Here is a 67,214-nt window from a genome sequence, read left to right as displayed (position 1 = left end):
TGGGCGGAGTGGCTTTGTTAGGAAAATATTCCTAACACAGCAGAGTGGTCAGCAATTGTTTGACATTATCAGATTCCAAAACCGCTAGGAAAACAGTGATGACAAGGTGGAACAATCTGTCCAGGACCGGCCTCAACAAAATCACCTCTTACCAGGGTAGGAGTGTGGGAATTGAAGAAATATAAATAAAGGATACGAAGACACATAGAATAACAAGACAGAAACCTTAAAACAGTACCGGGAGGGTATTCCAGGGATTACTGAAACTCTGAAACCCCCACATTTATTTTTCCACAGCTTTTATACCCAATGTAAACTGGGGGAGAAGGTAACAAAAGACTTTATTAACATGATACATAGGCTAACTCACATAGTCGATGGCCTTATCACTCTAAACATCAAATCCTTAGCATTCTGTCCTCTAGGTAGCTGAGGTACCCCAAGTCACGAACACTGAAGACTGCCCTTTTCCAAGTGACCTCATAGTTACAAAAGAAAGGAACAGAAGTACATTTGCATATCCTGACCACCTGTCAGGATGGCACCGAGCTTTCTTAACTTCAAAAGAGCCAGGTAACCACCTCCTGACTTAGAAGGTGCAATTAAGCCTGTTAGTCTCCCGAACTCTCTGACCTTCAGACAAGGTGGAAATGGGCTTGCATTCTTTGATCTCCCCAACAATCCCAGATCTCAAATAATCACCAGGAGAAGCTCTGGCAAATGGACTCTCAAATGATGCCACTGCGGGTCTGTAGACCACACTCCAGGCCAGAGCCTCATTAGTACAGGGTCTCGCTTTCTGTCAATCACTACGGCCGACACTGAACATCTGGGGTTTGCTAATCACTTTGCCTGTAAATCCACGCTCCTTCACCACTGACCTGCACAGGTGCACGCTGAGCTATGGACCAGGAGACCTGGGTAGTGAGCTACTGAAGACATCAGCTTGGTGAAGGCCAAGAACCACGGCTTTACCCAGCAGAAGGACGTTGCTTGTGATGAGCACTCACAGCCCCAGGTCCAGGAGGACAGAGAGGGTTCAGGATGCCCCCTGACCCTGCTTCCCTGCAGCTCCCTGTGCTGCAGGTTCCCCAGGGAGGTTCTTGTCTGTCACTTTTATGTGCTGCCTGGAGGACCCTGGGATGGCTAAGGGCTGTTCATCAAAGCTGCCCATCAGCTCACTACAGTTCCTGCTGGAAGAGAAACGGAAACACCTCATCAGTTCCTGATGGATGTGGAGCCGAACCAACTCTCAGGATCAAACGAGCATCAGGCAGGAAGGAAACAAGCTCAGTCCTTCCTGGTCTCTTCCAGGTCCAGGAGTTGAAACTCTTCAGAGCGAAAAAAGAGAAAGGCCACGCTGTTGGCTTGTATAATACTGCTATTTGCTTAGATAAAGTAGGGTTTTTAATAAGATCCAACTAGGTTAAAGATCATCTTCAGAGTATTGCAAAGTAGATGCATGCTAGGAAGGAGGGCTGTTTCTCTACAGCATTTATATTTACAAGTTGTGTGAGTCTCATGAACGGACAATCTCTCTCGTAAGTGGACAGTCTCTCTCACAAGTGGACAGTCTCCCTCATGAGTGGGCAGTCTCTCTCACGAGTGGACAGTCTCTCTCTCTCATGAGTGGACAGTGTGAACAGAATGAGAGATTTGTTCCTCACCTAGCATTTCCATCCAGATCCATATGCCATCTATATTTTCTTATGCATCTTTAAAAGTATAGGGGATACAGAATCTTCAACAAAGGTACCTTTGATACAGTGTGAAATGATTCCCACAAAAATAACAAAATTCACTTATCCATTTCCTTCTAGTATATCATCTGGTGGATATAGTGAGAGCACTTGACATTTTGCTTAGAGAATTCTGTGTATACTGCAGTGGGAACAGCTGCCCCAGGCTGTGTACGACCTCACGTTAGATAAATGAGGGAAACTAATGGTTATCCACGTCTGCACCCACAGGAGCCATAGCATGAGACCAACAGGGAAAGAGGTGTCATGGTGTAACTGTGCTGGTAGGGGAGCAGACGTTCTAAGGAGAGACGTTTGTCACCTCTATTTCTCTATCTGAGTATTGATACAATAAACCCAAAGAATTAACATGTGCCCAGGAATCAGCTTCACCCTTGGGGAGGAGAAAGGCTGAAGCCCTGGGACTGTCAGACACGTGTTGGCCTGAGTATGGCAAACATGGCACTGGCAGGTTTTGCCCTTTCCCCTTCCTCTCTCTTGCTCAACCATTAGACTATATTCCTAAAGCTGGCCACCTATGGCTTTTCCCTTACTGGACATTTTGTTATGCCTGACTAATTCTTGAGGTTGATCACCACAGTCCAACTCTCAAAACATATGATGATGTCATTACTTTAGCCCTGCAAGTTTATTTACATCTCTTTGCACGCAGGAAAGGAAGGGCCTCCTAGGAAGTAGAATATAAAGTACACAGAAGGACCAGTCTTGGGTACACATAAGTTATAAAAGTGGCCTTGAGAGACCTCTGCAGGTCCAGGCATGATTCTGGGACTACTGAGGGAGTAGGCCTGAGCCTACTATCTTAATATTTAATATTTTCAATATCATGTGGTTAGCATGTGTAGTAATATGGGCGACGGGACTGCATCCCCAGCACCCCAGCTGCCTGGCTAGCTTATGCCCGAAATAACAACACACAAACTGTATTCATTTAATCACTGCTTGGCCCATTTCTATCTAGCCTCTTCTAGGTTAATTCTCACATATTAATTTAGCCCATTTCTAATCATCTGTGTAGCGCCCCTAGGTGCGCTTAACAGGAAGATTCTAGCCTATGTCCACCCTGGGTCGGAGCTTCATCGCGTGCGTCTGCCTGGGAGCTGGGAGCATGGCGTCTCTCTGAGGCGTCTGCTCCCAAGAGGAGAGCTGTGGATTCTGAGCTCACTTCCTCTTCCTCCCAGCATTCTGTTCTGTTTACTCCTCCCACCTATCTTCTAACCAATGAGGGCCAAGCAGTTTCTTTTTATTTAACCAATGACCTTCCTCCATCAAGCATGAAAATCATATATGTATATATATACATGTAACATTCTATATTCTGAGAATCTTCTATCTATATAACTAAGAGCACATGCACTCACACATGTACACAAACACAACATTTAAAGAAAAAAGACCCAAAGGTCATGAATTTAAGAGAGAGCAAGGAGCTCTCTCATGAGAGAGGTTGAAGGAAGGAAAGGGAAGTGGGAAATTATGTAATTATACTTTAATTTAAAATAAAAACAATTTTAACAATAAATAGGAATAATATGTGTAGTTTTGTTTTGCACACTAGTTTATTATTTATTTGGGATATATCCAAGGATTCTTTGATTAGCAGTGTCCTTGAGTATTCGGGCCTTTGAAGTGGTATCTATGGAAAACACTCCTCACTTTATATAGTAGGTAACCAAGGACGCTATCTCTCAATGAACACAAAAACTAAATGGAATGGTAATACTTTGCATTTGAACTTTGGTGGTAGAATATTCTTACCTCTGACAGAAGGAAGAAGGCACGAAAATAATGAGATGGAGATCAGGACTTGGCAACAAAAATTCTAGTAATAGACACTCTGTATAGGTTTGGTTATGAGAACAACAGGAGGCCACTGAAGAACTTTCAGTAAAAGAATGGCAGATTAGGACACATTTTAAAAGTCGCCCCTTGATGCTGTCACTGGCCACATTGGGTAGGACAAAGGTGTGTTAGAGGGAAGCATGAGAGAAATGCGCTAATGCAGAATAAGACTGACTGTGCACAATACAGGTTGAGTATGCGCAGAGTCAGACAAGGAGAGCATGCAGACAGTGGTACAGATGCAGTAGGGAAGGAGAGCCAACGAAAGGACAGCGTGGTTCCTCCCTTCTGAGGCTGGAGTTACAGGCAAGCTGCCACCCACCAGGCATTAAGTGAGGTGGCACTCACACATGGAAGCAAAGAACTTTAACTACAGAACAATCTCCCTAGTCAGGGTTTGTAATCCTCAGTAGTCAGCCTGTAACAATGGAATATTTGTTGTAAGCTTGCTGTACAAAATGCAGGTATTATGATATGTTGGCCTGGTCTGTCTCCTGGGTACTACCCTGTCCCTTTAAAAAGACAAGCCCTGCCATCTCCCAACCCCACCCCACCTTCTGCTGAAGCAAGTGGATCTTCCTTCTGCTTCCAGCCTGTTCTCTCTCTCTCTCTCTCTCTCTCTCTCTCTCTCTCTCTCTCTCCCCCTCCCGTCCCTTTCCTTCCATGATCCACTAAATAAATACCCACAGTCTCTGCTGGTGTCTATCCATCTCTCACCCACTGCAGCTCCTCATGGGACCAGCTAGCCTGCCAACATGCCAAGGTCTCTCACCCGCAACCTCCCACCCACCTGGGACCCACAGAGTCCACGGGTGGTGGGACCCAGCTGACCCTCGTGGCCCTCTGCTGCCCCCCGGGGAACTGTGCTATTTTATCTAAACTATCACATTGGTGCTCTGTGACCCTGCCAGGCTCTTTCCACGTTTCCTCCCACTGGCGGGTGGGCTGGTTGAAGACATGGGAAACTCTCGGCTCAGGAGCTGGGTATCTGCCTGAGCGCCAACCTTTATGCACACCACAGGCTTCGATTGGTGAGTTTTCCCCTTCCAGTCAGCTTAACCATTTCTCTGAACCCAAGGAATTGACCACTGAGCTCCGGAAAATCCTCTGGTGTTCCTAGAAAAAGGGGGATTGCCCCCAACCACAACCTTCGCAGCTACGGTTGAGTCCCTCACTGACATTCATCTCTGCTTGCTTCCCACAGCTATAAATGTGATCAGACTACCCACGTTAGTCCTTCTGCACCAGCACTGCACAGGCTGAGCAGTGCATTCGCTTTAGGACCCAAGCTCCCTTGGATTTTTTTGTTGTTCTTTTTTGCTTTTTTTTTCTTTCTCTTTACTTTCTCTTTTCTTTTCTTTTGAATCACTTGTAAAGTGGTCCACACTGTGAGAGACCGTCCAGGATAGCCTCTAGGCTCTGGCTTCAGAGTTGCCCAGACCAGGGCCAATAAGCTTCACTAACACCCCGCCTGTAGAGAGAAGATGTTCTTCTACAGGCCTTGTGGTGTTCATTCGTTGTTTTTGTGGGTTTTCACGTTTTCAGCTATGAAATATAAACCCTCAAACTACCAGCCACCCACCTGCAAATGCTCTGCTGGTGTCCCGCTGGCTCTGCTTTTTCCTTTCGCTGGGCAGTCCCTTTCCCATCCATCTAAAAATGTCTTTTCCTCTTGCTCCCATTCCTTCTATTCTATCTCTGCCACCACTATCGCTGGTCCCACGGAAATCAACAAGATTAGTTGGATCCATGAGGCAGCTGTTTCCAGTTCAAGCCCTTCCTCCCCGTGACGGGGAGCTCACGGTGCTGGGTAATATTCCTTTCTACTTCATGTATAAAAAGATGTATGAATGGTGTGGCCACACAGACGTTATTATATTTAAAACTCCCTCGGTTCTAAAAACGTGGTTTCTCCATACAGCACCTGACCACCACCATTTTGACTAAGGTCAGGAGACTTCATCACCATCTTAACTAAGGTCAGGTGACCTCACCATCATCTTACTAAGGGCAGGTCAAGTGACCAAGTCCTGCCATCTTTACTGAGGTATTTCTTGCCTAGTCGCGAAGTTTACTTATGTTTTTGTCTCTAAATTCCTTACTCTTCCCCCTCCTCTCTCTCTCTCTCTCTCTCTCTCTCTCTCTCTCTCTCTCTCTCTTTCTCTCTCTCTGCCTTTTTTCTGGAAAGGCAACCTCTGTCTCTTTCCCTTCTCCCTCCCTTTTTCTTCCCTTCCCCCTTCTTCCATCACTGCCTGGCCTTGCACTGCACCGAATTGTAGGCTCGACTCTGATTCCCAGCTTGGTGGCACAATAGGCATTCTATCCCGCTGGCACCCCACCCCCACCCCCAACCCCACCCCCGTGGTGTCTACCACCGCAAAAGTGGAATCTGTCTCTCTTCCATTCATAAGTCCTGTTTCTACCGCTGCTGCGCTGTGGGTGAAAGTCCTAAACCTGGATCTTCTACCAGCCCACTCCCCAGCTTTCCACCAGTCCACTGGGACAATTAGTAAGACTGTTCCCTTTTTGGTCTAGTGCCTCTCACGCGATTGCCCTTTCTCTGTTCTCCCTTAGCACTGCACTCATTGAGCGGTGCATTCATTTTCAGGGCCAGGGGCCCCTCAAATATTTTTCTGCCTCGTTGCTTCCCGTAGCTAAAAACATGAGCGAACCACTCAGAATGGTCCTTACACTGTTAGGGTGTGTGTGTGTGTGTGGTGTGTGTGTGTGTGTGTGTGTGTGTGTGGTGTGTGTGTGTGGTGTGTGTGTGTGTGTGTGTGTGTGTGTGTGTGTGTGTGTGTGTGTGTTGTGGTAGTGTTTTTCTTTTCAGACCTCTTGTAAGTCTGTAAGGACTGCTCAGAGTAGACCTCTCCACTGAGCCAATGGGCTAGGAATCAGTTCGGCTTTATTGTTGAAACCCATGCTAGCCTGGAGACTTCTAGCTAGCTGCCCTGGGGTTTCCACGGTTCTCACGTTTTCAGCTATGAAAAGCCAAGCACATTTCTAACTTTTATCAGCAGGTGGCTAAATTTAAATAGTCGCACTATGTGGACAACCATGGCGGTAGCCATTTTCTTTGAGCTTAACAAAGGGAGGAGTCAGAGGTTCTGCCCGTGGTCATAGAACTCCAGCAGTAGGCTCTCCACATGTTGTCCTGCCCTCAGTCTGCTTCCTCTCGCTCACTTTTCATTTAACTCTATGTGAATAAAACTTAAATTCAACTGGTGTGGATGCACATATATTTACTGTTAAATATTATAATTGCCTGTTCATTGTGTCTCATTCCAGACTACAAAAATAGTAAGTCAGATGTTTTAAATTGGAATGTTCTTTTAAGTCTCTTACAAAAATACAGTATATTTAATCTAACCCTACTTTAAAATATATTAAGCTGTTCTGTACTACTGTTAGTTCTACCATTAACCTTCTATTGGAAGCAGTTTTTTTTTCTTTTTTCTGTCTTTTACAAGTATAAATCTTACCTGTTAAGTTGAGAGCCAATACAGTCAAGCTTCGACCCAGCTCTCCAGGCAGATTCTATAACTTATCTATACCCAGTAAACAGCCCTCAACTGCCCAAAAACAATAACAAAGGGAAGTGCTCCTTGTTGGATCAGAGATAATTATTTTTAATTTTCTTTTACTATTCTTATATTTTTTACATTTAAAACAATTTTAAAATCATGTATATTTTATTATATTCTTCCCCTCCTCCGAGTACTTCAAGATCCTCTCCTCTTCCCTAACTACCAAACTCTAAGCCCTTTCTCAAAAAATAAAAACCCAATACAAGAACAAAATTTCCCAAAACCATGAAGAATAAAAAAATAAACATCCATAAAGAAAAAAAATCAAACTATAACCAAACAAATACGCATACATTTCATGATATTTAATGTTCTAATAAATAAAGGTTCTCTAAAAATCAGAAGGGATCTCTAAAATTCAGAAGCTAAGCCACTAGAGGTCAGGCAGTGGTGACACATACCTTTAATCCCAGGATTTGGGAGACAGAGGCAGATGGCCTACACATGATCAGTGCTGAAACAAATCCACATGGTGGTGGCTCACAACTTTAATCCCAGTACTAAGGAGTCAAGCCATAAATCCCAGCACTAGAGGGAATGTAAAATGAGAGGAGAGAGAGGCTTGATCTTAGTCTGCAGTTGCCAAGCCTTGATGGAGGTAAGACTTCTCTAGTGGCTTGGCTGCTTTGCTTTTCTGCCTTTCGGGTTGAACCCCAATATCTGTCTATGGGGTTTTATTATTTGTGCTATACATTCACACACAAAAACCTGTGGAGTAAAATTATATGTTGCTCAACTACTTTTGAATATGAAGTCCTGGAGTGGTTGATGTACCCAATGTTGCACTATTGAAGAAAATTGATCTTCCCTCTGCCAGCAACTATAAGTGACAGTTCTGTCATTAACCTTTACCCCAGTAATTAAGTTTCCATTCATTTATTCATTGTATTATATATATACACACATATAATATATATATATATCTCTTAAGAAAGAACAAGACCTATCACATGAAGTTAGAAAATATAAACAAACAGAAGGAAAGAACCTTTTTTGGTTATTATTATTATAGTTTTTAACATTTAAAACAATTTTTAAATTCATATATATTTTATTATATTCTTTCCCTTTTCCAAATACCTCCAGATCCTCTCCTCCTCCCTAACCACCAAACTCCAAGCCCTTTCTCAAAAAATAAAAACCCAATACAAACAAAACTCCACAAAACCAAGAAAAATAAGAAAGTCAATAAAAAGTAAATAAAGAAAAAAGATGCCTCAAGAATCAGAGGCCCACTCATTCACATACTCAACAATCCCATAAGAACTGGAAGCACACAGAGGACCTGGTGCCGACCCATGCAGGCCCTGTGCTTGCTGCTTGAGTCTCTGTGCATTCTTACGAGCTTTGCTCATGGTGATTTAGATGCTTTCTTGGTGTCTTATATCTGCTCTGATGCTAATGTTCTTTCCACATCCTCTCCTGTGGAGTTCCCGGAGCTCTGAAGGGAGGGATTTGTTGAAGACATCCCATGCAGGGCTGTGTGTGCCAAGGTCTCTCACTCTCTGTGTAGTGTCTGACTGTGGGTCTCTGTATTTGTTCCCATCTGCAGCAGGAGGAAGCTTTTCTGATGATAGCTCAGCAAGGCACTGATTGATGAGTATAGCATAATATCATCAAGCCATTTTATCACCACATTTCCCCCTCTTTTAGACTAGTACTATTTGTTTTACCCTAGGTTCCTGGGCTATTTTTTCTCAGGTTCTTGGTTAACCAAGCAGTATCTAGCATGGGTTTCATTTTGTGGAGCTGGTTACTGCCACAAGCTTTGTGCTACCATAGTCTTATCATATACTGCAGGCAGTACACTATTATAGACAAAGGGTTTGTGACTGGGTTGGTGTGTATGTTTCTCTTTTGAGAGCATGCAGAGTACCTCCCTGTAGCAAAGACACTGAAACAGAGGGATGAAGCCTCTTTGTAGGCATCGACTTGACATCTCCAAGTTCAGTGAGTCGTATCGTGAGGTGTTAAGCGATGGAGCCTTGGAGTCAGTTTGTGGGGAGAATCCTAAAGTCTTGGCAATAGCCTGGCTTGTTTGGGGATTTCATGGAGCACTTTGGGCAACAACTATTATTTTTCAATTTCTGCCTACCGTGACATATTTAATGTACAACTTAGTCACTGTTCCTGGATTCCACATTCAATAGAGAGAACAGAAATTCTGGTTTCCTCAAAAGCTGTCATTTCATTTACAGAAGAAGCATTTTCAGCTTCCAGCATGAGTCAGCAGCAGCTATATGTATGGAAACACCATCATACAGGACACAGGGGAAGAGCCATGGCCTCGGGCTCATCTCCTACGTCAACCTAATGGTGCTTTCTCTTGGAAAAACAAAATAATGATGTCATCACTTTTAATCTTAGCCATGTACATTTATCTACATCATTTTCCATCTGTGCTGGTCAGGTAGGGCCTCCTAGGAGCTAGAATAAAATGTGTATACAAGCTCCACTCTTGGGAACCCATAAATTTTAGAAATGCCATTGAAGTTTTATAATGAGTAAATATTGCCTTAGGGATAAGGCTAAGAAAGTATTTAATTCAATTCCCATATGGCATTTAATGTGAAGGAATGAAAGAATCAGTTACAACGAAGACCTTCACTACAACGGGGAAAGGTAGAACAAAGGACTCTCAACTTGTTCTAGTCCATGTGTGGGACTTGCACATGAATCCCCAGTGTTGAGCATCATTCATTCTGACCCTGGCAAGGAGGGATTTAAGAGAGGAAAAGTTGGTGACTTGATCTCTGCGTCACAGCTTGGCACTTTGGGGAAAATGAAAAACAGTCCAGAGACACAGTAAGCTCCGTACACAGAAACTTAGCTGTTTCTTTTCTCAACTCATATCCTTCCTCACAGAATAATTAAACCATAATTAAGCTTGAAATAAGTTCTGAGCTAAGCAGATAGAGTAATCGTGGAGAGAGGGAAGCTGTGCTTCAGGGACTGGGGCTCAGCAGAGGCCTTCCTTCCCCTGACACTGTGACCACATGAAACTTGAAGTCTGCAATACCTGATGGCTGACAAGAAATCCTGACAATACAAATATGGCCTGGCAAGTGTCCCCCTCCCAGAGCTGCTCCAGATCCTGTCTGCATCACTGAGGTCCAGGTGAGTACATGGAGGTAAGGAGACTAGTACCTGGAGATACAGAGATGGACAGAAATGCTGAGGTATCATTCTCCATCCTCAGGCTACAGTATCATGACAGAGCTCTGGGTGGGCCTTTGATTAAGGTTTCTTTCTGTTTGGGGGGGGGGTTGTTTGTTGGTTTGTTTGTTTGCTTTTCTTAAAGGAATCAATAGTATATAGAAGATTTTCAGATGTCTGTCAAACTCTGGAGACAATCACCATACACTCCTGTAACATCAGGACTAGAGAGACTGAGGCAGGGTCATTGTTGTTCAGGGCTAACCCGATTTACATAGAGAGACCGACTCAAATATAACAAAAGAAATACAAAAAAAAAATTCTTGTTTTAGCCACCGTATTTGCCAGCCTTGTGACTCCAACAGTATCACTCGCGTCTTTTCACTTTTGGTGCCACTTTTCAAATACTGACACATATTTCTTTTATAATAGCATCACAACTCCTAATTTACAGAAGGCTTTCCTTCTGTATCCATCCTTTGTCTCTGCAGTCTACCACATAATATTATACATATTTATATCAGGTACAGTTTTCGTATGCCTGGTGGATATGGAGAAATATAAACCAGTAAGTGTATGAGTTATCATTACCATCTTGAGAATTTCTGCTATAATGAATCAAGGCTGTGAAACATGCTGAAATACCTCATTTTAGTTTTATGCCAGCACTAATCAGTAAAGACAAATAATCTGTATTGCTTTTGTTTGCTCGGTTTTAGAAAACCAGGAAAGATGGATGTAACCTATGTCAGGTTATTGGGGTTTATTCCCGGACAAGGGATCATCAGTTTATCTAAACACAAGTCCATCCTGTCTTTTACATTAATTTCCTATGGCATTTCCAAATACAATGTGGGAATAAATTGTGTCTCCCTCCTGGGACAGTGCATTCCAGAAGAATGAATCACTTCTTAGAAGATCAGAATCTTTTATGAAATGTGATTGAAACTTGGGGGACAGAAAGGGAAGATCAGAAAAGTAGGAATTCCCAGGAAATCAAACATTAAACAAACAGGAAAAAAATGTAAATATTTTCTATCAGTATTTGAGGTGAATTATTGAAGGGATTTTTAGAGATTCCAACCTTTGACTAAACACTTAATGTTTATTGTATTAATGTTTGTGTTAATGAATGCTGATGTGCTTGGTATTAATGTCTGGAGCGTATTTCATTCTGTGCAGATACTTGGGGTGGTATTGTGATTCCTAGGACATACTGATAATACAGGCAACAATTACACCTTTGTCAGAGGAGTAGTTGAAAAAAAATAACTGACATTTCTAGAGTCATTTGGCAACATAAACCAAAACTGGAAACAAGGCTCAGTTTATGCAGGACACAGGTGGGATCATCTAGACATAGACATTTAAAACAATCTTGTAAGTTTCACAGAAAGAAGAGCAGTGTGAACAAAGGCATTCCAAGTACTCAGAACACACAAACTCGTGAATTATGCAGATTCCTCCTATTCTAGGAAAAGCATCCAAAGCTTACCACAAATCCCTGAGAAATGAGAAGGGAGCTCTCGGACATGAAGAATAGCATCCTGCTAAGGTTGAAAGTTCTCGAATCAGTTCAGACGGATGTGGAACAAAGAAGCCTGCCTGATAAACAGTTTGGGAAAGAAACAGAAGGAGAAGCAGACTACAAAGCAAGTTGACATAACTGCTACTTACAAGGCCCCACAGAGGCCAATGCCACCATGACTTCTTTGATGGGAGAAGAATCCCAGTATGCCTAAACCTCTGTACTGTACGCAGCCAATTCTGAGGAGTCGTAAGTTGATAACTGCATTCATCTCACCAGAGCACCTAACGCCTCATTAATCCGTTTCTTCCATCCCCCTCATCTTCTCCCCTGGTGGAGAGCTGATCCCTGCTTCCTGAGATGCTCTGAGGTCACTCACAGGAGTCACAAATGTCCTGAACTCATCCACTGGAGTCATGGCTCTCTGCTACCCCGTCTCCTAGGAAGAACTACAGTGTTCTGCTAGACACACTCCTTAGCTGCTACCAGGTGGATCCTTGAATTTTTCAGCTATCTACTTATAACTCGGTTTTAATTGTCAGGCCCTATCTGGAAATGTTTTTTCCATTTGATTTGACATTGAGGGCTACCTTAAAAAATAACCAGTAACATATATATGGAGTAAAGTCACAGAATGGTCAACATAGAAACTTTTTAAAAATTAGGCTATAGAATAGAAGCTTTAAAACTTCAAAGTCAAAGGCAAATCTAGAAATTGTTATGTTAATCAAGATGCAGATAAGAAATGAATATCAGACAAAGGAGGGGGCAGTGTGGAGGGTAAAGTTAGCAGATTTGAAAGATGTTACAGCTGCTGACCCAGCGGGGTTTCCCAGTGTCTGTGTGATGTGGGGAAGCAGACAGGTTCAGCATGAACCTCAGATTTGGGAAATTAAGTGGGGAAACATTAAATAGAATGAGAAACAGAAGAAGAAATCTTGGTTGGAGAATCTTGGAGTTCAATTCAGCTATGCTGAGAGTTAACTAGAATAATCCATGCATGCAGACAGAAACATACATACACACGACTTCAACAGGTCAATTTTGCTAGTGTAGAGCTCAAAAATAAAAATGTCTTTAACTCTTTAGATTTTGATTAGCAGTTACCAAACTCACCTGTCAGAGCACACACAATATCCCAGAGTCAGCACTGGGGAAAAGGAGGCTTTTCAAGGACCTAATCTGCAACATTACATGTGTCCATCACTGCATCTTGCACATGAGGAAATGCTATTGTGAAAAGTGTGCTTTTTAGGTCCATGTCTAACATTACTGACACTTTCTTAAAAAACTGCTTCATGGACACAAGTTTTTCTACCTAGGAAGGAAGAAATGGTTTTGAAATTTATTAAGGAAGCAACTTTCCTCTTCATGACTGTGTTTGGCACTCTGGGAAACATTTCTGTTTCTGTGAATTATATGTGCAGTTGGTGGGGAGGGCCTGAGAAGAAACCCATCCACCTTATTCTCCTCCACTTGGCTTTTACAAACATCATAATCCTTCTTGCAAAAAGATTGTCAAAGACAATGGCAGATTTTGGTTTGAGAAACTTCCTAGATGACATAGGATGTAAGATCCTCATTTACCTGTCAAGGGTTGCCCGTGGGGTCTCCATCTGCACCAGCAGTCTCCTCACTGTGGTCCAGGCCATCATCATCAGTCCCAGAGCATCTGGGTGGTGGAGGCTCAGACCACAGTCTGCATGGCACATCCTTCCATTATTTTCATTCTTTTGGATACTCAATGCTTTAATAGGTATGGACCTAATTCATTCCATCACAAGTATAAACCTGAATATATCACAGCTTAAGAATAGTTACAGCTATTGTCATTTTATGCTAGAAAGGCAGAAAAAATGGATTGTTCTCCTTCTCATGGTCCTGAGAGATGCCATGTTTCAGGGAGCCATGGGAGGGGCCAGTGGCTACATGGTACTTCTTCTCCACAAGCACCACCAGCATGTCCTCCACCTTCAGAACCCCAAACTTCTCTACCGAACTCCCCCTGAGCTGAGAGCTGCTCAGAGTGTCCTCCTTCTGATGCTCTGCTTTGTTTTCTTCTATTGCACAGATTTTGTTGTTTCTCTATTTTTAAGTCTCTCTTTAGTGGACAATTCCTTAATGGTAAATATTCAAGAATTTATGACCCTTGGTTATGCAACATTTAGCCCCCTTGTGTTGATTCACAGGACTTCTGCCTGAGTGTTGGCATACTCAGTGGGAGAAAATGTCTCTCTCCTTTATCTGTTCAATGAGTGTGAAAGAGATCTCAGTTCTATAATATTGTCAGTAAGATGAAGTCTTACAAAATAGTTTAAGCATGGGCTTATTCTCAATCTTCCTGGTGACTCAGAGCCTTGAGTGCAGAGAGTGAGGGATACTGTAACAAATGGCAGTAACATAGAAACCTAGTTTTCTATATTGCCACATTTTTAAAGGTACTTTGGTTTTCTTTCTAACTTTTCTACATTTGTATTCATTCATTGTATGAATAGTTTGGATGCATTTATGTCTGTGTAGCACATGCATGCCTGGAACCTTCAGCTTCAGGAAGAAAATCATCAAATGTCCTGTGACTGACTGAAGTTAAATAGGTATCTCTGAAATAAATTATGACTGCCAGAAATTGAACCTGGCTGCTCTAAAAGACCAACCAGCACTCTTAACTACTGAGCTATCTCTCCAGCACTGAGAAAGTAACTTTCATTAGAATTTGTAGAACTCATTTCACACCTACCATGACTGGAAGTATGCAGAAGAATTTGGTGGATTGTATCACAATTCACCATGATTTAAACTTGTTAGTCCAAGAAATTCTTTTTCTTGCACCTGACACTGTGCTTGCTAAATGCTAATACCACAAGGCTATTTTGGGATACTTCAAAGTGTCTGTAAGTATCCATCCATAGAAAAGATTTCATAGAATTGTGAAAGAATTACATGTACTCTGCATTCACTTCAGAGAAGCCCAATCAATGCCCCAGTCACAGAAACTAAATGCCCTGAAACATTTCATTGGTGTAAATTCATGAATGTTCTCTAGGAATAAAGACTATAGACATGGGATAAACTAGAAAACAAATTCACAGTAAACTTTGACATTATAGTGTCTATAGTTTCTATGTTGATTAAAAATGTGAATTTCCTTTTTACAAGATTAATATGTGTAGTGAGCCGGACAGGATCGCCATTACAAGATGGCGCCAACATCCTGTCTTGTTGGAAATAAACAACTCCATATTTGGCTATGCCTTTGAGAGCTGCACGTCCCCGCTTCCCGCATGCGCAGAGGATGAGGATCCTTGAGCCTATCCCGATGCGGTCTGGTGTCAGCTGTTGGTGGCAGCCAATCACAGGGCGACCCGTGTGCCAATTCCCTACTTAAGCAGCTGCCTAAGAGCCCTTCTGCCCTTTGCTTAATGCTCTCCCTGCCCTTCCCTTACTGCCCCTTGTTTTCCTGCCCCCCTCATTTCCTGCTCCCCATCAATCAAGGGTACTCCAGTAAAGCGTGATCTGAGTGGAATCCTGGTGTGGTGGTCATTCTTCGTCGCCGGTCCAGAAGTCCGCCACAGCTGGTACCGAAACCCTGGGATCTTTGGTTGCCAGGCGAAGGGCCGAAGAGGATTCAGAACTCAACACACGGAGTGGCGACGTCGGTAAGTTTCTCCCAGTATGCTGATTTCAGTCTCCCCAAGTATGCTGTTTGCGGGAGTTGATTCTAGGGTGTTTGGTCTCGTGTTCATGGCGTTTGTGGTGTTTGTACTGGCCTGCTGTCTCTGGTTGCACTGCCGTAAGTCCAGCCGCAACCTCAGGGTGGGGAATAACATGGACGTTCCGAGAGAGGGGCGAAAGGTCCGCATTAAACACAAGAACAGTTTTTCAGAATCAGATTCAAAGGGAGAAAACTTGGAGAGGCCTAAAAGAAGAAAGGTAAAAGAAAAGGATCCTGATACAGTCCTCCCTAAAAGGGAGACTAACGAGAAGAGGGGAGGTCCCCTCTATCCAGAGCTCGAGGAATTTGCGGGCCTGGATCGGTCTGAGGAGGAGTTAGACCCTCAGGAGGAAGAAGAACTGGAGAAAGCTGCCTCTGACAATCTTCATGTGTCATCCTATGATAGGCTTGGTAGAGATCTGGCCGCTAAACAAGATATGCTAAGGAAGGGAATTATATTCTTCTGGTTTGAGTTACCGAGGCCTCCAGATTTTGTAGAATGTGAACAGCTGCGGCTCCAAGATGCAAAGCTGCAAACACGGGACCTGCCTTGAGGACCGACAGGCTAAAACGCTAGGCCACTCCCAGCATGGGCCTCAGGGCATAGAAGCGCAGCACTACCTCAGTATGGCTCACCAGCTTGAACGGTCGGGCCCAGCTGCTCTGCTCAGCCACACCTCCAAGCAAGGCTGAGCACATGTTCTTGTGGTTAAACAACTTTGTATTTAGCCCCCCCCCCAAAAAAAAGGGGTATTGCTAAGTTTTGAGGTAGATATTTGCCTAATTTTAAAAAATAAACATAATGGGAGACTCCCAATGCTGGGGAGACTCTCACTCAGGTCTAGGGATGGCGTGGGCCCCCACATGGCTTGCTGGAGACCGTCCTTGCTGAGGTCATGGGCACAAGGCCTTGGTTGGCGGGGGAGGAGTTTGACCCCTAGTGACCAGGAGAAAGAATTTTTGAGAAAAGAGGTCCAGGAGGGTCATAAATTCCAAAAAAAAATCCACTGACGGTCGCAGGGGGACTCCCTGCCTCGGGACCACTCCCAAGGTCGTAATCAGCTAGTTCCTAAAACAACAAGCTGATAATCACAAGGAGAAAACTCACTGTTTCTCGGGATTGTTATCAGGATTGCAGTCTGATTTTGTCTTCAGCTAGTTCCTGGTGCAGGGTCGCTGAAGCAGCTAGTCCTGGATTTTTGATTCTTCTCTTCCTGCTGGGGGAGTCTGGTTTATCCAGGATTTTCAATACTATGTGTGATCAAAAGGTGACTGTCAGTTTACACTTCCAGCAATGGAGTTTTTTCCCTACCCACGTTTTCTTAAGCATAAATTGTTAACAGTAATTTTTAATCTTGGTCATTTTTACAAGGATAAGATAAAATCTCAGAGTTTTAACTTACATTTCTCTGATGGTTAAAGGATATTATATTTAAACATTTTTTAAGTGTCTCTCAGTCATTTTTAAGTTCGTCTGAGAGTTTTCAATTTAGGTCTGTAACAAATTTTTTGGATTAAATTTTTAATAACTAACTTCCTGAGTTCTTCATATATTTTTGAAATGGATTTATGATAAGTAAAGATCTTTTCCCACTATATAGCCTTGTTATAAAAAAAGTTTCTCAGTTCAGGAGATTTATGGTTTCTCCAAATGTTTATGCCACTGAGGCTGTGTTTGAGATGTGGCAAATTGCGCTTCAAAAAATTTTTCTCTGTGAGGTTCAACATAATTTTTATATGCTAAGGCCTTTGGCTCATTTAAACTTAAGTTTTGTACATGGAGATGGATGTAGATCTATTTTCATTTTTCTACATGTTGGGGTCAATCCTAGAGGGCTACAACCTAACGCGTTGTGACAAATAAATGTTACCCATATGCCTAAATTTGACAAATTAAAATATTTACATATATCAATGGATACCTTTTCTGGCATTATTCATGCCACGCCCCTAGCAGGAGAAAAGGTAACTCATGTAAAAACACATTGCCTTGAGGCCTGGGCTTCCTGGGGAAAACCCCTACGCCTTAAGACAGACAATGGCCCGGCATATACCTCCCATGGATTTCGTGTCTTTTGTGCACAGCTCCAAGTGATCCACATTATGGGTCTTCCATACAGTCCACAAGGACAAGGTATTATGGAGAGAGCCAACAAAAATATTAAAGAAATTCTACAAAAGCAAAAAGGGGGAATAGCTGAATCCGCTTCCCCCAGGGAAAGAATCTCCCTTGCTCTCTTCACACTTAATTTTTTAAACCTGAATGAGTCGGGTACTGCAGCAGCTGAAAAGCATGCAGCAGGCCCTATGGAACAAAAGGAATATGTGATGTGGAAAGATATATTGGATAACAAATGGTATGGACCAGATCTTGTGGTGGCAAGATCCAGGGGAGCTGTATGTGTTTTTCCACAGGGCCAAGAGGCTCCGCTTTGGGTTCCAAGCCGGCTGACACGCATGATCAAGGAAGTTCCTAAGGATGAGGCTGAGGCTCTGGAGGAAGTTCCTGCTGACATCCCTGATGGCGTGGATCCAGGGAAAGGCGGAGCACAGAAGGAGAATCCTGTCAGCCCTCCCAAAGGCGATACCTGTTCGGCGTGATGCCACAGTTCTCCCCAGATTTTTACCACCAATAGAAACCTTGATTTACCATTTTTAATGTATAAGTCTAAAGTGGCCCTTTTAGGAGAAGCACATAACATTACAGAGAAAGGGTCCCTATGCTTTCAGTTGCGTGGGCATGTTTTGGCAAGCTGCCTGGGTGGCTATGTGTTGTGCCTGTGGTTGGTTTGCTGCCTTCGAGCCCAGACCAATAGGGATAAGGCTATATTGGGATAAGGTTATAATCTCTCAGGCATTAGCTACCCTGGAGTGTGGCTCCTTCCCCCAGATATGGTTGTCAGCACTAAGAGACGCTTAGGGCTTCCATCTTGCACAGCCTATGCACCCCATGGGATCTGTTGATCCACTGCACTTGGGTAGGTGTGCGGATGTAGATTCCTGCGACACAGCCTTTGCACCCCCGGGGTTCCTCGAGTACCCATTGCACAGGGGAAGGTGTGTCCATGGAAAATATCTTCCATCCTCGATTGACCAACACATCATGAGGTGGGGGTCAGATTGGATGACATTAGTCCTGCGCTCCTTGCTTACAAACAATAAGGGGGATCTGTAGTGAGCAGGACAGGATCGCCATTACAAGATGGCGCCAACATCCTGTCTTGTTGGAAATAAACAACTCCATATTTGGCTATGCCTTTGAGAGCTGCACGTCCCCCGCTTCCCGCATGCGCAATGGATGAGGATCCTTGAGCCTATCCCGATGCGGTCTGGTGTCAGCTGTTGGTGGCAGCCAATCACAGGGCGACCCGTGTGCCATTTCCCTATTTAAGCAGCTGCCTAAGAGCCCTTCTGCCCTTTGCTTAATGCTCTCCCTGCCCTTCCCTTACTGCCCCTTGTTTTCCTGCCCCCCTCGTTTCCTGCTCCCCATCAATCAAGGGTACTCCAGTAAAGCGTGATCTGAGTGGAATCCTGGTGTGATCATTCTTCGTCGCCGGTCGAGAAGTCCGCCACAAATATGCAGTGTGAAACAAACAGGCTTGTTAGCAGCTGCCCTTTGTTAATGCCTGGTTGCTCTCCACAACACTATCCAGCTGTTTGTCATCAAAGAGCTGCAAAAGGATCTGATTCTACATCCATTTAAGTGAAGGATTCGCTGCTTGATTTCTTAAATTAGATCCACACAATAAAAAGTTGACATGATTCTAAGACTCTGATAGACCCATTCTGAAAAATACTTATTGCTATAATCACTGGACATAAAATTGTTGAATCATTATAGATATATTTATGCTTTAATTTTTTAAACTTATCAGTCATATTTGACTAGAATGTTTTTAAACATTTGGGTACATCATGAATTTACTTTATAATGATGAATATGTATTTTTTGCTTGATTACACAGTATTACACAAAACTTTTAAGTGATCTGCATTACTCTGTGCTTTAACTTATAAAATAGTTTGTTTTGTAATATAAATATTTATTTTATTTATGTCTCTATATGAGGTTATGCCTCGTTTTTAACAGGTGCCAAAAAATTAAAGGAGAGAACATTTGGGTTCCTAGAAGTTCTAAAAGTGCCAGATTCTTTCTTAAGGATATAATATGAAGCAAAAAGCTGAGTCCCAATATCAAATAAATGGATTTATCAACATAACCATATAAGCCTTGCAGAATACAATCCATAATATTAGCCAAAAAGAGTTACTAAAAAGTTTCAATGTTAATGTAGTCTGCTATATTGATTTATTAATTACCTGTTATGAGATCCAGTGAATTGTTTTAGGTGTAATAATCTTTATTGTCCAGCAGGTGTCATGGTTGCAGAGTTGCGACTAGCGGCGATGCAACCCGTACAAAGGGTCCTGAGCTACTTTAGTTTCCTGCCTTGGTACTGGTTAAATACTGAGAAAGAGGAGGGGGCGTCTGAAGCTGGTCCTGGGGATGCTGCTCAAAGCCATCACTAAACAACCCTCGACATCCTATTTGTCTGGGAAAAGAGCCACCAGGGGTTTTAGAAATGAAGGACACAAAGCAAGGTCTTCAGGAAAGGCAGACAGGTACATTCGCATGGAATTTGTGTGCAAACTGTGCTTAACATTAGATGCATATCTGAGGTGTCAGTGGAAACAAAACAAGAAGAAAAAATGCAAAAAAAAATAAAAATTAAAAAAAAAATTAAAAAAGGGCAGGTACCTTGCAGGAGAAAACCATTTACATTTACTTCAGATGCCATTCTTTTCATCAGAATGAACAGAAATTTCTCCATGTGTTTCTCAGATGATTTCCCCTAGAGCTGTGTAAAGTCAGAAGATCATGTGGAATAACATCATACAATCACCCTTCCTTGTAGTAGATCTGGAGGTGTGGAGACTACCCAAATATAACACATACTTTTCTCAGGGACCTTATCCTCACCCACTTGGCTTTTTCTAATAGGATGACAGTGACCAGAAATTTAGCCACAATGTATTATTTCAGAAACTTCCTAAGGGATTGATTGTCTTAGTCACTGCACTATTGCTATGAAGAAACCCCATGACCAACCTATTATAAGAGAAAGTATTTAATTGGGGACTCTCTTACACTTTCAGAGATTTAGTCCATCATCATCATGGCAGGGAACACGGCGGCATCCAGGGAGCTGGAGAAGTAGCTGAGAGCTATATCCTGGTCCTCAAGCAGAGACCGAGACTCTACTCCTGCATAGGCTTTTGAAAACTCAAAGTCCGCCCCCAGTAACACACTTCTTCCAACGAGGCCACACTACTCACCCTTATGAGCCTTTCAAATGTTGCCGCTCCCTGGTGACTAAACATTCAAATATGTGAGACTGGGGCCATTCTTAATGAAACCACCACAATGGTGCCCATTATAAAGTTGTGGTCTGTCTGAGAAAGATGGCCCAGAGCCTTCCCAGCTGCTCCTCCTTTCTCCTCCATGTGGCCCAGGCTATCACCATCAGTCCTAGGGCAACCCTGTGGACAAAGTTTAAACCACAGACAATATGGCAAATTCTTTCGTATCTTTAATTTTCTGCTAAGTTCCAAACTTGCTTTGCTACAACAGCGAGAACAGACCTGGAGTTGGGAGAAAATAGTGGATATTGTTATACACTACCATCCTGACACATAATGAAATGACTTTCCCTCTCTCCTGTGGTTCTTTGAAATGTCATCTTTCAGAGTTTGAAGGAGCAGCAGGCCCATGGCACTCGTATTTACAGACGTCACAAGCACTCCCTCTGACGTCACAGCTCCACTTCTGTAAACAATTCCTGTCCAGAAATCGGAACAACGCAGACTGTTCTCGCCCGTATGACCGGCTCCCTTCCCTCTTATTGGGTAGATTTCATCCTTTCCTTGAGCACAGGGTCCACGGTGGTGCTTCACTGCATGATGCTAATCACTAAGGCAGTTCTGACTGTTGTTAGCTGCTCTCTGCCGCTTTATCCTCATCTGCAGAGATGGTCTGTTAGCTACCTGCTGGAGTGCCGGTTAAGTGCAGCCAGTGCAGCCAGTGCATTCTCTCTTCATTCTGCCTGAACTAAAATAAATAAATAAATAGGATTTCGCTATGTACCTTCAGCTGATCTAGAAGTGGCCATCCTCCTGCCTTAACATCTCAAATGCTAGACAGGCACAACTACAGCACACCTTGTCCTAAGGTTCTAATGTATCGCAACATTAAAACAAGAGCAGGAAAGGAGCCTGTTACTAGGTAATCTTAAACTAATTCAACATTTCCAGGAAGTTCTAAACCAGACTCTTATCTATCGTTCCACAAGACCAGCATTATCATGTGACTTTTCCTTTGCGCTGGGGGAAGAAAAATTACATTCCTCCCCAGCCAGAGCATGAAAGCAAGGTAGGAAAGGCAGAGGTCCAATTGCTAAGCAACACAATTAGCAAATTTAAAATCAGTATAGGCTGATTTTAAACGAGGAGAAGGAGGGTGTACACAAACTTGAAAACAATGCTCCAGGTGAGGCTCGAACTCACAACCTCGGCATCGCTCTCGCGCACACACTGCTGTATAAGTACCGCGCGCTAACCGATTGCGCCACTGGAGCATCCGTAAGATACTTCCGGTCACTCGTTATACGTCCTACGTGCAACATCCAACGTTTGCTAGACCACAGTATGGATGTGCAGTGGACGTGCATTCAGCGTCGCCCTCACCCCGCCCCACCCCCGGAGCGGGCTCTAACGGTGGTGCTGTGCAGGTGCACAGAGTTCAACCACGGATGCCCTGACTGCGGCTCTGAAGCCGAGACGGAAGGATAGTGGCGACTTGGAGAGCTGCACATCCTCCAGCCTTCCCACCAAGTGGCTAGCTAGTATAGCCTTCACAACCCAGGAGGTGGCTGCTATCTGCGTGGCTCCAAAGCCATTCCCTGTCCTCCACCTTGGCGTGAAAGAAAACTCCCTAGGAAGACGTGGAGCCCCGGCGGCAAATGGGATCCCCCAAAAGCTGCGTTTTGTCTTCTGCATTGGTTCTGTCAAACAAAAGCTGGAGGAGCCAAAGTACTTAGTTCCAGAGAGACGAGGACGTTCCTGGGGCTTTGCCTTATGTTGCGCAGTCGCCACACACAGTCTGGGAGTGAACAAGAGCTCTGTATTCCTCAGGCAACTGTGTGAAAGTCCGGAGTTGAAACTAGGGAAAGCATCCCAGAATTGGGTCTGAAATGCTACCTGTCTCCGCTTAAAATTAAACTAGATATTTGAGAGACATCTGTGTTAAAGATCCCATAATAAAGCATGTCTTAATGAAGGGGGACTAGAGAAAGGGTACTTCTTTTCTTATTGTTGATTTTATTGAGCTCTACATTTTTCCCTGCTCCCCACTTGTCTCTCCCCTCCCCTTCAGCCCTCTCTCATGGTCCCCATGCTCTCAATTTACTCAGGAGATCTTGTCTTTTTCTACTTCCCATGTAGATTAGACCTATGTAGGTCTCTCTTAGTGTCTGCATTGTTGTCTAAATTCTCGGGGATTGTGGTTTGTAGGCTGGCTTTCTTTGCTTTATGTTTAAAAACCACTTATGAGTGAGTACATGTGATAATTGTCTTTCTGTGTCTGGGTTATCTGACTCAATATGATGTTTTCTAGCTCCATCCATTTGCCTGCAAATTTCAAGATGTTATTTTTTTCTGCTGTGTAGTGCTCCATTGTGTAAATGTGCCACATTTTCCTTATGTTGACATTTCTGCTTCAGATGTTAACCTAAGGCAGTTGCTGTAGACACTGAGGGTGCTGCTCCAAGGAACGAACCAGGAAAAGGGGGACAGCAGAACAAGCAGTGTGAGGAGCATCAGAGTTGAGGCATTTGCTCTCCTCTCCAGAAGGACAGACAAAAACCCAACCAATGAGGCATTTTTTTTTTCATTTTCTTACGTCAAGATAGGGTCTCTCACTACGTAGTTGTCGCCTACATTGGGCCTGCCCACCTTGACCAGGATGGCCTTGACTTCTCAATCCTACTCCACCTCAAAGTGCTGAGATCTCAGGCAGACCAGTTCCTATCAGTTTCAGACTCCTGGGTTCCTGTTTGGAGACCACAGAAACTCTTTCTAGGTTCCTCCCTCCTAGTGAGGTTAGGGATTTGATTCTGTCAGAAAATGGGGCTTCAAGAGAGATGATCTAGGACCAGTGAGAGAACTCGGCAGGGAAAAGTCCTTCCCGCCAAGACCGAGGACCTGAGTTTGATCTCTGGAATCTGCAAAGAGCGCCAACTCCTGCATTTGTCCCGATCCCTGCACAGGAGAGCTGCCACTCGCTCCTCCCCTACTTCCTAAAAACACAGGTAAAAGAATGAAAAGCAAAAGACTGTTTACATCTGCTAAGCCGAGAAGCTGGAGGGGAGACAAATGTCGGGAAGGCAGTAGATGTCAACAACGTTAAGGAAGTGGATCACTGAGAAAGTACGGGAAGGTTCCAAGAACGTTCCAAGAACGTTGGTTGAAGTTCCAAGAATGACCTAAGAAAGGCTGCGGTCCTGACTATGAATCAAAAAATTCTTGCTGTTGCCCGGATGTGGCCCATTGAGAGCACTTGCCTGCCATGAACATGTTCCTGGTTTAAAGCGTTCCCTTTCTGCCGGTAATTGGAGTGTTGACTATAATCATTATATTTGAATATACCCATGTCACAAAAATCTTTGGGTTCCCACGCTTGGGAGGACTCTCTGGATTTGTCCTTAGAGAGGGAGGGATCCATATCTTGAGAGGATCACCACTGTAAGAGAGATTGGCCCCCTCGCAGTCCCACAGGACATACGCACACCATATTTTCAATCCCAGGACCAAGTGATGTGGGGGTGGGGTGCTGCAAAGGCAGCAGCAGCAAGTAAGCAAGAGAAGCAAGAGCAGGTGTTTCTGCAGCACTGGATTTTACGGAGAAAAAGGGTGAGTCTGGCCCAAGGATGAGCTGGTAAATCGTGTTTGGACGTATTAGCCAAATGATGAATTTTGATTGTTGGTCGTTGGTATTTTGTCTCAGGATACCAGTCAGTGATCAAATCGCAGAATCAGTCAGTGGCCAAATAAGGGAATGGTTCTTAGGAGACTGGAGTTTGGACCGTTGGTCCGGTCATCTCTCTTCTGGCTGTACTATGGCCTTGTAGGACAGTATACCTCAAGTTTGTTTTAATTGAGAAGGTTTTTTAAATTATATTTTTATTTGCTTTTCATCGAAAGTTCCTGTACGATGTAGTTCTTTGGACTGCAATACTTATTTTATTATTTAAAAAAGTCATCTTAGCAGTTTGAGCAAAAGAGAGTGAAGAGTGTTAGGAGTGTGTTTAAAATGTCACAATTTCGAATATTTTGATGATACCTGGCATGTATTGTCCCGAATCTCAAAAAGTAGCATGCCATCTATCTGAAAATTCTGAGAAACTTCTGTTTTTGTTTTCACAGTATGTTAGAATTCTAAATTGTATCATTGTTGGTGAATAAACTTACTGTGTGTGCGTGCGTGCGTGTGTGTGTGTGTGTGTGTGTGTGTGATGAAATTAAAAATAAGGTTGGCAGAGAAGATGTGCTCCTGGGCTAGAAGTTCCAAGGTCATAGTTTGAGGCTGCCCACTCCCACCTTCCCACTAGCCCTTGTATGCTGGTTCAGGGGCAAAGCATCTGTGAATTCACACTATTGTTCTCCTCTGCTTCAAACACATTGGTACCAGGCCTCCTATAACAGCTATGCCTCCAGCTGTCTTAGAATCTCTACGGGTAACACGGCCTGACATGTTGAAAGGAGACAGGTGAGCGAGCCTCCAAAACCCCTTCCATCTTTGCATCTCTGAAGCAACCTCTTGGATGTTGAGAGATACCCCTGCATTTACTTCCCTAGTTCTCATGTTCATTAGGACGACTCCTAATGTAACCTTCTCTTACTTTTAGCCTGAGATTTTGGCCATTGTGAAATCGCAATGTTAACAATTGCCAATGTCAATTCCAGATGTCACCACCTGCCTGGTGATGACTCAGGGATAAAATGCGACTTACCCTGTGATGTCCTCTCAGGGACACAGTTTTAGACACACTGTTCTGTCCCAGAACGCCATATTTCATGACCTCAGAAGCTGACTGAAGATGGCTTTACCCCTTCAAGACAGCCATGTTTAGCAAATGTGGAAGGGGAAATTATTTCAATCCTCTCAGCTCTCTGCTCCTGCCCCCTCCCCTCCCAGCCTCACCTGCACCCCATTCTGAGCCCACCTGCGTTCAGTTTTGCCAGAGAGAACAATGTTGATTCTCTTGAAATGTGAGCTGACCTCAAGAGTTATCCTCAAGCCTCTGTTTGTGGAAGTGTGTCTCTGGTGTTTCCATTGACTAGAGTCATTTTCTGCTCTGTGAAGCACATAAAAACCAAATGCACCATGAAGATCCACACTAGAACCTTCACACTCAGAAGAAAAATCCTAACGATCTCTCTGTCAAAGGACAGATTGGTAAGTATTAGATCCCCGGATGCTGGGTTCGTCCACCACTAATGCAATAAACCAAATAAGACAGAATTAATAAATCCAGATTTAATAAACAGGGCAATGCAAAGCAGAGCACTCCTGGATGGCCCTCGAGAAAGCAGGGGACATAACATGAGGGCACACAAGACAGATCTGTGAGCCGGTCTTAAGCAGCCTTGGGGAGGGGTTTACTCTTGGCAGGCTTTCTGAATGGAGGGGCCACTGTTAGGGGGGGCTTTCTGAGGGGGTAGGGTCCCAGACACTTTGGGTATATGTGCGCCAGGGGTTGGTGTGGAGCTTCCACCAGAACACAAGGGAAGTTGTTGCATTCAAGTTAAAAGCTTTGGGAGAACAGGCATTCTGTTTTCACTCCTACTTTGATATTTTACTTATTATTTCATTTGCACAGGTACATGATGTTATATACCTATGACCCTCCTGGAGCTGCCTACATAGACCAGGATGACCTTGATGTGACCCAGTCATGTATGCCAGTAAACTCATTTATTTCATAGAATGACTTGTGCTCCACTCTCAAACTGGAAATAGAGCCAGTTAAGATCTTTTTCTTATCTTAAATTTATTTTTGAGCCAAATGGTGGTGGTGCACACCTTTAATCCCAGCACTGGGGAGGCAGAGACAGGCAGGCCCCTGTGAGTTCAAGGCCAGCCTGGTCTACAGAGCAAGTTCCAGGACAGGATGCAAAGCTGCAGAGAAACGCTGTCTTGAAACCTCCCCTCAAAATATATATATTTGAGACGTGGTTTCACTAGACAGCTCTGACTGGCCAGGATTTCACCATGTAGGCCAGACTGGCCTCAAACTCAGAGAGATCTACAGCCCACTCCCTTCAACCCTGACTCCTCTCAGTGTGTCCTGCTATCTCGGTGTTGAGATGAAAGTTATGTGCCGCCACACCAGACCCAATTAAGATCTTCAGTGCTTATTTCATAGTATTTATTTATCTGTATTTTTGGATAGGATCTCACTGTGAAGCTCGGGGTAACCTCAAACTTGAGATTCTCCTGCCTCAGCCAGTTCTGGGAATACAGATGTGGCTGCTGGAACAGGGCAAGTTGATGAGGGAGGCCAACATCCTTCCTTGGAATCTTCAATTAAATAAAATATTTAGATAGAGAGGCAGGAGACTGACAAGCAAAAGTGTTCACTTAAAAAGCTCAAGTGCAGCCGGGTGGTGGTGGCGCACGCCTTTAATCCCAGCACTCGGGAGGCAGAGGCAGGCGGATCTCTGGGAGTTCGAGGTCAGCCTGGTCTACAAGAGCTAGTTCCAGGACAGGAACCAAAAGCTACGGAGAAACCCTGTCTCGAAAAATAAAAAAATAAAATAAAAAATAAAAAGAAAGCTCAAGTGCATGCTGGGTAGCAGAATGGCAACCTCAGGTGAGGACTGAAGAATCTAAAACACTGTAGAATGGACAAAGTCAGGGAAGCTGTAGCATCAGCACAAAGATCAGCAGCGTTTCTAAACACTAGCAACAAAATCCCTGAAAGTTTTTTAAAAATTCCATTTACATAGTTACAAAATAAAAATAATGCATTTATCCAGCAGGCTGAAAACTATAAGACATTTAAAATGGCATAAAATCAGGGAAAGAAACAACAGCACTTTCAGAAAAAAAATAGATTCATTATACTATCTGATTCAAAAATAAATATATCCTACAAGGTTATAGTGATCCAAGCACTGTGATACCGACATTAAAAACATGTGTAGACCAACAAAACAGAACAGAGGATCCAGAAATAAATTCAATGTATACTCAGTCCATTCTTCAAAAGGTTGTTAAAACACAGCTGGAAGGGGCGGGGCATCTGGGAAAAATTTGACTCATGGCTGCAATCCCAACACTCAGGAGTCTGAGGTTGGAGGATTGACAGGAGGTTTGAACAGGCTTGGGGTATACAGTGAGTTCTAGGCCAGCTTGGGTTTGTAGGGTGCATCCATCTCCAAGAAACAACAAAACAATAGCATAACTAAAAGAGAAGGGAAATGTGAGGGCACACAGGGAAAGAACGCTTTCTCCAGTACACAGTGTTGGGATAACTGGATATCTGTGTGCAGAAGAATGGAATTCAGTGCATCTCACACAGCAGGGGCAAATACCAAATGTATTATAGAAGACTTAAATGTAAGACCTGAAACCATAGAACAACCAGAAGAATGTAGAGGGAAAACATGATGGCATGAGTCTGGGTGAGATTTTGGGTGTATTTTAAAAGTATAGGCTACCAAAGCATAGACAGAACGCACAGGCTTCTTGCCCTGAAACACAGGATTCTGCACAGGAAAGGAAAGAACCAGTAGAGCCTCGGGCACTTACAGAGTGGGAGAAAGCATGGACAATCGCACATCGGATGAGGGTTTGCTGCCCACACACACACCAAGCACCACAGCTGGAAAACAAACAACCTGGCAAAGTGGGGCAAAGGATCAGAATGGGCAAGTTTCAAAGAAGACAAATGACAAACTGACCTCTGAAAATGTGCCTAGTTCATCGGTGACCAAGGAAACGAGAATCAAAGCCTTGTGACGTAGGCCTCACTCCTATCCTACCAGAAAGAGGAAAGAGAAAAGAGCTGGTGTTCCTGAGGTGTGGAGAAAGGAGGATGTTTGCTCCGTTTTGATGAGATGTAAATTATTACAGCCGTTAAAGGAACTAGCCTGAAAAGTCCTTTAGTGATTTTGCAATAGGGCACACCGCCAGGCCTGACTCACTCTTGCTCTGTCCATGGTAAGTATCCTTGTCTTCTGAGACACCGGCTCCTCCACATTCTCAGAAGGATTTTTCCCAAAAACCCAGATACGGAATTAAGCTACTGTTCATCAGGACAGATGAAAACAGCAGATAAGCATGGAACGTTAGCTACGCAGCCTTTTATAAAGCGGCTCTGTCATTTGCAACCACTGGAATGAAGCTGGGGACATGGTGTTAAGTGAGGTGAACCAGCCACTGAGGGACCATTCCACAGAACTTCACTTATAGTGTGGAATCCGAGTGCTCAGCTGGCAGCGGCAGAGAAGAGTGGAGCCACTAAGGGGCGGGTCATGGAGGGGGTGGTCACCTTAGTTACTTTTATTTAGCTAGCCCATGATACAAATATATACAAAGAATACCATCATCGGATCACTTACTGAGCAAGCTTTTTAATGTATCTACAAATGAAGGAATTACAACAGTGTAGGTAGTTTCTGTAGTGTAGTGGTTATCACGCTCGCCTAACATGCGAGAGGTCCCCGATCTGAGACCGGGTGGAAACAAGATCAACAACTTTTCCCCACTTCTGAAGACTGTCAGCTAACTCCCTACATTTTTCAGTCGTTACCACATAAGAATCTCGGCTCTTAAGTTTCGTTTTCACTGTCTTGTTTTCATGGGCCCTGGATATAGCAGGTAAACGTTATGAGGACCAATGGGTTCAATAGGTCTCCAACAAAGTCCAAGAAAAACAATAAAAACGTTGGGGGATTGGCTCAAATGGTAGAGCGCTCGCTTAGCATGTGAGAGGTAGTGGGACTGCTTAGTTACCTCTAAATCTGGATTTCTATTAAGATACTGAGATTTTTGGCATTGGAAACGTGGGACAGATGAAAACAGCAGATAAACATGGAACGTTAGCTATTCAGCTAAGCGGCAACCACTTGAATGAAGCCAGGGACATGCTGTTTTTAAGTGAGGTGTACCAGCCCCCTAGGAATTGGAATCCGAGTGATCAGCTGGCAGCAACAGGGTAGAGCGGCTCACCAAGGGCTGGGATGGAGAACGTCAGCCTTCTATTTTAGTTACCTCGATTTAGCTTTTAGCTTTATTTTATACAAATATATACAACAAATATTATCGGGCTGGAGAGATGACTCAGTGGTTAAGAGCATTGCCTGCTCTTCCAAAGGTCCTGAGTTCAATTCCCAGCAACCACATGGTGGCTCACAACCATCTGTAAAAGACGTCTGGCGCCCTCAACTGGCCTTCAGGCATACAGACAGAATATTGTATACATAATAAATAAATAAATATATATTAAAAAAAAGAGTCAGAGTTTGCCCTGGCAGGACAGCCCAGAAAGCCGGCATTTAAAAAAAAAAAATATTATCAATCCATTTACTAAGCAAGTTTTCTGTTTGTTTGTTTGGTTGGTTGGTTGGTTGGTTTGGTTTGGTTGATTGACTTTTCGAGACAGGATTTCTCAGAAGCCTGTCCTAGAACTAGCTCTTGTAGACCAGGTTGGCCTCGAAGTCACAGATATCCGCCTGCCTCTGCCTCCCGAGTGTTGCGCTAGCTAGCACTGCCCGGCTTACTAAGCAAGTTTTGGATGTGTGCCTCCAAACTAGGAAACTTTGAGCCTTTGGAGAGTTTCCATAGTGTAGCGGTCACTCATCACGTCCAAAGCCTGTCGGAAACAAAGTTAAGACTTTTTCTCTCACTTCCTTTCACTTTCTCTCCTGTTTTCCGATTCTCAGTTCACTCCCTACAGCCGTTACCACATAAGAATCTCGGCTCTTAAGTTTTGCTTTCACTGTAATGTTTCATGGGCCCCGGTTATAGTAGGTAACTTTGTGAGGACCAGTGGGTTCAATGGGTCTCCAAGAAAGTACAAGAAAACTAACAAAAACATCGGGGGATTAGCTCAAGTGGTAGAGCGCTCGCTTAGCATGTGAGAGGTAGTGGCATCGATGCCCACATCGTCCAGCTATTTATGTTGCTGCTAAAACCACGTTTCTGCTGAGGTGCCAGACGTTCTGGTATTGCTACAGCACTGGAAATGTATTCAATTAAAATTAACCTCCTTAACCTTAACAACCTTCCGGCGTAAATTTCATTCCTCTTTTGAGCGCACAATCTTTCGGAAGTTTCCCCCACCCACATCATTATTCTGTATATTCACCAAGTGTTCGTACGAGTCTCTGTTACTTCACTGGCCAGACATTAAGTCAGAACATCTCCTGGGCCACCAGCCTTAGGATTTTTTTCCGTATCCACGGCTGCCGTAAGTTCCCTGCCGGCCTCTACTGGAATCTTTCTTTTCCTCTTCTATCTCTTTCCCTCGACCATGTTGGTGGAGGGCTGTTCTGCGCCTCACTGGAGCCCTGCACTGCCACCGACGGCGTCGCCTGAACAAACTCGGCCGGAGTGGAATCCACTCTACTGCTCTCAACTTTCCATTTCTAAGCTCTGTTTTAAAGAAAGTGTAAATCCTATATTAACAGGTTGCTGTGACTTTTTGCGTCACCTGTCCGGGTTCTCTCAAAAGCTCTCCAGTGTCAACAGCGATCTCCTCGAGGTGTCTGCAGGTGATCAGGCTCCTTCCCTCTGTGTGATTTTCTCGCACGCGGTTCCCCTGCGATGCTGCGTCTCCATCCCGGAATTCCTACACCCGCGCTTCTCCCTCCCGGAGCTCTCTCCCCTCGGTGCGCCGCCCAAGCCACATTTATTAATCTTCCCCAGGGCCATGTCGCCTCTCCACCATGGCTTTCATGCCTTCCTTGCAGTTTTCTCTGTTAATGTGGATCTGTAACCTCTGGATGACACTAAAAAAAATACAATGTCCGTCTTGGATGGAAAAATGTTAAGACTTCTTGTGTGTTGTGTTTCCGTAGTGTAGTGGTTATCACGCTCGCCTCACACGCGAGAGGTCCCCGGTTCGAAACCGGGCGGGAACATTATCTAATGGTCTCATTTTATTTCTTTTGAGATCTCTGAAGTTCTCAGGTTTTCAATGGGGCATACACATCCATTTTTCTGGACCGATTCTGTCATTATACTGAAGTATGTCGTTCTCATGCCTAATCTCTCCAGGACTTTTATCACGAAGGCATATTGTCAAGGACCCTTTATATATCTAATGAGATGATAAAGTTTCTTGTCTTTCAGTCTATTTATGAGTGGATTATGTTTATTGATTTACATATATTGAACCATCCCTGCGTCTCTGGGGTGAAGCCTTTTGAACATACTATGAAAATTTTTCGATATGTTCTTGGATTCGGTTTCTAAGTATTTTGTTGAGAATTTTTGCATCTATATCCATACGTGATATTGGTCTATAATTGTTGTTGGGTCTTTGTGTGATTTTGGTATCAGTGTAGTAGTTTGGAAAAAAAACTTGGGAAATGTTCCTTTAGTTACTATTTTGTGGAATATTTTGAGGAATATTGTTGTTTATTCTTCCTTGAAGTGCTGGTGCAGTTCTGCACTGAACCTTTCTGGGCCTGGTTTGATTTGATTTGGTTTGGTTTGGTTTTGCTTTGTTTTGTTTGAGCACTTCTATTTTTCTAGAGGTTATGGGTATGTCTAAATTGATCTTGACTTAACTTTGATAGGTTGTACATATCAATAAATTCATCCATTCCTTGTTAGTTTCCAATTTGGTGGAGGAACTGAGACACCACCCCAGCCACAACGATCTTAAACAATCTGTGCAGAGTGAAAAATGGCACAGAACTTGTGGGAGTGGCCAACCAATGACCATGAGAGGGAGTCCGTGCCTGACATTGCTGGAGGGCCAGGAACCAGAGGTGGATAGCCAAGAGTCCTGGGATAGAATCAAACATAACTGGGGGAGGGGGTGGGTCCATGAAATGATCCCTAAGGATACTCTGCTATACTTGTAGACTGGAGCCTCGCTTACTTGTCGTCAGAGATTCTTCATCCAGCAACTGATGGGAGCAAACGTGGAAACCCACTGCCAGACATTAGGTGGAGCTCAGGGAATCTGGGGAGGAAGGCTTGAGGAGTCAGGGAGGGCACACAGAGAGTCAGGGACCAAATATGAATCTGACCTAGTTCTTCAGCATATATATTACGGTTGTGTAGCTTGCAGTTCTTGTGAGACAGGGACTTTCTCTGACTCTTTTGCTTGCTTTCGGGACTGTTTCCCTCTTACTGAGTTGCCTCATCCATTTAATACAAGGGGATGTCTTATTACAACATGATATGCCATGTTTGTCTGATTTTCTTGGGAGGCCTCTTATTTTCTGAAGGGAAACAGGAGAAATGGATCTGGTGGGAGGGTGGTTGGGGAGAAAGGTGACTGGGAGGAGAGAAGGGAGGGGAAACTGCAGTTGGGGTGTAATATATGAGAGAAGAATAAATTAAAAAATGTTCTAGGTCTTTGATCAGATTTTATGGGTGTTTTGTAACTGGGTTTTTTTTTTTAGAGTTAGCATTTTCTTTGACTAAGCTATCTATTTAGTCTACCTTGTCTTTAGATTTTCTCTTGGCTATCTGAAACCTGTTGACGAGGCTTACCTCTGAGGTTTTTCTTTGCCAACCTAAAGTGTTTCATTTCCAGCTTTGGTTCAGTTTGGGTTTTCTTTAGTAATTCTATTTCCACTTTCATTTCTTGAATTGTTTACCTGATTTCATTGTCTTAGGGTTTCTATTGTTATGAGGAGACACCAGGACCATGGCAACTCTTATAAAGGAACGTGTTTAATTGGGGCTGGTTTCCAGTCTCAGAGGTTTTGTCCGTTATGGACGTGGTGGAAAGCGTGGTAGCATGCAGGCATATATGGTAATAGGGAAGGAACTGAGTGTTCCACTTCTAGATCCACAGACAGCAGAAAGAGTGAGCGAGCTTCTGTGCCTGGATAGAACTTCTGAGAGCTCAGAGCCCACCCCCAGTGACGCACTTCCTCCAGTAAGGCCACATCTGCTCCAACAAGGTCATATGCCCTAATTCTTTCCAATATGTCACTCCCTATGAGCTTATAAGAGTCATTTCCATTCAGATCACCACATTCATTCACCTGTTTGAGTTTTCACAGTTTTTGGTAAGTTGGTTTTTTTTTTTTTTTCAGATCCTTGAACATATTCACAATTGCTGTTTTGAAGCCCTGGTCTTATGCTTGCTCTCTATTGCATTTCTGAAGGCCTATTGCAGTAGGTCGCTGCTTTCTCCAGGAGGCATGCTGTCTTGCCTGTCTATGTAGGCAATGTAGTTATGGTATTTGAGGTGTTTCTTGGGGTAGATATCTGATCTTGTCCCTGTCGGGTAGGTGTTCTGTTCTTTGGTTGCTGTTGCCCACTCTGGATCCTAGGCAAGGATGGTAGCTATGGGGTTGCTGGTGAGGAGGACTTCTGCAGGTTGGTACAAAGGAATGGAGGGAGACAGGCTATGAGGAAAGAATCAGAGGGGCAATGGGAAACAGAGACCTGTACCTCCACGAAGAGGCGAAGCCCCCCAGGAAGTCCCCGGGGAAAAGGGTTACTGTGTGTCATTGGCTGACCCAAAGGAAGGGAAGGCTCAGAGGCTCCACAGTAAAAAGTATAGGTATTTGTATGCATTACCCCCTGTAGCCAAAAGAGGGCGACAGAGCCCTAGTACTGAAGTTAAAAATGCAGATGCACGCCATGTGGGTGCTGAGAATCAAAGCCACCTCCTCTAGCATGACAATTCCTTTAGGAATTAAAAATGGAGCCACAGAGTCATCCATTCCTCTAGTGGGCGCATGGCCACAGTAGTGGGACAAGGTGTTCTGAGACATTTGCTGGTTCACAGGAACGAAGCACTGACTGCTGAGACGCTCACTCCTTCACATCCACAGAAGGATAATTCCCAGAAGGATTATTCCAAACAGGGTTAATATACAGTGGCTCTGACACTCGAAACCAAAGAAGCTGAGGACATGGTGTTAAAGTGAAGTGAGCGATCCACCTAGGGACAAATTCCAGAGGACTTCACTTACAGTGTGGAATCTAAGTTTAGCTGTCCCTAGCAGAGTAGAGTGGTTACCAAGGGCTGGGCATGGAGGGGGCAGTCACCTTAGTGATACAACTATATACAACGAATATCATCAAATCATTTACTAAGCAAGTTTTTAATGTATGTCCCCAAACCAGGAAACACCCGTGTTGTGAGGGGTTTCCGTAGTGTAGTGGTTATCACGCTCGCCTAACACGCGAGAGGTCCCCGGTTCGAAACCGGGCGGAAACAGGTTTTTTCCTCTTCTATTCTCAGACTCACAGCTCACTCCCTACATTTTTTGAGCAGAATTCCGGATCTTTGGTTTGTGCTTTGACTGACTATCATGCTTTCCTGGATACAGCGGGAAAATTTGTGAGGACCATTGGATTCACTGGACATAAAAGAAAGTACAAGAAGAAGCTAAGAAAACTGGGGAATTAGCTCAAATGGTAGAGCGCTCGCTTAGCATGCGAGAGGTAGTGCGATCGATGCCCACATTCTCCATTTGGACCTTCAGTTACTCTTTTATAGACCCCCTTGACTCTTTGGATGCTGAGGACTAGAAATGAATGCATTTTGAACTAGTTGATCCCACCCTTTGCTGTCATACTGAAAATATAAACTTTGGGGCTCCCTTCAGCACCCAGTCTTCTGCACATCTAAGAAATACTTGAGTCACAACCTCTTCTTTGCGAGGTTTAAGTACTTTCTCCTCAAACCACCACATTGTGCTTTAAGTTCCCTGTAATCTTTTACCAACTCTACCGCGTTGTTGTTGGTGGTGGGGGGTGGTGTTCTGTGCCTCCCAGGCAGGAAGCTTCTCACCTCTCTACGCTGCCACCTACAGACAGCATCAGGTGGACAAACCTCCCCTCGTCCTGAGTGGGACTTAGTCTCGGTTTCCCATTTCTGAAATCTGAAAAAACGGGAATTACATTTGAGCCACCTGCCTGGGTTCTCTCTCAAAAGCTCTCCAGCATCGACAAAGGTCTCCTTGAAGTGTCCCCAAGTGTCCAAACTCTTCCATCCTCCTTCCTTCCCTGTGTTTTACACGTGCACGATTCCCTGCTTCTCAAAGCCAGAATTTCTATACCTGTGCTTCTCCCTCGGCTGGGTTCTCTCCTTCGCTGTGCCGCCAATGACACATTTCCTATTCCTTCCCTAGGCCAGGACCTCGCCTCCCCTTTTCCATGGTTTTTATCTCTAGTTTGGTTGCATTCCTTGCAATTCTCTCCCTTAATGTAGATCTGTAACTTGTGGGTGGCACTTTAGCAGGGACACAGTGTCTGTCTTGGATTGTAAAGGGATGAAAGGAGGTGTTTTGTAGTGTTTTCTTACTGTAGTGGTTCCATGCTGGCTTCACAGATAGAGGTTCCCAGTTCAAAACTGGGCAGAAACAGTAGTCTTTGTATTATTATTATTATTATTATTATTATTATTATTATTATTAGTTTGTTTTGTTTTGTTGCCTTTGCCTTCTCAGATTCCCAAGGGAGCACACACCCACTTTTCTTCACCAATCCAAAGGGAGCGGATACTCTGTCCTCTTCTAAGAACAAGCAAAGGAAGCCAGGCCATTCCACGGCCACGGCCACCAGGAATGTGTTGGCTCTCCAGGCTTCCCCCCCCCCCCCCCCCCCCCGTCCATTTCCCTCTCCTCACTTTTCTGTTTCTCTTAGAGAACTGGCATAGGCGCTCTGGATCTGGAAAGCTTTTGAGCAGATTGTCTATGAGAGTTTTGGCCTGTGTTTCGGGACTTGACAGTCAAACGGATAGATAGCACTACTGTAACTACAAAGGACCAAAATCATTATAGTATGGGGGGGGGGGGGTCAGCTCAAGTGGTAGAGCTTATTGTGCACGCCCACATCTTCCAACTGCTTTGTCGCTTTTGGACCTCTAGATCCCTCTATGCGTTTATTTGAGTCCATGGTTCTCTTGGAATAATAAGAACCTTCTGGAATTATGCAGGGATCGCATTGTAAATATACTTAGCAACAGTGCGTTAAGAGCTGAAAATGGGCCTTAAGCCATCACCCTCAAAGCGTAATAAACGTTGGAACTCGCTTCAGCACAGTCTCCCTAGGTGTTCTCCATCCGGATCACGCCCCTCGTTGTTCTGTGCGTTTAACAACTGTTTGTTAGCGTCTCTCTTTACTCCTTCTCTAGCCAGACATTGACTCAGAATCTCTTCTGTGCCGCCAGGTTTCGGATCCCCCCCCCCCCCCCCCCCGCCGCCTTTAAACCTCCACAGCGTGCTTCGTTGCAAGTACTCTTCCTGCCTCTCTACAATCTTCCGTTTCTTCATCCACCTTTTACCCGCTCTTCCGAGTTGGTGGGGGGTGGGGGTGTTCTGAGCCTCACAGGTAGGGAGCTTCCCACAGTCCTGCATTGACACAGACAACAACGGGGAGACAAAGTCCCACTCAGCTTGAGTGGGACGCAGCTCCCTCCCCACTGATCTCAGCTTCCAAGTTCTCTGAGAAAAACCTAAAATCACTTTGCTATGATCATTTGAGCCACCTGCCCGTGTTCTCTTCAAAGCTCTCCAGCATCAATTGCTTTCTCCCTGAAGTATCTCCGAGTGTCTGAACTCTTCCATCCTCCTTCCCTCCCTGGGTTTTACCCGCGCGCGATTCCTTGGCGGCAACACTTTCTGTCTCTACCTTCAGAAGGCAGTGCGGAATGGCCTACACTTTGCCCTGTCTTCTGCCGGAAGTTCTAACTGGGATTCCTGTTGACATTCCTAGTCTGAAAAGCAACCACTGAACCCACCAAGGACACCTCCGTCACGGCGAAGTTGGAACATTCTGAGTGAACCCCTTGAATCCATATGTCTTGCGTAGACTATCTAATCCGGAAGGTTATCCGTGGACCATCCAGAAACTGGACGGACTTTCTTTTGTTCCAGAATCTGAAATTATATAGAGGCCAGTTGGATGTTTGTTTGTTTGTTTGTTTTTCTGGAAGGATGAAGCAGCGGACAAGCCTTGCCTGGCCCATCAGTAGAAGACTCGCTCTAGTTAGCAGTGCCTCGGAACCGAGTGGGAAATCCGAGGCCTTAAAACAGGGGACCAAGGACAGCGACCTATAGGCTAAGCCTGGGTGTGGGGGAAGGAGAATGGATGCTGGTGGGGGAAAGGGAGAGTTAAGGGTTCTCAGTTAATCTGCAGATTTACATCTGCACCTCGACTCCTCATGTGGGAAACCTTCCAATCTACATAAATAAGGAAAGAGTGCCTGGGGGCAGGATTCAGTGTCTGCACAGGGCTCATTTGCATGTTCCTATGCTCAGTGATGTGCCAGGCCTGCACACACGCAATCCAGTCCACGAAAGGACCTGCTGACATTGCGTCTGAGCTGAATAAATTGCTCTCTTTCCTCCAGAACTTATGACGGAAGCACATACTCAGCTGCTCTTTCCCTGAGGAGAATGACATTCAGCAGCCTAGACCTGAAAGCCAACCTGGTCTGGAACTGCCTTGGCAGAGTTCCAGAGTGATAGAGCTCTCCAGCACTGGGGCAGGAGACAGTTACCAGGAGCGCTGTGGAGGTTGGGAGAATAGATATTTGGTGTGTTAGTGGGCGAGTTACTGTGGAGACCAGGCAGTGACAGATGGGTTGGGACAGCATTATTACATATTCAACCTGTTGCCCAATTCAGGCCTTGCCACTTCCCAACTCCGAGACCCTGAGAAAAGTACTCAGTTTTCCTGAGCCTTCATTGCACCAGGAAAGGACAGATGTACGTAAGTCTTTTGTTGCCAAAATGCAACTGGACTTCATGAAATAAATCTAAAGTATCTTTTAGCGTGAGTAAGGGCATATGGAACTGAAAACCCTAAATTATTTGGGATTGTAAGGGGGAAATCTGTAGATGTGCAGACCCAGATGGAAGCAAAGGACACAACAGGATGATATGCACAGAGCACAACCTTGAGGACCATCTACTTGCTCTTCAGGGAATGGAGAACCCCCTGTGTTACTTTTCAACAAAGGAGAGCAGGAAGGAAAGACTTCTGAGGGAAGAGAATGCCAGAGGACAAAAACAAGTGGGAGGAGAGGGGCAAAGGGCAGTTGTAACTGTTCCTGCTCCCTCAGCTCAGAGGGTCTTGTTTAGACGAAAACCAGAGGGGTGTGGACACCGTCATTCTGTGTATGAGATGTTTCAGATTCAGCACTAGCCGACATGGTGCAATTTCCAGTGATGCTATGGTCTTTAAAAGGGGCAAGTGGATGCAGGGTGCTGGGAGACTCAGACTCAGTATTTCTAACATGAAGCTGCTGATGGGAGGGGCTATTTGATGCAACCTCAGGTCTGGTCTCCTCACCAGCAGACCCTGACGTCCATCCTCAGGGGAAGGAGGCCTCCTTTTCTACCCAGGGTCTATTAGTTGCTTGTGTTGACAGTGGGTGACAAGGAAGGACTGTGGAGAATTCCGAGCCACATCTGAAGAAAAACAATGACAACTGTTGATGGTGATCGTATTGACATCAGTTCCTGGTTGTTTGATGAGATGGGTAGTGAGGAGAGTCAGGCTACACTGGGCACTGCAAGAATATATTTGCTCTTCCTTGCTATTGTGTGGTGGAGTGAGCAGGGCAAATCCTTCCTCAGCTTGGTGCTGTGAAGATGCACGGCTGCAGCTGAGGCACAAAGAAGGCTGTGCAGTCAAGCACTCATTTATTCTTCTAACAGTGAATCCTGGGGATCTACATTGTGCAACGGTTGCTATGGTTGCAATGTTTCAAAAGTAAAGAATTTCAGAAATGTTTGAGACCTGGGTTGATTAACTGAGGCTTTTCCTGAGGTCCTGATGTATGGAGGAGGAACACGGCTCCCTTCAAAACCACCTCGACTTCTTCATGTTCAATTGAAAAAGTATCATCTTCAGCAATATTTCTTAACCATTAGGTTATTCAATGCCCTGTGATGTTTGAAGGTTTCCATGGGTACCCTTTGGCTAATGTCTCAACAAGATGTAAAACATTCCTGGTCCTGGAGATTTTACTTGGTGTCAGTTATAGTAGTGGATGTCTAGTTATAGTAGTGGATGTCTAGTTATAGTAGTGGATGTCTAGTTATAGTAGTGGATGTCTAGTTATAGTAGTGGATGTCTAGTTATAGTAGTGGATGTCTAGTTATAGTAGTGGATGTCTAGTTATAGTAGTCTCCCTCGTTATTGGTGACTCATTTAGATTCCTTTCATGTATAATTATATTTTAGGAAGCTTCTACAGTAGTAGGTTTCCTCATGGTTGTTCAAATGGCCGTTACTGTTGTTGTCCCTCCCCCATGTACCCTCCTTATCTTCTGTCCAAATACCTAGAGTATCTTCCTATTCTAGTTTCCTCTTTGTCCCCCTGCGTTCTATTTCCCCTTCCACGGGAGATCTTCTCCTCTGCCCTAGTCCTGTACTAGGTACCTAATCTCCGTAGTTATTCAGATTGTGATTATTGTAACAAGCATATGAAAAACTTCAAAACAACATCCACATATAAGAGAAAACAAACACTATTTGTCTTTTCCATCTGGGTTACCTCACTCAGGATTATTTTTTCTTTTTTATTTATTATATTTTATTATATTAAAAACATACCAACCCAGTTTCCCCTACCTTCTCTCCTCCTGCTTCCTCCTTCCCCTCACCCCATCCCCATCCACTCCTCAGAGAGGGTAAGGCTCCCCTTGGAAGTCAACTAAGTTCATTACCTCATTGTGTTCCACCACGTCATGGAGCAGGACCAAGTCACCTCCAACCCACCCCACCCTCATGCCTAGGCTGAGCAAGGTCTCTTTCCAGAGAGAATGGGCTCCACAAAGTCAGTTTAGGTATTGCAGTTGGATCCTGGTCCCACTGCTGGTGGCTCCATCTACTCCCAAGCCACACCATGTCACCTGTACCCAGGGACCTACTTCAGTCCTATACAAGATCTCCGTTTGTCAGTCTGGAGTCATCTATCTCCCACAAGCATAGGTCGCTGATTCTATGGGTTATTCTATCATAATCTTGACCCCTTTGCTCACATTATCACTCCTCCCTCACTTCTTTTGCACTCTGGGAGCTCGGCCCAGTGGTTAGTTGTGGATCTCTACATCGGTTTTCATCTGTTTCTGGAAGAGGGTTCTAACTTTTCTGGGGTTGTGGACTGTAGGCTGATTATCATTTGCTTAATGTCTGGTATCCACTTATGAGTGAATACTTACTATATTTGTCTTTCTGGGTCTGGGTTACCTCACTCAGGATGGTTTTTTTACTTCTGTCCATTTGCCTGAAAATTTAAAGATGCCATTTTTTTTTTACCACTCAGTAGTACTCCACTGTGTAAATGTACCACATTTTCTTTATCCATTCTTCAATTGAGGGGCATCTAGGTTGCTTCCAGGTTCTGGCTATTATGAATAATGCTGCTATGAACATAGTTGAGCAAATGCCCTTGTGGTATGAGTGTGCTTCCTTTTGGTATATTCCCAAAAGTGGTATTGCTGGGTCTTGAGGTAGACTGATTTCATACTGATTTCCATAGTGCCTATACAAGTTTGCACTCCCACCGGCAATGGAGGAGTGTTCCCCTTACTCCAAATCCTCTCCAGCATAATCTGTCATCAGTGTTTTTGATCTCAGCCATTCTGACAGGTGTAAGATGATATCTCAGAGCTGTTTTGATTTGCATTTCCCTGATGACCAAAGATGTTGAGCATTTCCTTAAGTGCCTTTCAGCCATTTGATATTCCTTTGTTGAGAATTCTCTGTTTAGATCTGTACCCCATTTTTTTAAAATATTTTTTATTTATTTATTATGTATACAATATTCTGTCTGTGTGTATGCCTGCAGGCCGGAAGACGGCACCAGACCCCTTTACAGATGGTTGTGAGCCACCATGTGGTTGCTGGGAATTGAACTCAGGACCTCTGGAAGAGCAGGCAATGTTCTTAACCACTGAGCCATCTCTCCAGCCCCCTGTACCCCATTTTTTAATTGGATTATTTGGTAATTCTAGTTTCTTGAGTTCTTTGTATATTTTGGAGATCAGCCCTCTGTCAGATGTAGGGTTGGGGAAGATCTTTTCCCATTCTATAGGCAGCCATTTTGTCTTGTTGACCACATCCTTTGCTTTATAGAAGCTTCTCAGTTTCAGGTGGTTCCATTTATTAACTGTTGATCTCAGTGTCTGTGCTAATTGGGTTATATTTAGGAAGTAATCTCCTGTGCCCATGCATTGAAGGCTCTTCCCACTTTCTCTTCTATCAGTTTCAGTGTGGTTGGATTTATACTGAGGTCTTTAATCCATTTGGACTTGAGTTTTGTACATGGGGATAGGTATGGATTTATTTGCATTCTTCCGCATATTGACATCCAGTTATGCAGGACTAATTGTTGAAGATGTTTTCTTTTTTCCATTGTATAATTTTAGCTTCTTTGTCAAAAGTCAAATTCATAGGTGTGTGGATTAATATCAGGGTCTTTGATTCAATTTCATTGGTCCCCCTGCCTGTTTTTATGCCAATAACAAGCTGTTTTCATTACTGTAGCTCTATAACAGAGCCTAAAGTCGGGGATGGTGATAACTTCAGATGTTCCTTTATTGTAAAAGGTTGTTTTTGTTATTCTAGGTTTTTTCTTTCTCCATATGAAATTTAGTATTGTTCTTTCAAAGTCTGTGAAGAATTGTGCTGGAATTTTGATGGGCATTGCATTGAATCTGTAGATTGCTTTTGGTAAGATTGCCATTTTTATTATGTTAGTCCTACCTATCCATGAGCATGGGAGATCTATTTTCTGATATCCTCTTCAGTTTCATTCTTCAAATATTTAAAGTTCTTGTCATATTGGTCTTTCACTTGTTTGGTTAGAGTTACCCCCAAGATATTTTATGTTGTTTGTGGCTATTGTGAAGGGTAATGTTTCTCTGATTTCTTTCTCAGTCTGTTTATCATCTGTGTACAGAAGGGAAACTGATTTCCTTGAGTTAATCTTATATCCTGCCAAATTACTGAAAGTGTTTATCAGCTATGGGAGTTCCCTGGTAGAATTTTTGGGGTCACTTATGTATAATATCATATCATTAGCAAATAGCAAATGTTTGACTCCTTCCTTTCCAATTTGAATCTCCTTGATCTCCTTTTGTCATCTTATTGCTCTATCTAGGATTTTGAGTACTATATTGAATAGATATGCAGAGAGTGGATATCCTTCTCTTCTTCCTGATTTTCGTGGAATTGCTTTGAGTTTCTCTCCATTTAGTTTGATGTTGGCTGATGGCTTACTGTATGTTGCCTTTATTATGTTTAGGAATGTTCCTTGTATCCCTGATCTCTCCAACACTTTCATCGTGAAGAGGTGTTGGATTTTTGTTAAAGGCTTTTTCAGTATCTAATGTGATGATCCTGTGGGGTTTTTTTCTTTCATTTTGCTTATATGATGGATTATATTGACAGATTTTTGTATGTTAAACCATCATTGCATCTCTGGGATGAAACCTACTTGATCATGGTGGATGATATTTCTGGTGTGTTATTGGATTCGGTTTGCCAATATTTAATTGAGTGTTTTTTAATCAATGTTCATGAGGGAGACTGGTCTGTAATTCTCTTTCTTAGTTGCATCTTTGTGCAGTTTGGGTATCAGAGCAACTGTAACCTCGTAAAAACAACTTTGTGGCATTACTTCTGCTTCTATTGTGTGGAACAATTGGAGGAGTAGTGGTATTAGCTCTTCTTTAAAATTCTGGTAGAATTCTCCTCTGACACCACCTGGCCCTGTTTATTTTTTTGGAGGGGGGGACTTTTGATGATGGTTTCTATTTCCTTCACAGTTATAGGTTTATTTAATTTGTTTACCTGGTCTTGATTTAATTTTGGTATGTGTGGTACTTATCCAGAAAATTATTCATTTCCTTTAAATTTTCCAATTTTGTGGAGTACAGTTATTTGAAGTATGACCTGATGATTCTCCCAACTTCCTCAGTGTCTGTTGTTATGCCCCCCTTTTCATTTCTGATTTTGTTAATTTGGATATTCTCTCTCTGCCTTCTGGCTTAGTGTAGGATTTAAGCTTTAGTAATGTTTCTTTTACAAAGTGAATGCCCTTGTATTTGGGGCATAGATGTTCAGTACTGAGATTTTCTCTTGATGGATTTTTCTTGTGACTAATATGAAATGTTCTTTATCACTTTTGAATGATTTTAGTTTGAAGTCTTTTTTTGTTAGATATTAGGATAGCTACGTCAACTTGTTTCTTAGCTTCATTTGATTGGAATTTTTTTTTCCAATCCTTTACTCTGAGGTGATGTCTGTCTTTGAGGTTGAAGTATGTTTCTTGTATGCAGCAGAAGGATGGATTCTGTTTTCATATCCAATCTGTGCCTTTCTATAGGAGAATTGAGTTCATTTACATTAAGAGATATTAATGACCAGTGATTGTTAGTTTTCATTATTTTCGTTTTTGTTGTTGTTGGTGGTGGTGGTGGCATTATGCATGTGTTTCTCTTCTTTGGAGTTTGCTGCTGTGAGATCATCTACTGCCTATGTTTTGTGGATGTAGCTGATTTCCTTGGGTTGGAGTTTTCCTTCTAGTATTTTGTGTAGGGTTTGTGGCTAGGTATTGGTTAAACCTGAATTTGCCATGTAATATCTTATTTTGTCCTTCTATGGTGATTGAAAGGTTTGCTGGGTATAGTAGTCTGGGCTGGCATCCGTGGTCTCTTAGTGTTTGCATGATGCCTGTCCAGGACCTTCTCGTTTTCATTGTTTCCACTGAAAAATTGGAAGTGATTCTGATAGATCTGCTTTTTATATGTTAGTTGATCTTTTTCCTTTGCAGCTCTCAATATTCTTTTTTTATTCTGTACATTTTGTGTTTTGATTAGTATGTGGCAAAGGGACTTTTTTTTTAGTTCAGTCTATTTGGTGTTCTGTAAGCTTCTTGTACTTTGATAAGCATGTCCTTCTTTAGGTTAGGAAAGTTTTCTTCTATGATTTTGTTGAATGCATTTTCTGTGCCTTTCATTTGGACCTCTTCTCCTTCCTCTATCGCTATTATTCCTAAGTTTGGTCTTTTCATGGTGTCCCATATTTCCTGGATATTTTGTGTTAAGCATTTGTTGGGTTTAACATTTTCTTTAACAGATGAATCTATTTTCTCTATCGTATCTTTAATTCCTGGGTCCATGATAGAAAGCATTTCTGATCCCTAATTGACAAATGGAATGGAGATCGGATATGATGTAAGAGAGTGGGGAGGGGGGGCAGGAGAAGTCATGGGGAGGGCAGAGAAAAAGAGCTAGGGCACCCTGGACCTCTACAAAGAAGCAAAGTCCACAGGGTGGGATAGGGAGGAGGGTTTCCTCTGTTTCAGCCCAGTATGGCCACTGGGAGTGCTTGGTAGAAGGGGTTTCTGTGTGTCATTGAAGGGAAGGCTCGGAGGCCCCACAGGAAAGAGTACAATTATTTCTGATGTATATGGATATTGGCAAGGTAGAAGTTTCCATAGTTTAGTGGTTATCACGCTTGCCTAACATGCAAGAGGGCTGTGGTTCAAAGTCAGGTAGAAACAAGATTAGTGACTTGTCCTGACTTCTGTTTTTAGACTGTCAGCTCACTCCCAGCATTTTTCAGCCGTTACCACATAAGAATGGCGGCTCTTAAATTTTGCTTTGACTGCAATGTTTTCAAGGGCCCTGGATATAGCAGGTAAACTTTGAGGACCAATGGGTTCAATGGGTCTCCAAGAAAGTTCAAGAAAACTGGCAAAAATATCGGGGGATTAGCTCAAATGGTAGAGCGCTCGCTTAGCATGCGAGAGGTAGTGGGATCGATGCCCACATCCTCCAGTTTATTGTTGCCTCTGAAACCACGTTTCTACTGAGATGCTGATTTTGGCTTTGGAAATGTTCTCAACTGCACTGACTTGAGAACTGCACATTTGAACAATATTCGGAAGTCAGAACTTCTGCTCCTTCTCTCTTATCCACACCGTGCTGTAAGTTCCCTGCCGGCCTCTCTAGACTCTTTCTTTTCCTAGTCTCTTTGCCCCCTAAACCATGTTGGAGGGCTGCTCAGGGCCTCACTGGAGCCCTGCACTGCCACCGACGGCGTCGCCTGAACAAACTCGGCCTGAGTGGAATCCGCTGTACTACTCTCAATTTTCCATTTCTAAGCTGAGAGAGAGAGAAAGAGAGAGAGAGAGAGAGAGAGAGAGAGAGAGAGAGAGAGAGAGAGAGAGAGAAATCCTTTGCTTAACACGTTGCTGTGACTTTTTGCGTCACCTGTCCGGGTTCTCTCAAAAGCTCTCCAGTGTCAACAGCGATCTCCTCGAGGTGTCTGCAGGTGATCAGACTCCTTCCCTCCGTGTGATTTTCTCGCACGCGGTTCCCCTGCGATGCTGCGTCTCCGTCCCGGAATTCCTACATCTGCGCTTCTCCCTCCCGGAGCTCTCTCCCCTTGGTGCGCCGCCCAAGCCCCATTTATTAATCTTCCCCTGGTCCATGTCGCCTCTCCACCATGGCTTTTATCTTTGGTTTGGTCGCCTTCCCTTTGCAGTTCTTTCTGTAAATGTGCATCTGTAGCTTCTGAATGGCACGTTAGAAAGTATACAATTTCTGTTGTTAACTGTAAAACAACCAAAACAGTGGGTTTCTGTAGTGTAGTGGTTATCACGCTCGCCTCACACGCGAGAGGTCCCCGGTTCGAAACCGGGCGGAAGTAATGTTGTTTTGCTCATTCTTGGATTTTTCAATGTAGCCCTTTTTTCTGGATCAGTCCTAAGGGAATACATACTCCATCTTCTATAAGAACAAGCAAAGGAAACCTGACCATCCCACTACCACCAGGAATTTGTTGACTCTCCACGTTTCTTCAAACCCCACTTCCCTCTCATCATTTCTCTTTGTCTTAGAGCCGTGGTTCCCAATCTTCCTAAAGCTGAGACACTTCAATATAGTTGTTCATATTGCGCTGACCCCCAACTATAAAATTCTTTCCATTGCTAATTCATAGCTATAATTTTGCTACTCTTATGAATCATAATGTAAATATCCTTTTCCCCCGGTTATTTTGGGCGACTCGAACACCCCCACACCCCGAAATGGTCGTGACCCACAGGTTGAGAATCTCTCTCTTAGCAAATGGTATAAGCAAGCATAAGCTTTTGTCGGAACAGCTTCTGAAAATATTGTCTATGAGAACCTCGGCTCTGTGTTTTGGGACTTGATGAGGAGGTCCTGGGGCGGGAAAGCCACTACAAATAAAAGGGACCAGAAAGTCCAGGAACCTCTGTTTTGTTACTTTTGAATCTGTTTGCTCCTTATTTCTTCTTAGTCAAGGTTTCTATTGCTATGATGAAACACCATGACCAAAAAGCAAGTTGGGGATGAAAGGGTTTGTTCAACTTATGTTTCCACATTGCTGTTCATCACCAGAGGACATCAGGACAGACCTGAAACAGGGCAAGAACCTGGAGGCAGGAGCTGATGCAGAAGTCATGGAGGGGTGCTGTTTACTGACTTGCTTCCTTTCCCCTGGCTTGTTCAGCCTGCTTTCTTTCTCTTTTTTATTTGTTTATTATGTATACATTATTCTGTCTGTGTGTATGCCTGCAGGCCAGAAGAGGGCACCAGACCCCACTACAGATGGTTGTGAGCCACCATGTGGTTGATGGGAATTGAACTCAGGAAGAGCAGGCAGTGCTCTTAACCTCTGAGCCATCTCTCCAGCCCTCAGCCTGCTTTCTTATAGAACCCAGAACCAGCAGCCCAGGGATGACATCATCCACCTCCTCCCTCACTTCACTAATTGAGAAAAATGCCTTACAGCTGGCTCTCAAGGCGGCATTTCCTCAACTCAGGCTCCTTCCTCTATGACGAGAGTAGCTTGTGTCAGGTTGGCACAAAAAACCAGCCAGTACACTTTCCCTGTGCCATTAACTCGCCTCTCATCCACGGCTTTTATCTGTAGTTTGATTTCTTTCTTTGTGATTCTCTCTGTTGATGTAGATATGTAACTTCTGAATGGCAACTTAGCAGGAGACTGTAACTGTCCTGGATAGTAGAGTAACAAGCTGCCTGCCTATAGAGGTGTTTTTGTAGTGTAGTGGTTATCATGTCCACCAGGGAGACCCGACTCACCGAAATGCAAAAGCAAGGTTTATTGTGTGCACAGTGCAAACTGGCAGGGATCTTGTCAAAGCAACGGGCACAGCAGTGGCAAGTGGAGGTACCCCAACCTTCTAGAGGGGATTATTTAAAGGCAAAAACCAGAAAAGTTACATTAGCAGGTGTGGGGTGACGGGTTCAATCCTGATTGGCTTGTGTCTAGAGACTTTTCAGAAATTTTATTTTTGAACCTCATCTGTTGCTTGTCGGCTGATCTTCGGGTGGAAACATTCTGTGATTATCTGTGCTTTCCAGTTGACTACCCTGTTACTTTTGCCCCTAGCCATTTCTGAGGACTGGAATGTTTTGTGAGAAATAGCTTAAACAAGACAAAATGGAGGAACTTTGGTTCTTCACTGACAACTGAGAATAGCCATTACATGCAGACCCAGATGGAAGCAAAGGACACAACAGGATGATATGCACAGAGCACAACCTTGAGGACCATCTACTTGCTCTTCAGGGAATGGAGAACCCCCTGTGTTACTTTTCAACAAAGGAGAGCAGGAAGGAAAGACTTCTGAGGGAAGAGAATGCCAGAGGACCCAAACAAGTGGAAGGAGAGGGGCAAAGGGCAGTTGTAACTGTTCCTGCTCTGTTTAGATGAAAACCAGAGGGGGTGTGGACGCCATCATTCTGTGTATGAGATGCTTCAGATCCAGCACTAGCCGACATGGTGCAATTTCCAGTGATGCTATGGTCTTTAAAAGGGGCAAGTGGATGCAGGGTGCTGAGAGACTCAGGCTCAGTATTTCTAACGTGAAGCTGCTGATGGGAGGGGCTATTTGATGCAACCTCAGATCTGCCAGTCTCCTCACCAGCAGACCCTGAAGTCCATCCTCAGGGGAAGGAGGCCTCCTTTTCTACCCAGGGTCTATTAGTTGCTTGTGTTGACAGTGGGTGACAAGGAAGGACTGTGGAGAATTCCAAGTCACATCTGAAGAAATACAATCACAGCTGCTGATAGTGATCATATTGACATCAATTCCTGGTTGTTTGATGAGGTGGATAGAGAGGAGATGGTTTGGATTGTACAGTTTTTATCCTTGAAGGTCAGGTGTGCCAGTGAGTACATTTCTAACTTTCCTGTTCTTGGTGTAGTCAGGGAACACAACAGGGAATCCTGTGTGCGGAGACATCACGCTATCTGGTTCTACATTGGTGGGATCTTTCCCCAAAGAACTATTTTGTTTAAAGAAGCTGCCGTTGTATAGATTTTCATCCTTCTCCAAAGCCCCACAAAATTTTCCAAAGGAAGAGACACATAGAACACCCATTACATACAGCGAGAATCATTAAAAATGAAAGTAGAAATTTCTGCTAGGGAAGTGTGGTCTGCAATGTCGAAATGCTGGAATTTTGTCAAGTGGAAGTGGTGGCCATTCGCCATGCAGCCCACGCCATCTTATGCTTGCTCTCTATTACATTTCTGAAGGCCTATTGCAGTAGGTCGCTGCTTTCTCCAGGAGGCATGCTGTCTTACCTGTCCATGTAGGCAACGGAGTTATGGTATTTGAGGTGTTTCTTGGGGTAGATATCTGATTTTGTCCCTGTCGGGAGGGTGTTCTCTTCTTTGGCTGCTGTTGCCCACTCTGAATTTTAGGCAAGGGTGGTAGCTGTAGGGTTGCTGGTAGAAAGGAATTGTGCAGGTTGGTAGGTGATACAAAGGAATGGAGGCTATGAGGAAAGAATCAGAGGGGCAATGGGAAAGAGCTAGGGGACCAGATTTGGCAACAACAGTCCCACAGAGTGAGGTAGGTTGGGAGGAGAGACTCTTGCCTGCAAGCTGCTACAGGATAAGAGGAGGTCTGGACAGATCAGAATGGATGGTGGGAAGGATAGTGAAAATTGCCACCCTGTGTCCTAGCTCAGTGTGGTCCCCTGGGGGGTTAATGATAGAAAGCATTTCTGATCCCTAATGGACAAATGGAATAGAGATTGGATATGATGAAAGGGAGTCCGGGGTGGAGGAGAGGCAGAGGGAAATATCTAGGAGATCCTGGACCTCTACCAAGTTTCAAAGTCTTCAGGGTGGGATGGGGGAGGGTTTCCTCTGTTTCAGCCCAGTGTGGCCACTGGGAGTCCTTGGTAAAAGGGGTTTCTACGTGTCATTGGCTGACCCAAAGGAAGGGAAGGCTCAGAGGATTCACAGTAAATAGGTCAATTACTTCTTATGTATATGGGTATTTGAATTAAGAGCCCAGGGTGGTCAAAAGAGGGCGACGGACGCCGTACTACTGAAGTTTAAAAAAAAAAAAAGAAAAGAAAAGAAAAAGAAAAAAAAAAACGCAATGAGCTGCCCTGTGGGTGCTGAGAATCAAAGAAGCTCCTCTAGCCTGACAAATTGAAAACAGGGCCACAGAGTCATCCCTCTCGTGGGCGCATGGCCACAGTAGTGGAACAAGGTGTTCTGAGACATTTGCTGGTTCAAAGGAACGAATCCCTGACTGCCTAGGCGCTCACTCCTTCACATCCACAGAAGGCTAATTTCCAGGATTATTCCGGGAAGGATCAATGTTATAAGGAGGTTCTGTCACTCGAAGCCAAGAAGCTGAGGACAGGGCAAGTGAGGTGATCGATCCACCGAGGGAAAAATTCCACAGGACTTCACTTATAACGTGGAATCGGAGTGTTCATCTGGCACTAGCAGAGTAGAGGGGAGTCACCAAGAGCACGGCGTGGAAGGTGCAGTCACCTTAGTTACTTTGATTTAGCTGACCAATGGCACGAAAGTATACAACAAAGATTATCATCTAGCTATTTCTAGGCAAGCCGAAATAGCTCAGTTGGGAGAGCGTTAGACTGAAGATCTAAAGGTCCCTGGTTCAATCCCGGGTTTCGGCAACTACTTATTTTACAGAAAAAAAAAAAAATTATTCCTAGGCAAGGAAAGAATCTATTTCTACAAACTAGGAAAATTGAGGCAATACGTGAGGTTTCCGTAGTGTAGTGGTTATCACGCTCGCCTAACACGCGAGAGGTCCCCGGTTCGAAACCGGGCGGAAACAAACATACTTTTGCTCACTTCTCTTTCCAGATTCTCAATTTATTCCCTACACTTTTGAGCAGTTACCACGAAATAATCTCGAGTCTCTGATTTCCCTCTTGACTCCCGCCATACCTTCTTAGGCCATGAAGTAGCAGCCAACTTTAGGAGAACCCATGGATTTACATGATATACAAGAAAGTACATGCAAAATTGTACAAACATCACGGGATTAGCAAAAAAGTTAAAACGACGGGGGATTAGCTCAAATGGTAGAGCGCTCGCTTAGCATGCGAGAGGTAGTGGGATCGATGCCCACATCCTCCAATCTTTAGACTCCTTGAGAGTCTCTCACACCTACAGCAATCCTCAGAAAATGGGGGACTTTTGTGTTGTTGCCTTTTGGAGCACAAATTCACGATACAGACCTTTCGCAGTATCTAATCTAAGGTCTGAGAATGTGGCTAAATGCCATGGTTCTTGCCTAATGTGGAAAGCCCTACCTAATTCGATGCCATCCCAGAGATAACTAAAGTTTGGAGAAATAGCCGAGGACATCTGATTTATTGCATTACACTCATCATGTGTCTCTAATGGATGGGGAAGGTCTCCAAAAGGGACGAAAAGGACACTGGACGTATGGGACATTTTTCTGTTGTTTCCCTCTGCTTCCAAATGGATTCCATCTGTGCGTTAAGGCCACTAGAACCACAGAAAGACTCGGCAGTTGTGAGGCTGGGGTCAATAAAGATGAAGTGCTTTGAAAGCGTTCTAACTGAAATGACTACTCCTTAGAGTAGACTAGATTCTGCTTTGTGTGTGTGTGTGTGTGTGTTGTGTGTTTTAAAGTAAAAAAAACATATTCCTCATGTGGCCCGTACGGAGATCGAACCCGCGACCTTGGCGTTATTAGCACCACGCTCTAACCAACTGAGCTAACCGGCCCCACAAACATGTTCTTTCTGTTACCTCTTCAGAAGTGGAAGGATACAAATGCCAATTGCCATTAGAGGTCTTGGATTTTCATTTGTTTCAATGTTTAAGATTTTCTGAAATGAGGTATGAAACAAAAGAGTTCTCAACCTAAAAACAGAAGAGGGTATGTGTAACATTCCGATGACTGCTGAGCCTAGACAAGCAAGTATACTCGCTCAGACCGTAAAGTCTTCCTCCAGCTGCAGATGTGAGGACTACAGAACAGTCGAAGCTGCGTTCTCTTTTAAGGTGCTATGCTTCACTAGCTTCCAGATGATAGAATTGAGGACTTTCTTCTAAAAAGCAATTACCACTTGGCCCGTACGGGGATCGAACCCGCGACCTTGGCGTTATTAGCACCACGCTCTAACCAACTGAGCTAACCGGCCAACTGTTAGGACCCCAACTGTCGACCTCTACACGTAGCAAATGCTTGATTTAGATTTGAGATTATTTTAGGTGTTTATTGTTGTTTTGTTTCCTTGTTAAAAGTTTTCTTGAACCTGAAAAAAGTTACAAAACTCGCGTTGTTCCAAGTAGAAAATTTCTCTGAGAAGAAAAAAAATTCTGAACGAGTGCAAGTAATATCACGTTGCAAAGTTTCCTGACCCAGAGACACTGGCCATGGACAGTCCAGTCCACTAGCCCCGTGGCCGCCCACACCGCGACCCGCCCTCTAGCCTTCACAGAGGTCGCCTCCTGTGCAGTTCTCCCCGTTGCCTTCAAGTGACAACAATCTCATAGCCTTCCCGATTTTACCGAATTTCTTGTTCAATTCGCTAAAAAAAAATATTTGGATAAGGCAGTGCGCGGCTGGCCTCCGCCGGCGCGCGTCTCTACTGGGCCGTTAAGGCATCGATCGCTCTAGTCTTGCAGACGCGGGCACTCGAGGCCGGGTGGGGTTGGTGCCCGGGGAACCTGCGCTGGTCGCGGCTGGCGGGTCATAGTCTCTTTGGCCACTGTCGCGGTCCGTGGTGTCAGGCGGGACGAGTGAGTCCAGGACCAGCGCCACCCCGACCGTCACAGGGCGGAGTCCTCTCGGCATAGCCACGCTTTTCTTGAGTCTCAGCGATGCCAAACTCTGCTCAGCTCGAACTTGGATTTACCTTCGTCACTAGACCAGCAGCTGTTCCAGAAGTTTGGGGGACTCCTGCGCGGGCGTGTCATAGCTGTCTCAGCGGGCAACCGAAGAGACAGAGCAGGCTGTCGTGTCCTCCGCCTCTGTATTCCGGGATGCGCCCCCGTGTTCTTTCCGTCCTCCTATAATGCAGTCTCGGAGGAGTGGAGAACTTGCGATTCTGAAATGAGTATTTTCAAGTCGCCCTAAAAAACACTGGCCCTGGGCGCTTTTGGTTTGAGCGTCTGCAAAGCCTCAGTGAAAAACGCAAAAAGGCCAAGGCGACACTCACCGGGACTGAATGGAGCCGGTGCTGCAGGACCTGAAGCCTGGGTTTCCTCTGACCTGGATGGCCTGACTTGACGTCTCCTCATCTTGACATCCGAAAGAGCCCCTCGTAGCCGCAACCAGGAGCTTTGGTGAAACGGAAACTCTGTGACTTCCAAGTCGCCCCCGACCTCGGAATCTGTTTCCAAGGAGGTCATCGCCGGGCCTCAGCCTCCACCTACCCAGTCCCGTTGATTCTGTTCACGAGGGACCGACCCTCGGACCTCCCATTTCCTAGCTGGGGGTCTTGCTGAGGCAACAACCACAGAAGGAGACCCGAACAAAGAAGGATTCGGAAAAAGCGCTTCTCATGACGCACAGTTTCTTCAACGTCACAATCTACTTCACCACTCTAAACTCAAATGGCTTTACCGCCAGGCTGTCAGGACCCTTGTGGCCAAGGTCCCCGAAGGCCGGACCAAGAGCTCTGCTTGGTCCTCATTTCATCGCCCTGATTCAGATGTGGATCCAGCTGACAAGGCCCTTACAAACTTTTCCTGGTTATTCCAGAGAAAGCGCCGGAATTGCGTCTCGGGTTCTCATCTACCCCCTTTTCAAAACTACTGAGGGTCTGTGGAGATGGGACTCTTGGGCACAGCGAGCTTGATTAGGACATGTTAGCGTGATAATAGTTCATTTCTTCGGGAGACCAGGACAGAGTTCCTCAGAATATTGGTCCTCTCGCGTGGGAAGCTTTTTTTGTAAATAGATACTCTGATCGCATTGGCATGTGTTAGACAACATGAATCAGTTCTGTCTCACACCTCCATAGAAGTGAACATTCCTAAATACCTGCTTGATTCTCATTGAGCTGTCTCAGTACTGCTAAAATGCCTGCGAAATCTGACCCTTAAACGGAACTCTGGGTTCTTATCTGCAAATCTCCATCGGGGAGACTGTGGAACCTCAGGTTCAGATTTCGGGGCTCCAGACACTGAAGTCTTTTCCAGAGTGTGGGAAAAGCCGCGAACGACTCCAGTGCCACTGACCCGTTCTGACAAGCATTACCGGATTGAGCAGTGTGAAAGAAATGAAGGCAACCGGGTTCCTCAGTGGTGTTATTGCTGAATGGAAAGGAACGGGCTCCATCCGGCGATTTAAAATTGAAAATAGGAATTAGCAAAGACCTCAACTCCCCCCAACAGAGAGGTCACACATACCAGATTAAAGAAGTGACCATGCAGAGCAGCTGACCTGGCTTGTGTTTTCTCTGGACTTCATCTCCAGCACTACAAACCAGTCAATAACTGCGTGCTGGAAAAGCCTAAGCCTGAGGGGCAGTGAACTCTGGGGTAGAGCGGGTGCTGATCTAGAATGAGGGAAGCGGGAATGCCAGCTCCAGTTATGCGCTTTCCTCCCTCATCCTTGTGGTGGAGGTCCTCCCAGGGAAGACTCCTCACACATGGGCTTCAGCTCATGGAAAGTCTTTATTAGCCAGCTGGTGACGACACTGGGTGTTCTAATCCCAGTGTAGCACTGAGTCTTTCTCATGGTGAGCTTATAAGCACAAAAACCATGTTCTGGGTTGACACACTTCTGTTAAGGAGAACACTTAGCCAGACTGGAACAGAAAAAAAAAAAAAACTCCCCAAAACAAAAACAAAAAAAACTAAAAACAACAAAAACAAAACCCCCAAAGTTAGCACATTTAGAGACTGTCCCAGAAATATGTACTTTGATAGACCAAGTCTTTGTTTTCAGTTTTAGCAGGTGGTGTTGCCTCTGTGCTGAGTTCTACACCCTGAATGGTATTTCCATCATGGAGTCAGCTGTGCTGAGGTCTGAGGGCATACTATTGTCTGGGACCCTGTTACAATCCTAGGCTTCTATGGCCTTATTCTCTGGTAAATACCTTCAAGGGGTTTACCTTACTCTAGATCCGTGCCCTGGGCTGTATTATTCTCTGATAAATACCTTCAAGGGGTTTACCTTACTCTAGATCCGTGCCCTGGGCTGTATTATTCTCTGGTAAATACCTTCAAGGAGTTTACCTTACTCTAGATCCATGCCCTGGGCTGTATTTGATGGTTTAAAAAGCAAATGGGCCATGCAGTGCTGCACACCTTCAATCTGAGCACTCAGGAGGCAGAGGCAGGTGGATCTCTGAATTCCAGACCAGCCTGGTCTACAGAGTTGGTTTAGATGGTCAGGGCTACCCAAAGAAAATTGTTTAGTAAATAAATAGAAGGCAAGTGAAAGTAGTGTATATTTATTCATTTTAATGTAATGTGTATATATTATTTTATTCATTTAAAATTTTATAATGGAAGTGTATCTGTGTACATGTGTGTGCAAATGCCTAAGAAGGGGTAGAAGAAGAAATCGGATTTCCCTGACTAAGTGCTGGGAATCAAATTCTGTTACTCTGCATAGAAGTGTGTGCTCTTAACCACCTCTACAAGGTAGTTTTATAATTATAACATCCTTTCCTGTTCAAAGAATCTGCATGAGATAATGAATTAATTACAAGTCATGTGATTTAGGCCACTCATCCATAGCACAGCCAGTGTGCTGGAAAGGGTGTGGATATAAGGGCTGGCTTGCTTCAGGAGCTCCTGCAGGTCCCTGGCCCTCCCCTTAACACCCGTGCCTTTCCCCCATCTGATCTCCGCAATTGACTTTCTCAACTGTGGAATGTGACTCATAATGGAAGACACATTCTGCTAATTCCATGAGTCCATTCAATCACTCTTGCCCTCTTAGCAAATAGACTCATAAACAAGGGTCCTGAACCCCTGCTCCCAAGCACTTACAGTTCCGTGGAAGGCACTGGCTACTGTCTGTTCCCAGCAGTCACTCTGAGGACAATGCCCTCCTCTCTTCCCATGTGACATTTCTTTCTCAGGCAACAGTTTTTCAGACCCTGTCCTCTGTCTACCTTTTCTCCTGAAACTTCAAGGTTTCTAAATTACCTGGCTAGCACTTCTTCATTCCAGAGACCTTTGTTTGTTTGTTTCTTTTGTTTGAGATTGGGTCTCTCTGCGGTCCTGGCTGTCCAGGAATGTAGACCAGACTGTAGACCTTGTTGTTCCACAAATCAAGTCCTTACCCTGATACTAGCTATGCTCAGAGAAAATGATCATGTTTCAGTATTAACCCAGAAGTCTGCTTCCATGAGGAAAAGCTGTGGAAGGCACTGAACTCTGCTTCCTCTCCTCTCTTGGCACTTGACTGTTTAGAAAGACTGTGAGAAGGACCAGGCCGACTATGAGACACAGGAAATAAAGAGAAGTGGGGACAGAGGAGGGGGAAGCAAATTGGTAAGACAAATGCTTCTAGATCAGACAGTGTGGAGGTGCCATATATTTTTGTTTTGTTTCTCTTTGCTCTGGGGGTCTTTTGAATCTATGTTGACACATAAACAGAAGCCTTTCTTCTGGAAAATGACAACCATAAAGCGTCACCTTCATGAGCTCATGAAATTGGGAGATGTATTGCAGCACAGGGAAGTAGGAAAGAGTGGAAGGAGTGTATGATGAAGAAACATTGTATACCTGTACACTGGCTGGCTTATGTCAACTTGATACAAGCTAGAGTCCTTGAAGGAAAAGGAACCTCAATTCAGAAAATGTCTCCGTAAGATCGGGATGTAGGCCAGCCTATAGGGCATTTTCTTAGTGACTGATGGACGGGGTGGGGTCACCCCTGGGCAGCTGGTCCTGGGTTCTGTAAGCAAGCTAGGCAAGTAATGGGTTGAAAGCCAGGAAGCAACACTTCTCAATGGCCTCTGCATCAGCTCCTGCCTCCAGTTTTCTGCCCTGCTTGAGCTCCTGTCCTGGCATCCTTTGATGATGAACAGTGATGTGGAAGTGTAAACCAAATAGATTCTTTCCTCCAAAGTCTGGTCATGGTGTTTCATCACAACAAAGATAACCCTAACTAGGACAACCTGTATGAAATTTTCAAGGAAAAAAAAATTTAAAGTTCAGCCCTGTTTTGTTTCTCATCCAGCTTTGTCAATCACAAGTGAGTGATTAGTTCTACTGAGCCTCGGCTTTATCAGTAAAATTCGAATAATGATACAGAGGTTTAGGGGGGAAAATATGTTGAGAGAAATAATGTCAAGATCTCTAATGGGTTTGTGGGTCATAGACGTGGAAAAGAAGAAATGAAACAAGAAACAAAAAACTCACACACACACTAACATCATTGTGTGACATTTTGAGGGATTATTCAAGACAAAAATGGTTGAACCTGCAAGTTTGCATGAACTGTCCTGCACACCTGTCTCCCAGAACTGATGTGAACTGTTTACACTTTTAAGTATTCAGTGATAGGCACTGTTCCAACAGGGCAGGGCTGTCACGGGAAAGCAAAAGAGATTGAGAACAATGAGGATGTCAAATGTGTACAGTAAGATGACAAGCTGTAGCACAGACTCGGCACCCTTGTTCAGTCCTACATCATGACTTCAGGGCTTGTGAGGCTATCAAGGGCACAGGGCTAAGAGAGCCTCTGTTGGTTCTCTTTGAAATATCCCCGCCTTAAAACAAACACCTAGAAATACAGACTTGAGGACTGACGGTGGAAATGGGGACAAATAGAACACATTCGATCCAATCTATAACCAAGCCTTAACCCCTGTAGCCCTCTTAGCGCAGTAGGCAGCGCGTCAGTCTCCTAATCTGAAGGTCCTGAGTTCGAGCCTCAGAGCCTCAGAGAGGGCTTTTGCTCATTGGCTGATTCAAGGAATACTGCAGAAATTTTAGGAACCCTGCGATTGAGAACTGCCTAACAAGACGTCTTTCTGTGCGAACCTTTAGAGAACTTAGGGACGTAGAGGTTCAGTGAATGGAATTGTCCCCCAGTGTATTACTGGTTCCTCTGATACGTAGGACAGGAACGCGTAGAAGGGGTCCAAGGGGTCCAACGGGTCCGACGGGGAGGTGGCATACAAGATGCTGGACTTCCTTTTTCTGGTGTTCTATACTTACGAGCAACCGGACGTCAATTTTATGGGTAGCTAGAAGACTGGGTTAGCTGAATTGGTATTTGTACTGGAATAAACTGGGAAACAGGCTAAGCCTCATCCAGAACAGGGAGAATCCAGGCTGTGAGAAAACTGGTCTGGGGTCAGGTGGATCTGGGTGAGAACTGAGAAGCTTCTGTTGACCTAAGGAGGACCTGACACACAGGGGACTTGTAGGAGCAGTCCAAGAAACAGAGAGTACGACCCGGAGGAGCGCTGTCTTCAAGGCGGCATTGCACAGCTAGCAATTCTAACTGTAGCCTCACAAGTTTTCAAATGTCTGAGGAAACAAATGCCTCCACAATGACATCAGGATAATCTGCTACGGAAAAACCCTGATGGCCAAAAAGGATAAAGGATTTTTTTTCCTGTCTCTCGGGGTGGGGGTGGGGGTACAAGGCAGCAACCAGGTGTGGTCCTGCCGAGTACCCATCCTGCTCTTACCTAGTTCACGCTCAAAAAAAAAAAAAAAAAAAAAAAAAGTGTCTCGCTTAAGAATAATAGCTTAAACAGACAAAACAGGGGTTCTGTTAAATCTCTACCCTTTACATAATTGCAATTCCTGTCTTCCAGATGTCCCTGCCTTGAGGCCTATGTGAGAATTTCTTACACTACAGTCACCCAGCCTGAAATTGTACACATTGTAAAGTCCCTTCCCGAGATCCTCAAGTCTGAATTCTTGGAGCCAGTGAGGAGTTGCTTTGCATGGGAAGATGGCTCTGTAGCTGTGTTAAGGTCACAGAGTACGAAAGAGAGTTTTATTTGGCTTAGGGTTCCAGAGGGCCAAGAGGCCAAAATGGTGGGAGGCTGGCAAGAAAGCCTCAGGCACAGCTGCAAAAGCAGGAAGTCGAGAAATCATGGCTCAACCCCAAGCCCCAGGCAGCGAGAGGAGGAGGCAGGGTGAGTCAGTGAAGTCTCAGCTGAGCCCTGGGACTCTTCCAGCAAAGCAGCACCACTTCTGCCAACAGCTCCACCAACTGGGGACCAAGTCTTCAAAGTACCCGAGCCTAAGGTGGGCATCTGTCATCCTCATCACCACAGTCTGTCTGGAATTACCCAGGTCAGTCCAATAGAATCAGATGAGTGGATAAAAACGGAGAACCTCTCCCTTTATTATCCAAAATAATTCAGTGGCAGGAGATTTAGAGATATATGTGAGTAGAAACTGGTCCTTCAGTTCAAGCTTTAAAAACGGTGGAAGAGGTGAAACCTAGAAGCTGGAAATAGAAGAAAAAAGGATTCTCCCGATGATAACACAGCCAACACTCTAGGTGTAACAGAGAGACTTGGACTACTGATCTGTAGACCTGAGAGATGGCAAAGGCATCATCACACCACCACACTGTTCAACCCTTTGGCTTCGAAGATACATGTTCTAGCAACAATAAAAATTAATTGCTTTTAGAATATAGAGAGGGTACAGCTGTCTTATCGGTCTTGAGAACTGCTATATCTGTCTTGTAAGGAAATATTAGAAAATTTCCCTCACAGGCGTGGTTTCACAGACAAGAGTCTGTTACATACTTTCAAGTAAACTAAAACCAGAGGCTCTCTTTGCATCCAAGTGTGTGAGCAGAACTGTTTGCAGACCTAGAGTTTTGGCTGAATGATTGTATTTAGTTGTTTTCTAATGGGTTCAACTGAAGATGCCAGGATGAACTAAAGGGGGGCTAAACATCTGAGGGTAAAGAAGTCTCCTCACAGCCAGGCGGTGGTAGTGCACGTCTTTAATCCCAGCACTCAGGAGGCAGAGGCGGGCAGATCACTGTGAGTTCGAGGTCAGCCTGGTCTACAAGAGCTAGTTCCAGGACAGGAAAGCAACACAGAGAAACCCTGTCTCAAAAAGCCAAACAAAAAAATAGAATAAATTAAAAAGTAAAAAAGAAGTCTACTCACAACGGGAATCATCTGTCCATGTTTATTCTTCTCTCAATCTTTATTCTTCCTTGTTCTCTTTATATATATATAAAATCAGCAATTCCCCAGCCCTAGCAGGTTCCAGGATCGTATTGACCTATAGAAAATCAGATAAGGGTTCTCTCTCTCTCTCTCTCTCTCTCTCTCTCTCTCTCTCTCTCCCACACACACACACACACACACACACACAGATCTATGGGAGTGGCTAGTACACATCCAGTGAACTCCTTAATGGAGAAAGTTAAGAAAGGAATTAAATCATCAGGGGAATCTAGAGGGGAAGGTTAGCACTCTATGCTACATTTTTAGATGGTTAGAAGGAGCCAAAGGGTTTATTTTCAATAAAATTATGAATAGGGCACTGATAGCTTAAATCAGTGTGCCATTTCTTTTCTCCCAGCAAGCATAGAGGCTACCAGATAACCAGGCAACCTGTCTAAACAGTCAGGGAGAAGTTGATGGCTCTTGATCAGATAGCACATAAACCAAATGCTGTAGTTTCAATGGGCCGATGTCTGCAGTTAGACTTACTGCCCTGGCACTTTAAATTGTGAGTTCCAGGCTATGTGGTTATCAACTTTACCTTCATGGGTGTTGTGGGTCTTCCTCGGGGTTGCAGACAATTACCTCTTTTGCTGTCCTTATGAGTAAAACACAGCCATAAATTTCCTGAACTAAAGTCATCAGTAAACTGAGGTGAAGGTGAGCGTAAGAAGTTAAGAGTCTTTTGAGTGAGGTAAAACCAGAGCAGCAACTTGGGCAGGTAGAAATTCTATGCCCTTGGAAATCTGTGAGTATCTGAATGAAATGCTCTATGCCTGGATCCTAAGCACTGACCAAATGCCTGCTGGTAAAGATAATTGCAGGAAGGTGGATCTCTGCGTTTACATAAGGGAAAGAAACTGTTCTGAACTGTGGAATTAATTCCCAAATATATAACAGAAAGGGAGTCAGCTACAGCGAAAACTCTACTCAAAGGACAGCCACTTCACTCAGAAAGCAATAACACCAAAAGCCTTGTCTTTTGGTTTAGCCTTCATCAGATCCCTTGGCTCTGATAAGTCCCTAGTGAAAAGATGGCCGAGATGTTGCAGCTTGTAGCAGTTTTCCAAAAAGAGCAGCTGCTCCCCTTCCCTCCTGTCTTTTCCCTCAACTTCTTCAAGTTGCTACAATTTGTTTTGAGGGCTTCTTTTGTCTTAGATGAACAAAGCCCTATCTAGGTATTACCTGGCAATCTGAAATGTTTTTGTAGGGGTTTTTATTACTATTAATTAAAAAATATTGTTCTTCAGCTGAAGGAGAGGTAAAGTTCTTCAATGACGTTGAATTTTTAAAATCAACACAGAAACATCTCCCTGCAAGGATCTGACTTGCTTTATAAGGAACCTTTGGAGTAAGATGGAAGATTAGGAGACTCGGAGTTCCTGACAGAAACTTTTAAAACAAGCAGAAAGTATGAAAAGCCAAGCTTTCTAAGTAGCAGAAAGCAGAGTCTAAATGGCCTGTGGCTAGTGGCAGGTGGGCTGCCGTTCTGCAGGAGAGACACTGAAGGAGGCGCCAGATGGGCGGAGATATATTTGAAGAACTAATGCTGAAAACTTCTCAAATTTGACAGAACTCATGAATAGTCACATTCAAGAATCTCAACAAACTCCAAGCAGGATAAGATAAAAAGACCCATTACAATCAAACCCCAAAGGGCAAATATAGAGAATTTTACAAGCAGTAAAATAGAAGCCATTAATTTAGTAAAACACATTCTTCAATGAGATTAATAGCCGATTTCTCTTCAGAAGTGATAGAGGCAAGAAGGCAGAGAGAAGACGTGTGTAAAGTGTTATAGGAAGCAAAGAGCCAACCAGGAGTGAATTTAGCAAACGGGTCGGAGCAAGACGGCTCAGCAAGTAAAAGCACTTGCTGTTAATGTTACAACCTGAGTTTGACTTCGAGGACCCATAAGGTGGAAGGAGAGAACAAACTCCTGCAAATTTCCACATATGTACTGTGGCATGCTCTCTCTCTCTCTCTCTCTCTCTCTCTCTCTCTCACACACACACACACACACATACACACACACACACACACACACCCCACACTACATGTTAAAAAAAATTTTTTTTTCTTTTTCTTTTTTTTTTGGTTTTTTCGAGTCAGGGTTTCTCTGTGGTTTTGGAGCCTGTCCTGGAACTAGCTCTTGTAGACCAGGCTGGTCTCGAACTCACAGAGATCCGCCTGCCTCTGCCTCCCAAGTGCTGGGATTAAAGGCGTGCGCCACCACCGCCCGGCTAAAAAAATTTTTAAAAGAAGGTATCTAGCAAAGATTTCAGAGGAGCCTGAGACTGGTGAGGTACCAAGCAGTTGGTCCTGATATCCTTTCCTGTGGTATTGGAGAACAGGGAGGGGAAGGCTGAGATCAATATGAAACCCACATGGAAAAGTTAAAACGGAAAACGATAGCCAGCAGGGGAGCTTTCAAAAACAGATTCTTGGGGCAAGAAACCAGGCATTAGGGAAATTCCCAGAAATACACAAAGATGACCCCAGCTAAGAATCTAAGCATCATGGAGAGGGTACCGTAACTGCCCTTCTGTAGTCAGATTGATGACTACCTTGATGGAAGAAGATGCGGAGATCCACAAATAAGCACTGGGCTGAACTCCTGGAGTCCAGTCATAGCGGAGGAAATATATTATCAGCAAAGGGGCCAAGACCATGATGGGGATACCCACAGAAACAGCTGACCCAAGCAAGTGGGAGCTCACTGACCCCAGACTAACACCTGGGGAACCTGCATAAAAGTGAACTAGGCCCTGTAAATGTGGGTGACATTTATTATGTGGGTTAGGCAGTTTGTGGAGCCACTAGCAGTGGGAACCAGGCTTTATCCCTAGTGCATGAACTGGCTCTTTGGAGTCCATTCTCTATAGAGGGATACCTTGCTCAGCCTATGTGTGGGGCTGGCCTTGGTCCTACTCAAGTGATAGAATTTGTTGACTTCTCATGGGAGGCCTCACCTTCTCTCAGTAGAAGGGGAGAAAAGTGGGGGGAGCAAAAGAATGAGAGGGAGAGGGAAGTGGGATTGGTATAGAAAATGATTGTTTTTTAAAAATAAAAAAAGTTTCTACAAAACTGAAAAAAAATAGTTAAAGTTCACGGCCATCCTAGGCTACAAAGTTTGAAAACAGTCTGGGCTGCAATTCTGGCTTAAGACAAAAAGAATTCATATTATCCTATGTTGCTAAGTACAAGAAAATGAGGGGTGGACGGGGTGGAGGCAACTGAGACGCGAACTGAAGGCCACACTGCACTTGGATTTAAAGGCAGCTAGCAGCCCTATATAGAGTAAGATATCTTAGAAAGGAAGACCGGGAATCTTTAAGCTAGTAAACTCTGGGGAGGGTAGGAATGACTTTTCCCCTCCAACTGGGAATTAAAGGCCACCTTGAACACACTATGAAGACAGGAAAACCCTCAAAGAAGAAAATAAATCAGTAGAGATCATGGGAAGAAGATTTTAACGGTTAATGAAGACAATGTACTTGGATGGGAGGATGCGAGGGTTTGGCATATTCAAATAAAGTCAAGGCATTAATTTCCTTGGGAGAAGACAGGTTAGGTGTATGCTCTTAAGTAGCCAGGACAGCTGTGACTATTAGATCCTATTTCCTGGTGCAACAGTTAACTAAGCGGAATGTGGGTTGGGGCATCTAACACAGACAGATCATGAGAAAGTACTTGTTTTATGTAATTCCCTTAGCACTGCTTTCCTGAAAACAAAGCTGTAGGTTAAGCTGTGATAGGTGACTCCTAAGGCATTCCTATCTTTGAGCCAGCTGCCACGCTTTAAAGTAGCTCTCATTCCCTTCACTTGTAAGACTTAAGGCCTTCATTTGGAAGAGATGTGAGGTTCAAGAAGAGTCCACTTAAGAGTTCTACATTAAAACTTCTAGAGTTCTTCTCAATTTCAAATAATTATGCAATTTGTCAGTCTTAAGACTGAGTCCTGAAAACAAGTTTGCCCAGAACTTCAGAACAGGTGTGAAGGAGTACAAAGTTCAAAACAATCACTCCAAGTCGTTGCTTCCTCTTCAGGTTCTGTCAATTTGATGTTACCAGTCACTACCAACAGTCCTTCCACCTTGGCTTTTGAGGGATTCATGTAGCCCAGGCTGAAACTCCTCATCCTCCTACCTATTTCTACCTTCTCAGTGCCGAGAGTAAGCTGCCCCGCCCACCTTATTCCCATTTCAATTTAGTACGCCAGAAATAAATGAATGTTCTCAATCTCTGTCTAAATTTTGAGATAAGGTCTCCCACTGAACCTGGAGCTTACCTAACATAGCTAGACTGGCTGGCCAGGGAGCTCCAGGGATCCTCTTATCTCTGCCTTCTCACTGCTAGGATTACAAGCACCACTGTGCCTGATTTTTACACAGGTACTGGGGACCCACATTCAGGTTATCTTAGCTGTGGTGGTTTGAATACTCAGTCCCCAGTTGGCACAACTTTTTAGGAAGGTTTACCAAATGTGAACTTGCTGGGAGAGGTATGTGTGACTGGGAGGGGGCTTTGAGGTTTCAAAAGACTCTTGTGAGTCCCAGTTAGCTCTGACTTGTGGTTGTGGATTAAGATGTGAGCTATCATGGAATCACGCCTCTGAAACTGCAAACCAAATTAAACTTTCTTTTATAAATTGCCTTGGTCATGGTATGCTGTCACAGCAATAGAGATGTAACTAGAACAGAACCAGAGAGTGGGCTGTGACAGACCTGACCATGTGGTTTTCCTCAACTAAGGTGGCAGACTTTGGGATTTTGAACTAGAAAAGCAGTTACATTCTGTAACCAGAGCTTAATGGGCCATCATAGCGGGAAACTGGTAGACAGAAGTGCTGAGAGCTATGTAGACTGTGGAAACTAAGCTCAAGAGGTGTCAGAGAGGAAGAATATTAGTAACTGGGCTAAAGATCTTTCTTGTGATATTTTGGCAAAGAATGTGGCTGCCTTCTGCCCTTCTACAATGGTTATGGCTACCACCTACACATTCATCATTAAGTACAATACCCCAATGTAAATGCAGGGGACTAGTTAATTTCTCATAGTATAGTGGAGACAAGAATATAGAGTTTTTCAAAACAAATGTTTATTTAAGAATTAAAGGTAAACAAAACAATAAAGCATAGAGGAGTACACGGACAGAATATACTTTATTTTCATTTAGTCTGAAATCTTGAAAAAGTTACTCTAACTACTTACCTGAGGTAGATTTGGGTTGGCACTGCTTCAAGGGAACCTCCATCCATCCCAGAAGTTACCTTCTAGCTTTGGTTACAGGCTCCCAAGTGGTCCTCTCCAACCTCAGGTTACGCTACGTAATACCAACACCTTCTCACCATAGTTAACAGGCCTCAGGCCTGCTTTACATCCTCAAAGTTCTGTTTGAGGAATGGTCCACTGTTAGTTTATTTGGAGACTACAGACAATTACCAGTGAGACAGGCTGAAGGAAGGGTAAGTCACCAACCTACTAATGTTTTAAGCTTTGCCTCTTTCTCCATGGTCTATTCACTGATTAATAAGCAGTCACAATGACTAATTTTTTTTTTACTGCCATTGCCATATATCCAATATTATTTTAAGTAACACAATTATCAAACTTTTGCTAGTAATACCATGATATTCCTCAAGAAGAAAAATACATATCTAGTGTGTGTTTATCACAATGGATAAATTTTCATAGCACTAAAATTATTTGTAAAAATTACCAGAACACATCTGATTAAAACTGGCACAACCTGTTTCTTAAAGGTAAAAACACTGGAACCAGATTCTTTATGGAGTTAAATTCACTGTCCTTAAGATCTTAACTGTCAGGTTAAGAGCTTACAGCCACATGTAAGGTATTACCAGATCACTTGCATGAATTGAAACACTAATACCCCATGGAATCCAGGGGTTCACTAAACAAATTACAACAAAACTAGAGGACTATAATTAGCAACAAAATAATACTCTACAGAGTCCCAAATACTACAGGAACTTGAAATAGTTGAATTAAGTCTTTTAAGCCAAAGAAAGAAAAACAATGAGAAGGGAACATAAGATGCTTGGGTCATGAGCCATCCAAAGAATGATACAGACAATCAACTACCCTACTGTACTGGGAACAAATGTTATCCTTAAACTTCAGGTTAATCTGCCAACTACTTTTCTAACATTTATAATCCTGCATTTCAAAACAAGAATATACCTTATATTGTGTTGACTGCAATCCTTTCCCTGGGATTAAACTGTATTTTTCTTTCCTTGACAGAACTGGAATAAATGAAAAAAATGTGTCATTATGAAGCTTAATTTGCTGCAAGCATCAGGATAAAAGAATGAAGAACATGAGCTTTGGAGTCAGGACCCTCAAAATCAGTGTCCTGTTGCTCTATTAAGAATGCTTCATTGTCTTTCCTCTGCTTTTTCTGGTTTACAACTTTCCCCTATTTCTTCTGCTCTGAGCCAATTGATATAGTATCTATCACTGAAAGAGATGTAGCAAGTAACAAAAAGCTGGATACTATAACATGATCATAACCAGTATCCAGGAATTGGTTGTTTGGGCTTGAAAAGAAATGAATCTCTATATCTGAAATTTCAAGGGCCAGTGATAACTCAAAAAAATACTTTAGGGACAATTTTGGACCATTTTGTGGGCAGATCTCAACACTAAGAGCTGAGTACTCTGCTTTTTGCTGAGGTTGATTATGCAAAGGGGAAGCAACTGATAATTTTAACCCAAACTAAGTATTCCCTAGCTTCTTAGTTCTTTTCATTGCCTGCTAGCAACACACCATTTCCATCCTAGATAAGAGACTTTAAAAAAAAGAAGCAAAAATCAAAAGCACGTCTTTCTTCCAACAATAACCCATGCCCTACCTTATACACAAGATTACAATCCTTTTCTTTAC

The 67,214-nt window shown here is 44.0% G+C and overlaps 2 protein-coding genes and 11 non-coding genes across 16 annotated transcripts in view; 9 read left to right on the top strand and 4 right to left on the bottom strand.

The window, feature by feature from the left end:
* The first annotated feature begins 13,205 nt into the window (after window positions 1–13,205).
* Window positions 13,206–14,075, top strand: LOC121434095 (vomeronasal type-1 receptor 4-like). Its single transcript, XM_041632903.1, has one exon. It carries the CDS (start codon window positions 13,206–13,208, stop codon window positions 14,073–14,075), a length of 870 nt encoding a protein of 289 aa, XP_041488837.1.
* An 8,049-nt stretch (window positions 14,076–22,124) lies between these two features.
* On the bottom strand, window positions 22,125–22,220 carry Trnai-uau. The gene is made up of 2 exons: window positions 22,183–22,220; window positions 22,125–22,160 (listed from the first exon to the last, which is right to left on the bottom strand). It is a non-coding gene; the product is annotated as a tRNA-Ile (tRNA).
* Window positions 22,221–31,718: 9,498 nt separating this feature from the next.
* Trnav-cac lies at window positions 31,719–31,791 on the top strand. The gene has a single exon. It is a non-coding gene; the product is annotated as a tRNA-Val (tRNA).
* Window positions 31,792–34,993: 3,202 nt separating this feature from the next.
* Window positions 34,994–35,066, top strand: Trnav-aac. Its single transcript has one exon. It is a non-coding gene; the product is annotated as a tRNA-Val (tRNA).
* A 10,511-nt stretch (window positions 35,067–45,577) lies between these two features.
* Window positions 45,578–45,650, top strand: Trnaa-agc. Its single transcript has one exon. It is a non-coding gene; the product is annotated as a tRNA-Ala (tRNA).
* Window positions 45,651–46,451: 801 nt separating this feature from the next.
* Trnav-cac lies at window positions 46,452–46,524 on the top strand. Its single transcript has one exon. It is a non-coding gene; the product is annotated as a tRNA-Val (tRNA).
* Window positions 46,525–50,740: 4,216 nt separating this feature from the next.
* Window positions 50,741–50,813, top strand: Trnaf-gaa. The gene has a single exon. It is a non-coding gene; the product is annotated as a tRNA-Phe (tRNA).
* Window positions 50,814–50,904: 91 nt separating this feature from the next.
* On the top strand, window positions 50,905–50,977 carry Trnav-aac. Its single transcript has one exon. It is a non-coding gene; the product is annotated as a tRNA-Val (tRNA).
* Window positions 50,978–51,209: 232 nt separating this feature from the next.
* Trnaa-agc lies at window positions 51,210–51,282 on the top strand. Its single transcript has one exon. It is a non-coding gene; the product is annotated as a tRNA-Ala (tRNA).
* Window positions 51,283–51,826: 544 nt separating this feature from the next.
* Trnai-aau lies at window positions 51,827–51,900 on the bottom strand. Its single transcript has one exon. It is a non-coding gene; the product is annotated as a tRNA-Ile (tRNA).
* A 345-nt stretch (window positions 51,901–52,245) lies between these two features.
* On the bottom strand, window positions 52,246–52,319 carry Trnai-aau. Its single transcript has one exon. It is a non-coding gene; the product is annotated as a tRNA-Ile (tRNA).
* A 5,641-nt stretch (window positions 52,320–57,960) lies between these two features.
* On the top strand, window positions 57,961–58,041 carry Trnar-ccu. Its single transcript has one exon. It is a non-coding gene; the product is annotated as a tRNA-Arg (tRNA).
* Window positions 58,042–65,385: 7,344 nt separating this feature from the next.
* The window catches only part of Znf322 (zinc finger protein 322), an 11,286-nt gene continuing 9,457 nt past the window's right edge, over window positions 65,386–67,214 (bottom strand). The window contains exons 4-5 of one of the 4 annotated variants that reach the window (XR_005972393.1): window positions 66,509–67,214; window positions 65,386–65,694 (exon numbers count right to left, since the gene is read on the bottom strand). The exon at window positions 66,509–67,214 is cut by the window's right edge and continues 2,341 nt beyond it. The gene's annotated coding sequence lies outside the window, so the exon portion shown is untranslated. The other 3 variants (XR_005972394.1, XR_005972392.1, XM_041633020.1) reach the window with 3 other exon arrangements.

Source organism: Microtus oregoni, unplaced genomic scaffold (assembly GCF_018167655.1).
Source record: "Microtus oregoni isolate MIOR12 unplaced genomic scaffold, Mior012 000042F_ref0000377, whole genome shotgun sequence".
In the NCBI taxonomy this organism is placed as follows: Eukaryota; Metazoa; Chordata; class Mammalia; order Rodentia; family Cricetidae; genus Microtus; species Microtus oregoni.
This window is presented reverse-complemented; position numbering and strand designations above follow the sequence as displayed.

Excerpts from the sequence above, each read along its gene's own strand:
- LOC121434095 (XM_041632903.1), top strand. The coding sequence starts at position 13,206 with ATGGTTTTGAAATTTATTAAGGAAGCAACTTTCCTCTTCATGACTGTG.